At 47.5% G+C, this 70623-nt stretch overlaps 2 protein-coding genes across 4 annotated transcripts in view; one reads left to right on the plus strand and one right to left on the minus strand.

Annotated features, from left to right (window-relative positions):
• The window catches only part of LOC135570110 (heat shock 70 kDa protein 14-like), a 20838-nt gene extending 15428 nt beyond the window's left edge, over positions 1-5410 (plus strand). The window contains exons 6-9 of the mRNA XM_065016179.1: positions 2647-2859; positions 2977-3138; positions 3755-3822; positions 5248-5410. Coding sequence (XP_064872251.1) covers positions 2647-2859; positions 2977-3138; positions 3755-3822; positions 5248-5326 — 522 coding nt within the window. The 3' untranslated portion in view covers positions 5327-5410. The remainder of the gene's footprint in view (positions 1-2646; positions 2860-2976; positions 3139-3754; positions 3823-5247) is intronic.
• Positions 5411-8824: 3414 nt separating this feature from the next.
• LOC115116518 (DNA cross-link repair 1C, PSO2 homolog (S. cerevisiae)) lies at positions 8825-45899 on the minus strand. 3 transcript variants are annotated; one of them, XM_065016176.1, is made up of 14 exons: positions 45680-45899; positions 45486-45565; positions 45236-45355; positions 45085-45144; positions 44801-44856; positions 41685-41786; positions 31841-31913; positions 29753-29893; positions 28280-28381; positions 26290-26426; positions 25220-25274; positions 25042-25130; positions 12144-12238; positions 8825-12046 (listed from the first exon to the last, which is right to left on the minus strand). In XM_065016176.1, exons 1-14 carry the CDS (start codon positions 45786-45788, stop codon positions 11340-11342), a joined length of 1926 nt encoding a protein of 641 aa, XP_064872248.1. In that variant the 5' UTR covers positions 45789-45899; the 3' UTR covers positions 8825-11339. The 3 variants fall into 3 exon arrangements, with proteins under 3 accessions (XP_064872248.1, XP_064872250.1, XP_064872249.1); XM_065016178.1 differs by having other exon boundaries at positions 45236-45283; positions 45680-45897; XM_065016177.1 differs by having other exon boundaries at positions 45236-45320; positions 45486-45537; positions 45680-45895.
• Positions 45900-70623: the final 24724 nt, after the last annotated feature.

Raw genomic sequence — 70623 nt, forward strand, 5'->3', positions numbered from 1 at the left:
TAGCCTATATGTCGTGGTCAATGATGGCCTCCGGTAGCCTATATGTCGTGTTCAATGATGGCCTCCGGTAGCCTATATGTCGTGTTCAATGATGGCCTCCGGTAGCCTATATGTCGTGTTCAATGATGGCCTCCGGTAGCCTATATGTCGTGTTCAATGATGGCCTCCAGTAGCCTATATGTTGTGTTCAATGAAGGCCTCCAGTAGCCTATATGTCGTGTTCAATGAAGGCCTCCAGTAGCCTATATGTTGTGGTCAATGAAGGCCTCCAGTAGCCTATATGTTGTGGTCAATGAAGGCCTCCAGTAGCCTATATGTTGTGGTCAATGAAGGCCTCCAGTAGCCTATATGTTGTGGTCAATGAAGGCCTCCAGTAGCCTATATGTTGTTGTCAATGAAGGCCTCCAGTAGCCTATATGTTGTGGTCAATGAAGGCCTACAGTAGCCTATATGTCGTGTTCAATGAAGGCCTACAGTAGCCTATATGTTGTGGTCAATGAAGGCCTCCAGTAGCCTATATGTTGTGGTCAATGATGGCCTCCAGTAGCCTATATGTTGTGGTCAATGATGGCCTCCAGTAGCCTATATGTTGTGTTCAATGAAGGCCTCCAGTAGCCTATATGTTGTGGTCAATGAAGGCCTACAGTAGCCTATATGTCGTGTTCAATGAAGGCCTACAGTAGCCTATATGTTGTGGTCAATGAAGGCCTCCAGTAGCCTATATGTTGTGGTCAATGATGGCCTCCAGTAGCCTATATGTTGTGGTCAATGATGGCCTCCAGTAGCCTATATGTTGTGTTCAATGAAGGCCTCCAGTAGCCTATATGTTGTGGTCAATGAAGGCCTCCAGTAGCCTATATGTTGTGGTCAATGAAGGCCTCCAGTAGCCTATATGTTGTGTTCAATGAAGGCCTCCAGTAGCCTATATGTTGTGGTCAATGAAGGCCTCCAGTAGCCTATATGTTGTGGTCAATGAAGGCCTCCAGTAGCCTATATGTTGTGGTCAATGAAGGCCTACATTGCATGAGACTTAAGGTTTTTAACAACATGAAGGGCTTGACATGATTACTTTTTTAACTTGGTCTGGGACACCGCGGGTCTGGGACTTGCACTGTGTTGTGTGATGCAAGAAACCAATAATATTAATATTTTTATTTTCTAATTATTACCATACAGAGAATTTGAGAATGTAGGCTGCCCCTCTGCCTATTGGCTTATTTACACATTCAAGCACCGCCCCTTTTTAATGATCTTTACCTGTCTTTTCAGACACTGTCTAATACGCAGGACAGTGAACATTACTATATATACATAATGCAACAATTTGACTGAGTTACAGTTCATATAAGGAAATAAGTCCACTGATTTCAGTGGTAGAAAAAAGTACCCAATTGTCATAGTTGAGTAAAAGTAAAGATACCTTTTTTAATAGAAAATGACAAGTAAAATACCAGAGTAAAAGTATTTGGTTTTAAATATACTTAAGTATCAAGTGTAAATTATTTCAAATTCCTTATATTAAGGAGACTGCATGTTTATTTTTTTTATTGATGGCTAGCCAGGGACACGCTCCAACACTCAGACATCATTACAGATAGATAGACTGGGACACACTCCATCACTCAGACATCATTACAGATAGCCAGGGACACTCCAACACTCAGACATCATTACAGATAGATAGACTAGGGCATGGAGTAGGGATGACCATATTCTCATATGCCCTCCCAGGCCCACCCTGCATAGAACTCCCCCCTCTCCATTTTAACTGTGTTCCAGATGGTTCTCTGCGGGGGGTTTAACATTGTGTGTTCCAGGTGGTTCTCTATGGGGGGTTTAACACTGTGTGTTCCAGGTGGACGGGGGTTTAACACTGTGTGTTCCAGGTGGTTCTCTGCGGGGGTTTAACACTGTGTGTTCCAGGTGGTTCTCTGCGGGGGTTTAACACTGTGTGTTCCAGGTGGTTCTCTGCAGGGGTTTAACACTGTGTGTTCCAGGTGGTTCTCTGCGGGGGTTTAACACTGTGTTCCAGGTGGTTCTCTGCAGGGGGTTTAACACACTGTGTTCCAGGTGGTTCTCTGTGGGGGTTTAACACTGTGTTCCAGGTGGTTCTCTGCGGGGGGTTTAACACACTGTGTTCCAGGTGGTTCTCTGCGGGGGGTTTAACACTGTGTTCCAGGTGGTTCTCTGCGGGGGTTTAACACTGTGTTCCAGGTGGTTCTCTGCAGGGGGTTTAAACACTGTGTTCCAGGTGGTTCTCTGTGGGGTTTAACACTGTGTTCCAGGTGGTTCTCTGCGGGGGTTTAACACACTGTGTTCCAGGTGGTTCTCTGCGGGGGGTTTAACACTGTGTTCCAGGTGGTTCTCTGCAGGGGTTTAACACTGTGTTCCAGGTGGTTCTCTGCGGGGTTTAACACTGTGTGTTCCAGGTGGTTCTCTGCGGGGGTTTAACACTGTGTTCCAGGTGGTTCTCTGGGGGGTTTAACACACTGTGTTCCAGGTGGTTCTCTGCGGGGGTTTAACACTGTGTGTTCCAGGTGGTTCTCTGCGGGGGTTTAACACACTGTGTTCCAGGTGGTTCTCTCGGGGGGTTTAACACTGTGTTCCAGGTGGTTCTCTGCGGGGGTTTAACACTGTGTGTTCCAGGTGGTTCTCTGCGGGGGTTCTGCGAGGATTCCTCGGCTGCAGCAGATGATCAAAGATCTGTTCGCTGACGTGGAGCTGCTAAGCTCCGCCCCTCCTGATGAGGTCATAGCGGTCGGCGCAGCGATGGAAGCGGGCCTTCTAGTCGGGCGGGAGATTGGCTCCTCCCCAGAGTCTGTTACCGTGGAAGCCTGTGTCTCAGACATTCTGCTCAAGGTACACACACACACACACACACACCACACCACACACACACACACACACACACACACACACACACAGATCAGTGACTAATAGAGTAGCTTCTGATTGGCTAATCTGTGTGATTGACAGGAGGTGGATGAAACAGGGGCGGAGGTGTTCTCTGTGCTCCTCCCCTCGGGCACGCCCCTTCCTGCTCGGCGACATCACATCCTGTCTGGTCCTGGCCGCCTGGAATCCCTCTGTCTGGAGCTTTACCAGAAAACCACAGAGCAGCCAGAGAGACTGGCCAAGGTACTTAAACACACACACACACACACACACACACACACACACAACCCCTCCACCAGAGAACCACCGAGACTGGCCAAGGTACGTAAACACACACACACACACACACACACACACACACACAACCCCTCCACCAGAGAGACTGGCCAAGGTACGTAAACACACACACACACAACCCCTCCACCAGAGAGACTGGCCAAGGTACGTAAACACACACACACACACACACACACACACAACCCCTCCACCAGAGAGACTGGCCAAGGTACGTAAACACACACACACACAACCCCTCCACCAGAGAGACTGGCCAAGGTACGTAAACACACACACACACAACCCCTCCACCAGAGAGACTGGCCAAGGTACGTAAACACACACACACACACACACAACCCCTCCACCAGAGAGACTGGCCAAGGTACGTAAACACACACACACACACACTCCACCAGAGACTGGCCAAGGTACGTAAACACACACACACAACCTCCACCAGAGAGACTGGCCAAGGTACGTAAACACACACACACAACCTCCACCAGAGAGACTGGCCAAGGTACGTAAACACACACACACACACTCCACCAGAGAACCAACAGATCTCTCTTATCTGCAGATTGTTCTGAGAGACCTGGAGACCAAAGAGGACAACCATGACATTGATGCCGTGGTGACCATGAAGAGGTAACACCCAGCAGCTGTGGACTGGACCTTGTATTTGGACCGTTGTGTGTTTCAGCTGTGGACTGGACCTTGTATTTGGACCGTTGTGTGTGTGTTTTAGCTGTGGACTGGACCGTTGTGTGTGTGTGTGTTTTAGCTGTGGGCTGGACCTTGTATTTGGACCGTTGTGTGTGTGTGTGTTTTAGCTGTGGACTGGACCGTTGTTGTGTGTGTGTGTGTTTTAGCTGTGGACTGGACCTTGTATTTGGACCGTTGTGTGTGTGTGTGTGTTTCTCAGCTGTGGACTGGACCTTGTATTTGGACCGTTGTGTGTTTTAGCTGTGGACTGGACCGTTGTGTGTGTGTGTGTTTCTCAGCTGTGGACTGGACCTTGTATTTGGACCGTTGTGTGTGTGTGTGTGTGTGTTTCAGCTGTGGACTGGACCGTTGTGTGTGTAACCTGTGTGTGTTTCAGGGACGGGTCTCTCCATGTGAGCTGTGTGGTGTGTGTGTTTCAGGGACTGGTCTCTCCATGTGAGCTGTGTGGTGTGTGTGTGTGTGTGTGTGTAACCTGTGTGTTTCAGGGACGGGTCTCTCCATGTGAGCTGTGTGGTGTGTGTGTTTCAGGGACGGGTCTCTCCATGTGAGCTGTGTGGTGTGTGTGTTTCAGGGACTGGTCTCTCCATGTGAGCTGTGTGGTGTGTGTGTGTGTGTGTGTAACCTGTGTGTTTCAGGGACGGGTCTCTCCATGTGAGCTGTGTGGTGTGTGTGTGTGGTGTGTGTGTTTCAGGGACGGGTCTCTCCATGTGAGCTGTGTGGTGTGTGTGTTTCAGGGACGGGTCTCTCCATGTGAGCTGTGTGGTGTGTGTGTTTCAGGGACGGGTCTCTCCATGTGAGCTGTGTGGTGTGTGTGTTTCAGGGACGGGTCTCTCCATGTGAGCTGTGTGGTGTGTGTGTTTCAGGGACGGGTCTCTCCATGTGAGCTGTGTGGTGTGTGGTGTGTGTGTTTCAGGGACGGGTCTCTCCATGTGAGCTGTGTGGTGTGTGTGTTTCAGGGACGGGTCTCTCCATGTGAGCTGTGTGGTGTGTGTGTTTCAGGGACGGGTCTCTCCATGTGAGCTGTGTGTGTGTGTGTGTGTGTTTCAGGGACGGGTCTCTCCATGTGAGTGTGTGGTGTGTGTTTCAGGGACGGGTCTCTCCATGTGAGCTGTGTGGTGTGTGTGTTTCAGGGACGGGTCTCTCCATGTGAGCTGTGTGGTGTGTGTGTTTCAGGGACGGGTCTCTCCATGTGAGCTGTGTGGTGTGTGTGTTTCAGGGACGGGTCTCTCCATGTCAGCTGTGTGGTGTGTGTGTTTCAGGGACGGGTCTCTCCATGTGAGCTGTGTGTGGTGTGTGTGTTTCAGGGACGGGTCTCTCCATGTGAGCTGTGTGGTGTGTGTGTTTCAGGGACGGGTCTCTCCATGTGAGCTGTGTGGAGCAGAACAGTGGGAAGACTGAAGCCATCAGTATATCAGCAGCCTCCTGATTTCACCACGAGCTCCAAGTTAATGTCACTACACTTGTTGTTGAAGTTCCTTTTAAGGTTTAAATAAAGACATTTTGGTTTAAACTTGGTTCCTTTATTCTCTACAGTTCAGCTACAACAGACTTTATTCTCTACAGTTCAGCTACAACAGACTTTATTCTCTACAGTTCAGAACGGCTACAACAGACTTTATTCTCTACAGTTCAGCTACAACAGACTTTATTCTCTACAGTTCAGAACGGCTACAACAGACTTTATTCTCTACAGTTCAGAACGGCTACAACAGACTTTATTCTCTACAGTTCAGAACAGCTACAACAGACTTTATTCTCTACAGTTCAGAACAGCTACAACAGACTTTATTCTCTACAGTTCAGCTACAACAGACTTTATTCTCTACAGTTCAGCTACAACAGACTTTATTCTCTACAGTTCAGCTACAACAGACTTTATTCTCTACCGTTCAGAACAGCTACAACAGACTTTATTCTCTACAGTTCAGCTACAACAGACTTTATTCTCTACAGTTCAGAACGGCTACAACAGACTTTATTCTCTACAGTTCAGAACAGCTACAACAGACTTTATTCTCTACAGTTCAGCTACAACAGACTTTATTCTCTACAGTTCAGCTACAACAGACTTTATTCTCTACAGTTCAGCTACAACAGACTTTATTCTCTACAGTTCAGAACGGCTACAACAGACTTTATTCTCTACAGTTCAGAACAGCTACAACAGACTTTATTCTCTACAGTTCAGAACGGCTACAACAGACTTTATTCTCTACAGTTCAGCTACAACAGACTTTATTCTCTACAGTTCAGCTACAACAGACTTTATTCTCTACAGTTCAGCTACAACAGACTTTATTCTCTACAGTTCAGAACAGCTACAACAGACTTTATTCTCTACAGTTCAGAACAGCTACAACAGACTTTATTCTCTACAGTTCAGCTACAACAGACTTTATTCTCTACAGTTCAGAACGGCTACAACAGACTTTATTCTCTACAGTTCAGAACAGCTACAACAGACTTTATTCTCTACAGTTCAGCTACAACAGACTTTATTCTCTACAGTTCAGCTACAACAGACTTTATTCTCTACAGTTCAGAACGGCTACAACAGACTTTATTCTCTACAGTTCAGAACAGCTACAACAGACTTTATTCTCTACAGTTCAGAACAGCTACAACAGACTTTATTCTCTACAGTTCAGAACGGCTACAACAGACTTTATTCTCTACAGTTCAGAACGGCTACAACAGACTTTATTCTCTACAGTTCAGCTACAACAGACTTTATTCTCTACAGTTCAGAAGCTACAACAGACTTTATTCTCTACAGTTCAGAACAGCTACAACAGACTTTATTCTCTACAGTTCAGAACAGCTACAACAGACTTTATTCTCTACAGTTCAGAACGGCTACAACAGACTTTATTCTCTACAGTTCAGAAGCTACAACAGACTTTATTCTCTACAGTTCAGAACGGCTACAACAGACTTTATTCTCTACAGTTCAGAACGGCTACAACAGACTTTATTCTCTACAGTTCAGAACGGCTACAACAGACTTTATTCTCTACAGTTCAGCTACAACAGACTTTATTCTCTACAGTTCAGAACGGCTACAACAGACTTTATTCTCTACAGTTCAGAACGGCTACAACAGACTTTATTCTCTACAGTTCAGAACGGCTACAACAGACTTTATTCTCTACAGTTCAGCTACAACAGACTTTATTCTCTACAGTTCAGCTACAACAGACTTTATTCTCTACAGTTCAGAACGGCTACAACAGACTTTATTCTCTACAGTTCAGCTACAACAGACTTTATTCTCTACAGTTCAGAACGGCTACAACAGACTTTATTCTCTACAGTTCAGAACGGCTACAACAGACTTTATTCTCTACAGTTCAGAACGGCTACAACAGACTTTATTCTCTACAGTTCAGAACGGCTACAACAGACTTTATTCTCTACAGTTCAGCTACAACAGACTTTATTCTCTACAGTTCAGCTACAACAGACTTTATTCTCTACAGTTCAGCTACAACAGACTTTATTCTCTACAGTTCAGCTACAACAGACTTTATTCTCTACAGTTCAGCTACAACAGACTTTATTCTCTACAGTTCAGCTACAACAGACTTTATTCTCTACAGTTCAGAACAGCTACAACAGACTTTATTCTCTACAGTTCAGCTACAACAGACTTTATTCTCTACAGTTCAGAACGGCTACAACAGACTTTATTCTCTACAGTTCAGAACAGCTACAACAGACTTTATTCTCTACAGTTCAGAACGGCTACAACAGACTTTATTCTCTACAGTTCAGAACGGCTACAACATACTTTATTCTCTACAGTTCAGAACAGCTACAACAGACTTTATTCTCTACAGTTCAGAACAGCTACAACAGACTTTATTCTCTACAGTTCAGCTACAACAGACTTTATTCTCTACAGTTCAGCTACAACAGACTTTATTCTCTACAGTTCAGCTACAACAGACTTTATTCTCTACAGTTCAGAACGGCTACAACAGACTTTATTCTCTACAGTTCAGCTACAACAGACTTTATTCTCTACAGTTCAGAACGGCTACAACAGACTTTATTCTCTACAGTTCAGAACGGCTACAACAGACTTTATTCTCTACAGTTCAGAACGGCTACAACAGACTTTATTCTCTACAGTTCAGAACGGCTACAACAGACTTTATTCTCTACAGTTCAGCTACAACAGACTTTATTCTCTACAGTTCAGCTACAACAGACTTTATTCTCTACAGTTCAGCTACAACAGACTTTATTCTCTACAGTTCAGCTACAACAGACTTTATTCTCTACAGTTCAGCTACAACAGACTTTATTCTCTACAGTTCAGCTACAACAGACTTTATTCTCTACAGTTCAGAACAGCTACAACAGACTTTATTCTCTACAGTTCAGCTACAACAGACTTTATTCTCTACAGTTCAGAACGGCTACAACAGACTTTATTCTCTACAGTTCAGAACAGCTACAACAGACTTTATTCTCTACAGTTCAGAACGGCTACAACAGACTTTATTCTCTACAGTTCAGAACGGCTACAACATACTTTATTCTCTACAGTTCAGAACAGCTACAACAGACTTTATTCTCTACAGTTCAGAACAGCTACAACAGACTTTATTCTCTACAGTTCAGAACGGCTACAACAGACTTTATTCTCTACAGTTCAGCTACAACAGACTTTATTCTCTACAGTTCAGCTACAACAGACTTTATTCTCTACAGTTCAGAACGGCTACAACAGACTTTATTCTCTACAGTTCAGCTACAACAGACTTTATTCTCTACAGTTCAGAACGGCTACAACAGACTTTATTCTCTACAGTTCAGAACGGCTACAACAGACTTTATTCTCTACAGTTCAGAACGGCTACAACAGACTTTATTCTCTACAGTTCAGAACGGCTACAACAGACTTTATTCTCTACAGTTCAGCTACACCAGACTTTATTCTCTACAGTTCAGCTACAACAGACTTTATTCTCTACAGTTCAGCTACAACAGACTTTATTCTCTACAGTTCAGCTACAACAGACTTTATTCTCTACAGTTCAGCTACAACAGACTTTATTCTCTACAGTTCAGCTACAACAGACTTTATTCTCTACAGTTCAGAACAGCTACAACAGACTTTATTCTCTACAGTTCAGAACAGCTACAACAGACTTTATTCTCTACAGTTCAGAACGGCTACAACAGACTTTATTCTCTACAGTTCAGAACGGCTACAACAGACTTTATTCTCTACAGTTCAGAACAGCTACAACAGACTTTATTCTCTACAGTTCAGAACGGCTACAACAGACTTTATTCTCTACAGTTCAGAACGGCTACAACAGACTTTATTCTCTACAGTTCAGAACGGCTACAACAGACTTTATTCTCTACAGTTCAGAACGGCTACAACAGACTTTATTCTCTACAGTTCAGAACAGCTACAACAGACTTTATTCTCTACAGTTCAGAACAGCTACAACAGACTTTATTCTCTACAGTTCAGAACGGCTACAACAGACTTTATTCTCTACAGTTCAGAACAGCTACAACAGACTTTATTCTCTACAGTTCAGAACAGCTACAACAGACTTTATTCTCTACAGTTCAGCTACAACAGACTTTATTCTCTACAGTTCAGAACGGCTACAACAGACTTTATTCTCTACAGTTCAGCTACAACAGACTTTATTCTCTACAGTTCAGAACAGCTACAACAGACTTTATTCTCTACAGTTCAGCTACAACAGACTTTATTCTCTACAGTTCAGAACGGCTACAACAGACTTTATTCTCTACAGTTCAGAACAGCTACAACAGACTTTATTCTCTACAGTTCAGCTACAACAGACTATTCTCTACAGTTCAGAACGGCTACAACAGACTTTATTCTCTACAGTTCAGAACGGCTACAACAGACTTTATTCTCTACAGTTCAGAACGGCTACAACAGACTTTATTCTCTACAGTTCAGAACGGCTACAACAGACTTTATTCTCTACAGTTCAGCTACAACAGACTTTATTCTCTACAGTTCAGAACAGCTACAACAGACTTTATTCTCTACAGTTCAGAACAGCTACAACAGACTTTATTCTCTACAGTTCAGAACAGCTACAACAGACTTTATTCTCTACAGTTCAGAACGGCTACAACAGACTTTATTCTCTACAGTTCAGAACGGCTACAACAGACTATTCTCTACAGTTCAGCTACAACAGACTTTATTCTCTACAGTTCAGAACAGCTACAACAGACTTTATTCTCTACAGTTCAGCTACAACAGACTTTATTCTCTACAGTTCAGAACAGCTACAACAGACTTTATTCTCTACAGTTCAGCTACAACAGACTTTATTCTCTACAGTTCAGAACAGCTACAACAGACTTTATTCTCTACAGTTCAGAACAGCTACAACAGACTTTATTCTCTACAGTTCAGAACGGCTACAACAGACTTTATTCTCTACAGTTCAGAACAGCTACAACAGACTTTATTCTCTACAGTTCAGAACGGCTACAACAGACTTTATTCTCTACCGTTCAGAACAGCTACAACAGACTTTATTCTCTACAGAACTGCGTTAGCCTGGCAGGAGCAGACTCCAGTTGAGAGACCGCAGAAAGACTGTTACTTCCCTACTGAACATTTCCCAGGGTGGTCGAGGAGTAGCTGTGGTTTCTCTTGGCCCTGATAGGCCAGGCGTATATAGGGCATGACTATGGTGTCTCTATAACAAAGTAGGGCATGACTATGGTGTCTCTATAACAAAGTAGGGCATGGATATGGTCTGTGTAGATAATGCTATGGACCCACACATAAAATCGTATATATGCATTAATCAATTGTCTGTTTTTGTCCAACTTCAAGTCGACTATTTTCTGGGTGAGGAAGACATTGTCAAGAACCCACAATCATCCATCAACTCTATAACAGAGATGGACTCCTCTTACACATAACCTGGACATTGAGGGCTTCCACCATTTTAAAGTGGTCACCTGGATGGAATGATCAGAGTTAAGGTTCGGACATTACTAAGCTACTGTATATCATGGCCACAAAGTTCCGTTCTGCTTAAGGTGATTGCTCTCCCATAGGCACCAATGCATTAGCAGCTGGGTTTGGTCTGTTCAGCTCATTGACTGTATAAGAATCAGAAGAAACTAGTGGGTGGAATGTCTCGCTTCCTCTTCCCTCGGTCTATATACAAAGAGGTAGACGGGGTCAGAGAGACTGACTTCCTGTCCTGGTGACCACTTCCTCTCCAGCGGCCAGTCTCCTGTACAGATCGCTGAGGTCGTCTGGTCCAGGTGTGTGTGACTCCGGCGTAGACGGGGTCAGAGGGCCTGACTTCCTGTCCTGGTGACCACTTCCTCTCCAGCGGCCAGTCTCCTGTACAGATCGCTGAGGTCGTCTGGTCCAGGTGTGTGTGACTCCGGCGTAGACGGGGTCAGAGGGCCTGACTTCCTGTCCTGGTGACCACTTCCTCTCCAGCGGCCAGTCTCCTGTACAGATCGCTGAGGTCGTCTGGTCCAGGTGTGTGTGACTCCGGCGTAGACGGGATGTCAAAGTCTGATGACACCTGAGACTCCGTTGGCTCTGATTGGTGAGTGTGGCTGCCACTCTCCTCCCCCCCAGCATCCAGATTGGTCAATGCATCTCCCTGACACCGGTCTTCTGATTGGATGAGCATGCTTTCAGCCTGACTCAGGCCTCGCCCAGCCGAGAGAGGAATTGACGGCGAGGGGAGTTTGGCGTAGTCATCAACAAACAGCTCTGGGGTCTGGGAGCCTGTGAGTGTGGAGTGAGAGGGGCTTGTGTGCGAGCAGGAGTGTGGTTGGCTGGTCTGGCTGTCCGTCAGTATCTCCGTGGTGAAAAACTCCTCCCAGCGAGGAGGAGGGGTGCCAGAATTAGACACAGACCCCTCGTCTCTCTCCCCACCTCTCTCTTCTTCCTCCAGGTCTCTCTCCTCCTCATCATCATCATTAGATTCGGTACAGTCCATGTAGTCTCCTGTGATGAGAGGTATGTGTGTTAGGGGTAGAGGTTCGTCGGGGGGGTTAGGGAGCGTTGTGGGTGTGGCCTCCTGCATCATCACCCTCTTCCTGACAGGGGCCAGGTCCGCCCCCTCAAACAGCCAATCGGCACAGTCCACACCTGGTATAAACAACAGAGCCAATCACAAAGCAGTGAAATAATGTAGAAAGGCTGGTTGGAAGGGATAGCTGGCTGTGGTCAGGAGAGAGAGTCTCACCGTGGGTGTGCTGCTCTGGTCTGGTGCGTTTCAGTGTTCCCAGAGGTCTGTAGATCACAGCCGAGGAGGACCGGTCCCTACACATAGACTTCAGCCTGGAGACACACGGTTACACATAGACTTCAGCCTGGAGACACACGGTTACACATAGACTTCAGCCTGGAGACACACGGTTACACAGACTTCAGCCTGGAGACATACGGTTACACAGACTTCAGCCTGGAGACACACGGTTACACATAGACTTCAGCCTGGAGACACACGGTTACACATAGACTTCAGCCTGGAGACACACGGTTACACATAGACTTCAGCCTGGAGACACACGGTTACAGACTTCAGCCTGGAGACACACGGTTACACATAGACTTCAGCCTGGAGACACACGGTTACACATAGACTTCAACCTGGAGACACACGGTTACACACAGACTTCAGCCTGGAGACACACGGTTACACAGACTTCAGCCTGGAGACACACGGTTACACATAGACTTCAGCCTGGAGACACACGGTTACACATAGACTTCAGCCTGGAGACACACGGTTACACATAGACTTCAGCCTGGAGACATACGGTTACACATAGACTTCAGCCTGGAGACATACGGTTACACATACACACACAGACTTCAGCCTGGAGATACACGGTTACACATAGACTTCAGCCTGGAGACACACGGTCACACACAGACATCAGCCTGGAGACACACGGTTACACACAGACTTCAACCTGGAGACACACGGTAACACATTCACACGGTTACACATTCACACACATATGGTAACTAATGCAGTGCATTTGGAAAGTATTCAGACCCCCTTCCTTGTTCCACATGTTGTTAGGTTACAGTCTTATTCTACAATGGAGGAAAACAATGATTCAATCCATCTATACAGAAAGCTGATTCACATCAGGGTCAGACCTGATTAGTATTCAGACCCTTTCTGCAATTATTCAATCCATCTACACAGAAAGCTGATTCACATCAGGGTCAGACCTGATTAGTATTCAGACCCTTTCTGCAATTATTCAATCCATCTACACAGAAAGCTGATTCACATCAGGGTCAGACCTGATTAGTATTCAGACCCTTTCTGCAATTATTCAATCCATCTACACAGAAAGCTGATTCACATCAGGGTCAGACCTGATTAGTATTCAGACCCTTTCTGCAATTATTCAATCCATCTACACAGAAAGCTGATTCACATCAGGGTCAGACCTGATTAGTATTCAGACCCTTTCTGCAATTATTCAATCCATCTACACAGAAAGCTGATTCACATCAGGGTCAGACCTGATTAGTATTCAGACCCTTTCTGCAATGATTCAATCCATCTACACAGAAAGCTGATTCACATCAGGGTCAGACCTGATTAGTATTCAGACCCTTTCTGCAATTATTCAATCCATCTACACAGAAAGCTGATTCACATCAGGGTCAGACCTGATTAGTATTCAGACCCTTTCTGCAATTATTCAATCCATCTACACAGAAAGCTGATTCACATCAGGGTCAGACCTGATTAGTATTCAGACCCTTTCTGCAATTATTCAATCCATCTACACAGAAAGCTGATTCACATCAGGGTCAGACCTGATTAGTATTCAGACCCTTTCTGCAATTATTCAATCCATCTACACAGAAAGCTGATTCACATCAGGGTCAGACCTGATTAGTATTCAGACCCTTTGCTCTGAGACTCAATTGAGCTCAGGTGCATCCTGTTTCCATTCATCATCGATGTTTCTACAACTTGGGAGTCCACCTGTGGTAAATGATTAGGAAAGGCTCGCACTTGACAGGTAGAGCAAAACCCACGAGGTTGAAGGAATCCTCCGTAGAGCTCAGAGAGAGGATTGTGTCGAGGCACAGATCTGGGGAAAGGTACCAAAAGACATCTGCAGTATTGAAGGTCCCCAAGAACACAGTGGTCTCCATCATTCTTCAATGGAAGAAGTTTGGAACCACCAAGACACTTCCTAGAGCTGGCCGCCCAGTCAGGGAGGTGACCAAGAACCCGATGGTCGCTCTGACAGAGCTCCAGAGTTCCTCTGTGGAGATTGGAGAACCTTCCAGAAGGACAACCATCTCTGCAGCACTCCACCAATCAGGCCTTTATGGTAGAGTGGCCAGACGGAAGCCACTCCTCTGTTAAAGGCACGACAGCACGCTTGAAGTTTGCCAAAAGGCACCTAAAGGATTCTCAGACCATGAGAAACAAGATTGAACTATTTGGCCTGAATGCCAAGTGTCACGTCTGGAGAAAACCAGGCGCCGCTCATCACCTGGACAATACCATCCCTACGGTGAAGCATGGTGGTGGCAGCATCATGCTATGGTGGTGTTTTTCAGCGGCAGGGACTGAGAGACTAGTCAGGATCTAGGGAGAGATGAACGGAGCAAAGTACAGAGAGATCCTTAGGACATCAGACTGGGGCGAAGGTTCACCTTTCAACAAGACAACGGCCCTAAGCACACAGCCAAGCCAACGCAGGAGTGGCTTTGGGACAAGTCTCTGAATGTCCTTGAGTGGCCCAGCCAGACCCCGGACTTGAACCTGATCAAACATCTCTGGAGAGACCTGAAAATAGCTGCGCAGCGACGTTCCCCATCCAACCCGACAGAGCTTGAGAGGATCTGCAGAGAAGAATGGGAGAACCTCCACAAATACAGGTGTGCCAAACTTGTAGCATCATACCCAAGAAGACTTGAGGCTATAATCTCTGCCAAAGGTGCTTCAAAGTATTGAGTAAAGGGTCTGAATACTTATATAAATGTGATATTTTTTAAATATTTGATACATTTGCAAAAAATGTCTTAACCTGTTTTTGCTTTGTTATTATGGGGGTATGAGGAAAAAAAACATTGAATCCATTTTAGAATAAGGCAAAGAAAAGGTGAAGGGGTCTGAATACTTTCCCAATGCACTGTCCACACACAAACAGCCCTAATTCTCCACAGTCCTGTCATGGATTCAACAGCATTGGGTCTAAGGGTTAAGACATCCGCATGCTTCCCAGCCGAAACAGTACGGTAGAGTTCATACACTGAACAAAAATATTAACACAACTTGTAAAGTGTTGGTCCCATGTTTCAGGAGCTGAAATAAAAAGATCCCAGAAAAGTTCCAAATGCATAAAAAAAAAACATTTCTCAAATGTTGTGAATAGATTTGACATTCCTGTTAGTGAGTATTTCTCATTTGCCAAGATAATCCATCCACCTGACAGGTGTGGCATATCAAGAAGCTGATTTGAACAGAATTATCATTACACAGGTGCACCTCGTGCTGGGGACAATAAAAGGCCATTCTAAAATGTGCCGTTTTGTCACACAACACAGAGCTCTCATGTTGAGGGAGCATGCAATTGGAGCATGCTGACTGCAGGAATATCCACCAGAGCTGTTGCCAGATCATTTGTTAATATCTCTACCATAAGCCGCCTCCAACGTCATTTTAGAGAACTTGGCAGTACGTCCAACCAGCCTCACAACCGCAGACCACGTGTAACCACACCAGCCAAGGACCTCCACATCTGACTTCTTCACCTCAGACCACGTGTAACCACACCAGCCAAGGACCTCCACATCTGACTTCTTCACCTCAGACCACGTGTAACCACACCAGCCAAGGACCTCCACATCTGACTTCTTCACCTCAGACCACGTGTAACCACACCAGCCAAGGACCTCCACATCTGACTTCTTCACCTCAGACCACGTGTAACCACACCAGCCAAGGACCTCCACATCTGACTTCTTCACCTGCGAGACCATCTGAGACCAGCCACCCGGACAGCTGATGAAACAGTAGAAGTTCTGCACAAACTATAAGAAACCGCCTTGGGGAAGCTCATCTGCGTGCTCGTCGTCCTCAGCAGGGTCTTGACCCGACTGCAGTTCGGCACGCTGGAGAAATGTGCTTTCACGGAGGAATCGTGATTTCAACTGTACCTGGCAGATAGCTTTTATAGTGTTGTGGTGGGCGAGTGGTTTGCTGATAACGTTGTGAACATCACCCCACTGTCACTATGGGGCCATAACCCCACTGTCACTATGGGGCCATAACCCCACTGTCACTATGGGGCCATAACCCCACTGTCACCATGGGGCCATAACCCCACTGTCACCATGGGGCCATAACCCCACTGTCACCATGGGGCCATAACCCCACTGTCACCATGGGGCCATAACCCCACTGTCACCATGGGGCCATAACCCCACTGTCACCATGGGGCCATAATCCCACTGTCACCATGGGGCCATAACCCCACTGTCACCATGGGGCCATAACCCCACTGTCACCATGGGGCCATAACCCCACTGTCACCATGGGGCCATAACCCCACTGTCACCATGGGGCCATAACCCCACTGTCACCATGGGGCCATAACCCCACTGTCACCATGGGGCCATAACCCCACTGTCACCATGGGGCCATAACCCCACTGTCACCATGGGGCCATAACCCCACTGTCACCATGGGGCCATAACCCCACTGTCACTATGGGGCCATAACCCCACTGTCACTATGGGGCCATAACCCCACTGTCACTATGGGGCCATAACCCCACTGTCACTATGGGGCCATAACCCCACTGTCACTATGGGGCCATAACCCCACTGTCACCATGGGGCCATAATCCCACTGTCACCATGGGGCCATAACCCCACTGTCACCATGGGGCCATAACCCCACTGTCACCATGGGGCCATAACCCCACTGTCACCATGGGGCCATAACCCCACTGTCACCATGGGGCCATAACCCCCTGTCACTGTCACCATGGGGCCATAACCCCACTGTCACCATGGGGCCATAACCCCACTGTCACCATGGGGCCATAACCCCACTCTCACCATGGGGCCATAACCCCACTGTCACTATGGGGCCATAACCCCACTGTCACTATGGGGCCATAACCCCACTGTCACTATGGGGCCATAACCCCACTGTCACTATGGGGCCATAACCCCACTGTCACTATGGGGCCATAACCCCACTGTCACTATGGGGCCATAACCCCACTGTCACTATGGGGCCATAACCCCACTGTCACTATGGGGCCATAACCCCACTGTCACTATGGGGCCATAACCCCACTGTCACTATGGGGCCATAACCTCACTGTCACTATGGGGCCATAACCCCACTGTCACTATGGGGCCATAACCCCACTGTCACTATGGGGCCATAACCCCACTGTCACTATGGGGCCATAACCCCACTGTCACTATGGGGCCATAACCCCACTGTCACTATGGGGCCATAACCCCACTGTCACTATGGGGCCATAACCCCACTGTCACTATGGGGCCATAACCCCACTGTCACTATGGGGCCATAACCCCACTGTCACTATGGGGCCATAACCCCACTGTCACTATGGGGCCATAACCCCACTGTCACTATGGGGCGCTATGATATGGGCAGGCATAAACTACAGACAACGAACACAATTACGTTTTATCAATGACAATGAGTGCACAGATCCTGAGGCCCATTGTCGTGCCATTCATCCACCGTCATCACCTCATGTTTCAGCATGATAAAGCACGGCCCCATGCTGCTAGGATCTGGACACAATTACTGGAAGCTGAACATGTTCCAGTTCTTCCATGGCCTGCATCCTCACCAGACACGTCACCCATTGAGCATGTCTGGGATCGACGTGTACGACAGCGTGTTCCAGTTCCCGCCCAATACCCAGCAGCTTAGCGCAGCCATTGAAGAGGAGTGGGACAACATTCCACAATCAACAGCCTGATCAACTCTGAAGGAGATGTGTCGCGCTGCCTGAGGCAAATGGTGGTCACACCAGATACGGACTGGTTCTCTGACCCACACCAGATACTGCCTGGTTCTCTGACCCACGCCAGATACTGCCTGGTTCTCTGACCCACGCCAGATACTGCCTGGTTCTCTGACCCACGCCAGATACTGCCTGGTTCTCTGACCCACGCCAGATACTGCCTGGTTCTCTGACCCACGCCAGATACTGCCTGGTTCTCTGACCCACGCCAGATACTGCCTGGTTCTCTGACCCACGCCAGATACTGCCTGGTTCTCTGACCCACGCCAGATACTGCCTGGTTCTCTGACCCACGCCAGATACTGCCTGGTTCTCTGACCCACGCCAGATACTGCCTGGTTCTCTGACCCACGCCAGATACTGCCTGGTTCTCTGACCCACGCCAGATACTGCCTGGTTCTCTGACCCACGCCAGATACTGCCTGGTTCTCTGACCCACGCCAGATACGGCCTGGTTCTCTGACCCACGCCAGATACTGCCTGGTTCTCTGACCCACGCCAGATACTGCCTGGTTCTCTGACCCACGCCAGATACTGCCTGGTTCTCTGACCCACGCCAGATACTGCCTGGTTCTCTGACCCACACCAGATACTGCCTGGTTCTCTGACCCACACCAGATACTGCCTGGTTCTCTGACCCACGCCAGATACTGCCTGGTTCTCTGACCCACGCCAGATACTGCCTGGTTCTCTGACCCACACCAGATACTGCCTGGTTCTCTGACCCACACCAGATACTGCCTGGTTCTCTGACCCACGCCCCTACTTTTTTTTTGAAGGCACCTGTGACCAACAAAAAAAATCATTATTTCACCTGAGAAACATCACCTGAGTCCTGTTCTCTCCCTCAAAAAGCATCCACAGGCTGCAGCTTGTGCAGAACAGCGTTGCCAGGGTCCTTACAGGAACCCAGAAATCAATCAATGAAATGTATTTATAAAGCCCTTCTTACATCAGCTGATGTCACAAAGTCAGACCTTTGACATGGTTGTGTTTATATTGTAGTTCAGTGTATGATGTTAACCCAACGAACTGAAGCATGCTGGCGCCTTTAGGGTGTTGGGGGTAAGGGCTGGGGTGTAAGGGGGTTGGCCGGCTAAGGTATTTGTATTTATTATGGCAGCAGCTACTCTTCCTGGGGTTTATTATGGATCCCCATTAGGTCCTGCCAAGGCAGCAGCTACTCTTCCTGGTGTTTATTATGGATCCTCATTAGTTCCTGCCAAGGCAGCAGCTACTCTTCCTGGGGTTTATTATGGATCCCCATTAGTTCCTGCCAAGGCAGCAGCTACTCTTCCTGGTGTTTATTATGGATCCCCATTAGGTCCTGCCAAGGCAGCAGCTACTCTTCCTGGGGTTTATTATGGATCCCCATTAGTTCCTGCCAAGGCAGCAGCTACTCTTCCTGGGGTTTATTATGGATCCCCATTAGTTCCTGCCAAGGCAGCAGCTACTCTTCCTGGGGTTTATTATGGATCCCCATTAGGTCCTGCCAAGGCAGCAGCTACTCTTCCTGGGGTTTATTATGGATCCCCATTAGGTCCTGCCAAGGCAGCAGCTACTCTTCCTGGGGTTTATTATGGATCCCCATTAGGTCCTGCCAAGGCAGCAGCTACTCTTCCTGGGGTTTATTATGGATCCCCATTAGTTCCTGCCAAGGCAGCAGCTACTCTTCCTGGGGTTTATTATGGATCCCCATTAGTTCCTGCCAAGGCAGCAGCTACTCTTCCTGGGGTTTATTATGGATCCCCATTAGGTCCAGCCAAGGCAGCAGCTACTCTTCCTGGGGTTTATTATGGATCCCCATTAGTTCCTGCCAAGGCAGCAGCTACTCTTCCTGGGGTTTATTATGGATCCCCATTAGTTCCTGCCAAGGCAGCAGCTACTCTTCCTGAGGTTTATTATGGATCCCCATTAGTTCCTGCCAAGGCAGCAGCTACTCTTCCTGGGGTTTATTATGGATCCCCATTAGTTCCTGCCAAGGCAGCAGCTACTCTTCCTGGGGTTTATTATGGATCCCCATTAGTTCCTGCCAAGGCAGCAGCTACTCTTCCTGGGGTTTATTATGGATCCCCATTAGTTCCTGCCAAGACAGCAGCTACTCTTCCTGGGGTTTATTATAGATCCCCATTAGTTCCTGCCAAGACAGCAGCTACTCTTCCTGGGGTTTATTATGGATCCCCATTAGTTCCTGCCAAGGCAGCAGCTACTCTTCCTGGGGTTTATTATGGATCCCCATTAGTTCCTGCCAAGGCAGCAGCTACTCTTCCTGGGGTTTATTATGGATCCCCATTAGTTCCTGCCAAGGCAGCAGCTACTCTTCCTGGGGTTTATTATGGATCCCCATTAGTTCCTGCCAAGGCAGCAGCTACTATTCCTGGGGTTTATTATGGATCCCCATTAGTTCCTGCCAAGGCAGCAGCTACTCTTCCTGGGGTTTATTATGGATCCCCATTAGTTCCTGCCAAGGCAGCAGCTACTCTTCCTGGGGTTTATTATGGATCCCCATTAGTTCCTGCCAAGGCAGCAGCTACTCTTCCTGGGGTTTATTATGGATCCCCATTAGTTCCTGCCAAGGCAGCAGCTACTCTTCCTGAGGTTTATTATGGATCCCCATTAGTTCCTGCCAAGGCAGCAGCTACTCTTCCTGGGGTTTATTATGGATCCCCATTAGTTCCTGCCAAGGCAGCAGCTACTCTTCCTGGGGTTTATTATGGATCCCCATTAGTTCCTGCCAAGGCAGCAGCTACTCTTCCTGGGGTTTATTATGGATCCCCATTAGTTCCTGCCAAGGCAGCAGCTACTCTTCCTGAGGTTTATTATGGATCCCCATTAGTTCCTGCCAAGGCAGCAGCTACTCTTCCTGGGGTTTATTATGGATCCCCATTAGTTCCTGCCAAGGCAGCAGCTACTCTTCCTGGGGTTTATTATGGATCCCCATTAGTTCCTGCCAAGGCAGCAGCTACTCTTCCTGGGGTTTATTATGGATCCCCATTAGTTCCTGCCAAGACAGCAGCTACTCTTCCTGGGGTTTATTATAGATCCCCATTAGTTCCTGCCAAGACAGCAGCTACTCTTCCTGGGGTTTATTATGGATCCCCATTAGTTCCTGCCAAGGCAGCAGCTACTCTTCCTGGGGTTTATTATGGATCCCCATTAGTTGGGGCCTGCCAAGGCAGCAGCTACTCTTCCTGGGGTTTATTATGGATCCCCATTAGTTCCTGCCAAGGCAGCAGCTACTCTTCCTGGGGTTTATTATGGATCCCCATTAGTTCCTGCCAAGGCAGCAGCTACTCTTCCTGGGGTTTATTATGGATCCCCATTAGTTCCTGACAAGGCAGCAGCTACTCTTCCTGGGGTTTATTATGGATCCCCATTAATTCCTGCCAAAGCAGCAGCTACTCTTCCTGGGGTCCAGCAAATTGAAGGCAGTTTATACCATTTTCACAACCTACTGTGTGCCCTCATGCCCCTACTCCACCACTACCACATCCATGTGTATGTATAGTGCGTGTGTTAGTGTGTATGCGTGTGTCTGTGCCCATGTTTGTAATGCTTCACAGTCCTCGCTGTTCCATAAGGGGTTTTTAAAAATCTAAATCTACTGCTTGCATCAGTTACCTGATGTGGAATAGAGTTCCATGTAGTCATGGCTCTATGTAGTACTGTGGAATAGAGTTCCATGTAGTCATGGCTCTATGTAGTACTGTGCGCCTCCCATAGTCTGTTCTGGACTTGGGGACTGTGAAGAGACCTCTGGTGGTCTTGTGGGGTATGCATGGGTGTCCTAGCTGTGTGCTAGTAGTTTAGACAGACAGGCTCGGTACATTCAACATGTCAATACCTCTCAAAAATAAAAGTAGTGATGAAGTCACTCTCCTCCACTTTGAGCCAGGAGAGATTGAAATTAATATTTATTAATATTCGCTCTCTGAACATCCAAGGGCCAGCCATGCTTCCCTGTTCTGAGACAATTGCAATTTTCCTAAGTCCTTTTTGTGGTACCTGACCCACGACTGAACAGTAGTCCAGGTGCGACAAAACAAGGGCCTGTAGGACCTGCCTTGTTGATAGTGTTGTTAAGAAGGTAGAAACTAGGGCCTGTAGGACCTGCCTTGTTGATAGTGTTGTTAAGAAGGTAGAAACTAGGGCCTGTAGGACACCCTCTGTGTTCTGTTGAGCTGCCTTGTTGATAGTGTTGTTAAGAAGGTAGAAACTAGGGTCTGTAGGACCGGTCTTGTTGATAGTGTTGTTAAGAAGGTAGAGCAGAGCTTTCTTATGGACAGACTTCTATCCATCTTAGCTACTGTTGTATCAACATGTTTTGACCATGACAGTTTACAATCTAGTGTTACTCCAAGAAGTTTAGCCATCTCAACTTGCTCAATTTCCACGTGATTTAATACAAGATTTAGTTGGGGTTTAGTGAGTGTTTTGTTCCAAATTCAATGCTTTTAGTTTTAAACATATTTAGGGCTAACTTATTCCTTGCCGCCCACTCTGAAACTAACTGCAGCTCTTTGTTGCAGTCATTTCAGTCGCTGTAGTAGCTGATGTGTATAATGAGTCATCCGCATACATAGAAACTCAGTCAGTGGCATGTCGTTAGTAAAAATTGAAAACAGCAAGGGTCCTAAACAGCTGCCCTGGAGAATGCCTGATTCTACCTGGATTATGTTGGAGAGGCTTCCATTAAAGAACACCCTCTGTGTTCTGTTAGACAGGTAACTCTTTATCCACATTATAGCAGGGGGTGTAAAGCCATAACACCCTCTGTGTTCTGTTAGACAGGTAACTCTTCATCCACATTATAGCAGGGGGTGTAAAGCCATAACACCCTCTGTGTTCTGTTAGACAGGTAACTCTTTATCCACATTATAGCAGGGGGTGTAAAGCCACAACACCCTCTGTGTTCTGTTAGACAGGTAACTCTTCATCCACATTATAGCAGGGGGTGTAAAGCCATAACACCCTCTGTGTTCTGTTAGACAGGTAACTCTTTATCCACATTATAGCAGGGGGTGTAAAGCCATAACACCCTCTGTGTTCTGTTAGACAGGTAACTCTTTATCCACATTATAGCAGGGGGTGTAAAGCCATAACACCCTCTGTGTTCTGTTAGACAGGTAACTCTTCATCCACATTATAGCAGGGGGTGTAAATCCATAACACCCTCTGTGTTCTGTTAGACAGGTATCTCTTTATCCACATTATAGCAGGGGGTGTAAAGCCATAACACCCTCTGTGTTCTGTTAGACAGGTAACTCTTTATCCACATTATAGCAGGGGGTGTAAAGCCATAACACCCTCTGTGTTCTGTTAGACAGGTAACTCTTTATCCACATTATAGCAGGGTGTAAAGCCATAACACCCTCTGTGTTCTGTTAGACAGGTAACTCTTCATCCACATTATAGCAGGGGGTGTAAATCCATAACACCCTCTGTGTTCTGTTAGACAGGTATCTCTTTATCCACATTATAGCAGGGGTGTAAAGCCATAACACCCTCTGTGTTCTGTTAGACAGGTAACTCTTTATCCACATTATAGCAGGGGTGTAAAGCCATAACACCCTCTGTGTTCTGTTAGACAGGTAACTCTTCATCCACATTATAGCAGGGGTGTAAAGCCATAACACCCTCTGTGTTCTGTTAGACAGGTAACTCTTCATCCACATTATAGCAGGGGGTGTAAAGCCATAACACCCTCTGTGTTCTGTTAGACAGGTAACTCTTTATCCACATTATAGCAGGGGTGTAAAGCCATAACACCCTCTGTGTTCTGTTAGACAGGTAACTCTTTATCCACATTATAGCAGGGGTGTAAAGCCATAACACCCTCTGTGTTCTGTTAGACAGGTAACTCTTTATCCACATTATAGCAGGGGGTGTAAAGCCATAACACCCTCTGTGTTCTGTTAGACAGGTAACTCTTTATCCACATTATAGCAGGGGTGTAAAGCCATAACACCCTCTGTGTTCTGTTAGACAGGTAACTCTTTATCCACATTATAGCAGGGGGTGTAAAGCCACAACACATGTCTTTCCAGCAGCAGACTCTGATCAATCTTGTCCAAATCTGCACTGAAGTCTAACAAGACAGACCCCACAATCATTTTATCATCAATTTCTCTCAGCCAATCTTCAGTCAAGTGCTGTGCTTGTTGAATGTCCTTCTCCATAAGCGTGCTGAAAGTCTGTTGTCAATTTGTTTAGGGTGAAATAGCATTGTATCTGGTCAAACACCATTTCTTCCAGAAGTTTACTAAGGGTTGGTGGTAAACAGGCTGATTGGTCGGCTATTTGAGCCAGTAAAGGGGGCTTTACTATTCTTAGGTGGCAGAATGACTTTAGCTTCCCTCCAGGCCTGAGGGCACACACTCTCTAGTAGGCTTGGATTGAAGATGTGGCAAATAAGAGTGGCAATATCGTCTGCTATCATCCTCAGTAACTTTCCATCTAGATTGTCAGACCCTGGTGGCTTGTTGTTGACAGACAACAATAACCACCTCCTAGACACTGACTTCACAGAATTCAAAAGTACAATTCTTGTCTTTCATAATATGGTCAGATATACTTGGATGTGTAGTGTCAGCGTTTGTTGCTGGCATGTCATTCCTAAGTCTGCTAATCATTCTTTATATCGTAGTGTAAGGGGTTGGCGTATGGGTATTAGGGGGTTGGGTTATTAGGGGGTTGGCGTATGGGTATTAGGGGGTATGGGTATTAGGGGGTAGGCGTATGGGTATTAGGGGGTATGGGTATTAGGGGTTGGAGTATTAGGGGGTTGGGTTATTAGGGGGTTGGCGTATGGTTATTAGGGCGTATGGGTATTAGGGGTCGGAGTATTAGGGGGGTTGGAGTATTAGGGGTTCGGGTATGGTTATTAGGGGGTATGGTATTAGGGGTGGGAGTATTAGGGGGTTGGGTTATTAGGGGGGTTGGGGTATGGGTATTAGGGGTTGGGGCATAATGGGGTTGGGGTATTAGGGGTTTGGGGCATAATGGGGTTGGGGATTGGGGTATTAGGGAGTTGGGGTGTAGAGAAGACATTCAGTGTATAGAGGATGACTGGCTCACAGCTCCGTGACATCAGCGTGAGTTCGGCCAATAGGAATGACACTGGGGTAGATGTTGATTGGCTGGAGATAAGACAGGAAGTCTTTTATCTGAAAACAGGAAGAAGAGAAGAGTATCACACAGAGGCAGACAGGCACAGACCGAGGCAGACAGACAGATCGGCAGGCAGGTGTCTCACCTCAGAGTAGGATGAGTGGAAGGAAAAGCAGGCTCGGTAGGAACTGGCACCTGTCCTGAAAACATTACACATCTGTGTAAGATAATGTGTGTGTGTGTGTTTCTCTGAGTGTGTGTGTGTGTGTGTGTGTTTCTCTGAGTGTGTGTGTGTGTGTGTTTCTCTGAGTGTGTGTGTGTGTGTTTCTCTGAGTGTGTGTGTGTTTCTCTGAGTGTGAGTGTGTGTGTTTCTCTGAGTGTGTGTGTGTTTCTCTGAGTGTGAGTGTGTGTGTTTATCTGAGTGTGAGTGTGTGTGTGTGTGTGTGTTTCTCTGTGTGTGTGTGTTTCTCTGAGTGTGTGTTTCTCTGTGTGTGTGTTTCTCTGAGTGTGTGTGTGTGTGTGTGTTATCTGAGTGTGAGTGTGTGAGTGTGTGTGTGTGTGTGTGTTTCTCTGTGTGTGTGTGTTTCTCTGAGTGTGTGTTTCTCTGAGTGTGTGTTTCTCTGAGTGTGTGTATTTCTCTGAGTGTGTGTATGTGTGAGTGTGTGTGTGTGTTTCTCTGTGTGTGTGTGTTTCTCTGTGTGTGTGTGTTTCTCTGAGTGTGAGTGTGTGTGTGTGTTTCTCTGTGTGTGAGTGTGTGTGTGTGTTTCTCTGAGTGTGTGTATGTGTGTGTGTGTGTGTGTTTCTCTGAGTGTGTGTGTTTCTCTGTGTGTGTGTGTGTGTGTGTGTTTCTCTGTGTGAGTGTGTGTGTTTCTCTGTGTGTGTGTGTGTGTGTGTTTCTCTGAGTGTGTGTGTTTCTCTGAGTGTGTGTGTGTGTGTTTCTCTGTGTGTGTGTGTGTGTTTCTCTGTGTGTGTGTGTGTGTGTGTTTCTCTGAGTGTGTGTGTGTGAGTGTGTGTGTTCTCTGAGTGTGTGTGTTTCTCTGTGTGTGTGTGTGTGTGTGTGTGTTTCTCTGTGTGTGTGTGTGTGTTTCTCTGTGTGTGTGTGTGTGTGTTTCTCTGTGTGTGTGTGTTTCTCTGTGTGTGTGTGTGTGTTTCTCTGAGTGTGTGTGTGTGTGTTTCTCTGAGTGTGTGTGTGTGTGTTTCTCTGAGTGTGTGTACCTGACGATAACCTTAGTCCTCTGTGTTCTCTCTCCAAACCACATAGTGGAGGGTTTGATACTGATGATGTTTAGAGGAGTTCCATCTGATGCCGAGGAGCCACACGGCAGCCTGCTGGCAGGAACAAACTCCTCCTCCTACACAACGACATGTTTCTATTGGTTAGGACTCCTCAACTTACAACACAACATGTTTCTATTGGTTAGGACTCCTCATCCTACACAACGACATGTTTCTATTGGTTAGGACTCCTCAACTTACAACACAACATGTTTCTATTGGTTAGGACTCCTCATCCTACACCACAACATGTTTCTATTGGTTAGGACTCCTCATCCTACACAACAACATGTTTCTATTGGTTAGAACTCCTCATCCTACACAACAACATGTTTCTATTGGTTAGGACTCCTCATCCTACACAACAACATGTTTCTATTGGTTAGGGCTCCTCAACAACATGTTTCCATTGGTTAAGACTCCTCATCCTACACAACGACATGTTTCTATTGGTTAGGACTCCTCATCCTACACAACATGTTTCTATTGGTTAAGACTCCTCATCCTACACAACATGTTTCTATTGGTTAGGACTCCTCATCCTACACAACATGTTTCTATTGGTTAGGACTCCTCATCCTACACACAACATGTTTCTATTGGTTAGGACTCCTCATCCTACACAACATGTTTCTATTGGTTAGGACTCCTCATCCTACACAACATGTTTCTATTGGTTAAGACTCCTCATCCTACACAACATGTTTCTATTGGTTAAGACTCCTCATCCTACACAACATGTTTCTATTGGTTAGGACTCATCCTACACAACGACATGTTTCTATTGGTTAGGACTCCTCATCCTACACAACATGTTTCTATTGGTTAGGGCTCCTCAACAACATGTTTCTATTGGTTAAGACTCCTCATCCTACACAACAACATGTTTCTATTGGTTAGGACTCCTCATCCTACACACAACATGTTTCTATTGGTTAGGGCTCCTCATCCTAAACAACATGTTTCTATTGGTTAGGGCTCCTCAACAACATGTTTCTATTGGTTAAGACTCCTCATCCTACACAACAACATGTTTCTATTGGTTAGGACTCCTCATCCTACACAACATGTTTCTATTGGTTAGGGCTCCTCAACAACATGTTTCTATTGGTTAGGGCTCCTCAACAACATGTTTCTATTGGTTAAGACTCCTCATCCTACACAACAACATGTTTCTATTGGTTAGGACTCCTCATCCTACACACCATAACATGTTTCTATTGGTTAGGGCTCCTCAACAACATGTTTCTATTGGTTAAGACTCCTCATCCTACACAACAACATGTTTCTATTGGTTAGGACTCCTCATCCTACACCACAACATGTTTCTATTGGTTAAGACTCCTCATCCTACACAACATGTTTCTATTGGTTAGGGCTCCTCAACAACATGTTTCTATTGGTTAGAACTCCTCATCCTACACCACAACATGTTTCTATTGGTTAGGGCTCCTCATCCTACACAACGACATGTTTCTATTGGTTAGGGCTCCTCAACAACATGTTTCTATTGGTTAGGACTCCTCATCCTACACAACAACATGTTTCTATTGGTTAGGACTCCTCATCCTACACAACAACATGTTTCTATTGGTTAGGGCTCCTCAACAACATGTTTCTATTGGTTAGGGCTCCTCAACAACATGTTTCTATTGGTTAGGACTCCTCATCCTACACAACAACATGTTTCTATTGGTTAGGGCTCCTCAACAACATGTTTCTATTGGTTAGGACTCCTCATCCTACACAACAACATGTTTCTATTGGTTAGGACTCCTCATCCTACACCACAACATGTTTCTATTGGTTAGGACTCCTCATCCTACACCACAACATGTTTCCATTGGTTAAGACTCCTCATCCTACACACCACAACATGTTTCTATTGGTTAGGGGTTTCTAAGAGAAAGGGGGCGTGTAACAGCGTTACCTTGGGGTGACGGCAGGCATGGATCGGAGTGGCTCGATCCGTGGTCACATGACTCAGAATCTCTGGCATCTTCTTAAACATGTCCAGGCTTTTGACATGAATCTACAACACACCACGTGTCATTATTGGTCATGCTTAACAAAGTGTTTAAAATCAATCTGATTTGGTATCGGTGTCCCATCCATGGGACAGTTGAGCTAACGTAGGCCAATGTGATTAGCATGAGGTTGTAAGTAACAAGAACAGTCATATCTAACGTAGGCCAATGTGATTAGTATGAGGTTGTAAGTAACAAGAACAGTCATATCTGATATTGTCACATGGGACAGTTGAGCTAACGTAAGGCCAATGTGATTAGCATGAGGTTGTAAGTAACAAGAACAGTCATATCTAACGTAGGCCAATGTGATTAGTATGAGGTTGTAAGTAACAAGAACAGTCATATCTCATATTGTCACATGGGACAGTTGAGCTAACGTAAGGCCAATGTGATTAGCATGAGGTTGTAAGTAACAAGAACAGTCATATCTGATATTGTCACATGGGACAGTTGAGCTAACGTAGGCCAATGTGATTAGTATGAGGTTGTAAGTAACAAGAACAGTCATATCTAACGTAAGGCCAATGTGATTAGCATGAGGTTGTAAGTAACAAGAACAGTCATATCTAACGTAAGGCCAATGTGATTAGCATGAGGTTGTAAGTAACAAGAACAGTCATATCTGATATGGTCAGAAAGCTTACATTCTTGTTAATCTAACTGTCCAATGTACAGTAGCTGTTACAGTGAAAGAATATGGTCAGAAAGCTTACATTCCTGTTAATCTAACTGTCCAATGTACAGTAGCTATTACAGTGAAAGAATATGGTCAGAAAGCTTACATTCCTGTTAATCTAACTGTACAGTAGCTATTACAGTGAAAGAATATGGTCAGAAAGCTTACAGTTAATCTAACTGTCCAATGTACAGTGAAAGAATATGGTCAGAAAGCTTACATTCCTGTTAATCTAACTGTCCAATGTACAGTAGCTTTTACAGTGAAAGAATATCATGCTATTGTTAGAGAACTTACAAGTTATTAATAAACAAATTAGGCACATTTGGGCAGTCTCGATACAACATTGTGAACAGAAATGCAATGGTTCATTGGATCAGTCTAAAACGGTGCACATACTGCTGCCATCTAGTGGCCAAAATCTAAATGGTACCTGAGCTGGAATAATACATTATGGCCTTTCTCTTGCATTTTAAAGATAATGGTACAAAAAAAAAGTTATTTCTTTTGTATTGTTATTCTCCTACATTCATTTCACATTTCCACAAACTTCAAAGTGTTTCCTTTTCAAATGGTACCAAGGATATGCATATCCTTGCTTCCTGAGCTACAGGCAGTTAGATTTGGGTATGTCATTTTAGGTGGAAATTGAAAAAGGGGGCGGATCCTTAAGAGGTTTTAAGTGTTGGTCACCTACCTGTGTGTGAAACTCGTCCCCCAGGTTAGTGAAGAGGTATTCATATCCATATGCAGCTTTACAATTCAGCCACACTGTATGGTACACACTCCTACTGACCCAGTCCTGTACCAGCCCCCGGATAGCATGTAGACACGTCTCCTACACACACACACCACACACACACACACACACACACACACACAGTCCTGTACCAGCCCCCGGATAGCATGTAGACACGTCTCCTACACACACACTCTGCAGCTCTCTCTCTCTGTAGCTCTCTCTCCCTGTAGCTCTCTCTCTCTCTGTAGCTCTCTCTCTCTCTGTGTAGCTCTCTCTCTGTAGCTCTCTCTCTCTGTAGCTCTCTCTCTCTGTAGCTCTCTCTCCCTGTAGCTCTCTCTCTCTGTGTAGCTCTCTCTCTCTGTAGCTCTCTCTCTCTCTGTAGCTCTCTCTCTCTCTGTAGCTCTCTCTCCCTGTAGCTCTCTCTCTGTGTAGCTCTCTCTCTGTAGCTCTCTCTCTCTGTAGCTCTCTCTCTCTCTGTAGCTCTCTCTCTCTGTAGCTCTCTCTCTCTGTGTCTCTCTCTCTCTGTAGCTCTCTCTCTCTCTGTAGCTCTCTCTCTCTCTCTAGCGCTCTCTCTCTCTGTAGCGCTCTCTCTCTGTGTAGCTCTCTCTCTGTAGCTCTCTCTCTCTCTGTAGCTCTCTCTCTGTAGCTCTCTCTCCCCCTGTAGCGCTCTCACTCTCTCTCTGTAGCTCTCTCTCCCCTCTCTCTCGCTCTATATATCTCTCCCTGCAGCTCTCTCTCTCTGTAGCTCTCTCTGTAGCTCTCTCTCTCTGTAGCTCTCTCTCTCTCTGTAGCTCTCTCTCTCTGTGTAGCTCTCTCTCTCTGTAGCTCTCTCTCTCTGTAGCTCTCTCTCCCCCTGTAGCTCTCTCTCCCCCTGTAGCTCTCTCCCCTCTCTCTCGCTCTATAGATCTCTCCCTGTAGCTCTCTCTCTCTCTGTAGCTCTCTCTCTCTGTAGCTCTCTCTCTGTAGCTCTCTCTCTCTGTGTAGCTCTCTCTCTCTCTGTAGCTCTCTCTCTCTGTGTAGCTCTCTCTCTCTGTGTAGCTCTCTCTCCCTGTAGCTCTCTCTCTCTGTAGCTCTCTCTCCCTGTAGCTCTCTCTCTCTGTGTAGCTCTCTCTCTGTAGCTCTCTCTCTCTGTGTAGCTCTCTCTCCCTGTAGCTCTCTCTCTGTAGCTCTCTCTCTCTGTGTAGCTCTCTCTCTCTGTAGCTCTCTCTCTCTCTGTAGTTCTCTCTCTCTGTAGCTCTCTCTCTCTGTGTAGCTCTCTCTCTCTGTAGCTCTCTCTCTCTGTAGCTCTCTCTCTCTCTCTGTGTAGCTCTCTCTCTCTCTGTGTAGCTCTCTCTCTCTGTGTAGCTCTCTCTCGCTCTCTGTGTGTAGCTCTCTCGCTCTCTGTGTAGTGCTCCCTCTCTCGCTGTGTAGTGCTCCCTCTCTCTCTCTCTGTGTGTAGCGCTCTCTCTCTGTGTGTAGTGCTCTCTCTCTGTGTAGTGCTCCCTCTCTCTCTCTGTGTGTAGCTCTCTCTCTGTGTAGCTCTCTCTCTCTCTCTCTGTGTAGTGCTCTCTCTCTCTCTGTGTAGTGCTCTCTCTCTCTCTCTCTCTCTGTGTAGTGCTCTCTCTCTCTGTGTAGCTCTCTCTCTCTCTCTGTGTAGCTCTCTCTCTGTGTAGCTCTCTCTCTCTCTGTGTAGCTCTCTCTCTCTGTGTAGTGCTCTCTCTCTCTCTCTCTGTGTAGCTCTCTCTCTCTCTGTGTAGTGCTCCCTCTCTCTGTGTGTAGCTCTCTCTCTCTGTGTGTAGCTCTCTCTCTCTCTGTGTAATGCTCTCTCTCTCTCTGTGTAGTGCTCTCTCTCTCTCTCTGTGTAGCGCTCCCTCTCTCTCTGTGTGTAGCTCTCTCTCTCTGTGTGTAGCTCTCGCTCTCTCTCTCTCTGTGTAGCTCTCTCTCTCTCTGTGTAGTGCTCCCTCTCTCTGTGTGTAGCTCTCTCTCTCTGTGTGTAGCTCTCTCTCTCTGTGTGTAGCTCTCTCTCTCTCTCTCTGTAGCGCTCTCAGAATCCCACACACTCACCCTGCTGGGGATCTCATAGAAGCGAGGGTCATAAAAGGTGGAGTCCAGATACACACTCTTGATGTCTTTCACCCTGAAACAACACAGCACACTGTCTGGCATTGGAACTGAGGACCACTGTATATTGCCTAGGTTTTACTTGGTGTGTTCTCTCCTGTGTGCTGGTTAGGGCTCGGATGACAAGACAGTTTTAGGGTCGAGGAGGTTTAATGACGCTGATTAACAATATGGGCATGAACATCACAGTGGATTATGGTCAACTTTTATAAATGTACATGTTCCAATTAGCGGCTTGTATGTGTGGAGGCCTGGAGATGCTAAACATGTTTGTTAATTAACGGTCAATTACCGTGAGACGCTGTCATGACCGCCACAGCCCTATATGGGCACATATTGTGAATCTTCAGCATCACTAGGGCGGCAGCGTAGCCTAGTGGTTAGAGCGTTGGACTAGTAACCGGAAGGTTGCGAGTTCAAACCCCCGAGCTGACAAGGTACAAATCTGTCGTTCTGCCCCTGAACAGGCAGTTAACCCACTGTTCCCAGGCCGTCATTGAAAATAAGAATGTGTTCTTAACTGACTTGCCTGGTTAAATAAAGGTAAAATTAAAATTTAAAAAATAAATTAATCCACTGTCTTGTCACCTGGGCACATATTGTGAATCTTCAGCTTCATTAAACCATCTCGAGCATAAAACACTAAACTATTCAAATACAAATTCACTATAATTGTAGGCTAACTCTGAATTTGTTTAATTTAGGCTATACCAGTTATGTACCAAATACACCTTAAATATTTTTGTGTGTCATGTATTGTATAACAATCATTTATTTTTTTCCTGGGTTTGGGCTCATACAGTGCATTCAAAGTATTCAGACCTCTTGACTTTGACATTTTGTTATGTTACAGCCTTATTCTAAAATTGAGGAAGTTGTTTTTCCCCTCATCAATCTACACAATACCCCATAATGACATCACAATACCCCATAATGACATCACAATACCCCATAATGACATCACAATACCCCATAATGACATCACAATACCCCATGACAAAGCAAAAACTAAATTTTTTAAATATGTTTACATAAGTATTCAGACCCTTTACTCAGTACTTTTGTTGAAGCACCTCTGTCAGATTACAGCCTAGAGTCTTCTTGGGTCTGATGCTACAAGCTTGGCACACCTGTATTTGGGGGAGTTTCTCCCATTCTTCTCTGCAGATCCTCTCCAGCTCGGTCAGGTTGAATGGGGAGCATCGCTGCACAGCTATTTTCAGGTCTCTCCAGAGATGTTTGATTGGGTTAAATTCCCGGGCTCTGCCTGGGCCACTCGACATCCAGAGACTTGTCCCGAAGCCACTCCTGGGTTGTCTTGGCTGTGTGCTTAGGTTCGTTGGTCTGTTAGAAGGTGAACCTTCGCCCCAGTCTAAGGTCCTGAGTGTATTGGCCAGGTGATGAGCGGCGCCTGGTTCTCCAGAAGTGACACTTGGCATTCAGGCCAAAGAGTTCAAACTCATGGTCTGACAGTCCTTTAGGTGCCTTTTGGCAAATTCCAAGCAGAACGTCATGTGCCTTTTACTGAGGAGTGGCTTCAGTCTGGCCACTCTACCATAAAGGCCTGATTGGTGGAGTGCTGCAGAGATGGTTGTCCTTCTGGAAGGTTAACCCATCTCCACAGAGGAACTCTGGAGCTCTGTCAGAGCGACCATCGGGTTCTTGGTCACCTCCCTGACTGGGCGGCCAGCTCTAAGAAGAGTCTTGGTGGTTCCAAACTTCTTCCATTTAAGAATGATGGAGACCACTGTGTTCTTGGCGACCTTCAATACTGCAGATATTTTTTTGGTACCTTTCCCCAGATCTGTGCCTCGACACAATCCTGTCTCGAAGCTCTACGGAGGATTCCTTCAACCTCATGGCTTGGGTTTGGCTCTACCTGTGGAGCCTTACATAGGACATGATTTGGAAAGGCACACACCTGTCTATCAATTGAATTTACCACAGGTGGTCTCCAATCAAGTTGTAGAAACATCACAAGGATGATCAATAAAAACAGGATGCACCTGAGCTCTACAGTATTTTGAGTCTCAGAGCAAAGGGTCTGAATACTTACGTAAATAAGTTATTTGTTTACTTTGAATACATTTGCTAAAATTAACAAAACTTTTGGCTTTGTAATTATGGGGTATTGTGTATCGATTTAATGAGAGGAAACATTATTACTAAAATGGATTAGATACATTTAACAAAATGTGGAAAAAGTGAAAGGGTCTGAATCCTTTCCTCAGGCCCTGTGTTGGCCCATGCCAAGGTAGGCCAGTTGAGAACAACTTCTCATTTACAACTGCGACCTGGCCAAGATAAAGCAAAGCAGTGCCACACAAACAACAACACAGAGTTACACATGGAATAAACAAAACGTACAGTCAATAACACAATAGAAGAAAAAATCTATATACATACAGTGTGTGCAACTGAGGTAAGATTAGAGAGGGAAGGCAATAAATTGGCCATAGCGGTGAAGTCACAATTTAGCATTAACACTGGAGTGATAGATGTGCAAGTAGAGATACTGGGGTGCAAAGGAGGAGCAAAGAAAATAACAGTATGGGGATGAGGTAGTTGGGTGGGCTATTTACAGATGGGCTATGTACAGGTGTAGTGATCTGCTCTGACAGCCGGTGCTTAAAGCTATTGAGGGAGATATGAGTCTCCAAGCTTCAGTGACTTTTTTCAATTCGTTCCAGTCATTGGCAGCAGAGAACTGGAAGGAAAGGCGGCCAAAGGAGGAATTGGCTTTGGGGGTGACCAGTGAAATATACCTGCTGGAGCGCGTGCTACAGGTGGGTGCTGCTATGGTGACGAGTGAGTTGAGATAAGGCGGGGCTTAACCTAGCAAAGACTTATAGATGACCTGGAGCCAGTGGGTTTGGCGACAAATATGAAGCGAGGGCCAGCCAACGAGAGCGTACAGGTCGCAGTGGTGGGTAGTATATGGGGCTTTGGTGACAAAACGGATGGCACTGTGATAGACTGCATCCAATTTGCTGAGTAGAGTGTTGGAGGCTATTTTATAAATGACATCGCCAAGGTCGAGGATCGGTAGGATGGTCAGTTTTACGAGGGTAGGTTCGGCAGTATGAGTGAAGGATGCTTTGTTGCGAAATAGGAAGCCGATTCTAGATTTCATTTTGGATTGGAGATGTTTAATGTTTGAGTTCATTTTATTTTTACAGGGGACCGTGCACATTAATCAACGTTTCAGTAAAAGTGACAGTTTTAGCCAGCCGGCTAATTTTCAACCTCAGTCCCTGGGCAGGTTATTAAAAACAATTACAATATAGACAATCATTGAGCAGTGAGCACACGCAGAGCAACATAGGACAAGCAAGACATAGCATACAGACAGAGCAACATAGAACAAGCAAGACATAGCATACAGACAGAGCAACATAGGGCAAGGCAAGCAAGACGTAGCATACAGACAGAGCAACATAGGGCAAGGCAAGCAAGACGTAGCATACAGACAGAGCAACATAGGACAAGGCAAGGCAATACAGACAGAGCAACATAGGACAAGACGTAGCATACAGACAGAGCAACATAGGACAAGACGTAGCATACAGACAGAGCAACATAGGACAAGACAACAGACAGAGCAACATAGGACAAGACATAGCATACAGACAGAGCAACATAGGACAAGACGTAGCATACAGACAGAGCAACATAGGACAAGACATAGCATACAGACAGAACAACATAGGACAAGACGTAGCATACAGACAGAGCAACATAACAAGCAAGACATAGCATACAGACAGAGCAACATAACAAGCAAGACATAGCATACAGACAGAGCAACATAACAAGCAAGACATAGCATACAGACAGAGCAACATAACAAGCAAGACATAGCATACAGACAGAACAAAAACAAGACAAAATTCATAAAAGCAACAAAGTGTTTCCACACATCACAAGCTACAGACAACATGGAAAGCGGCAACACACATCTAGGGATTATGATCACAAATCTGATTGACCTTTAGCCAGGTCTTCATGCATTTTGTGAAAGTGTGATATGTGGTGCAGTTGTGTGTGTCTGAAGGCAGTGTATTCCAGACACGGGAAGCTCTCACAGAGAAAACGGATTTACTAAAGGTGCTTTTCCTTAAGGGAACTATACAGTCACCTCTCATGGCAGACCTTGTGGATCTGCTGCCATATGTTTGGGTTTTCTGTTTAACAAAAATACTGAGTGGAGGGGGAGGAGCCAGGCCATTTAGGATCTTGAATACAAGACATGCGTCGGTGTATTGCACAAGATTTTCCCAACTCAGGAGCTGATGCTTTCTGAGGATGTAACAGTGATGATGGCTATTGGACTTCCCATCAAGCTCTTTGAGAGCCTGTTTGTAGACAGACTGAATAGGTCTTAATACAGCAAACTTGGGCCCAACTAGTCAAGCAGTATGTTAAGTGGGGAAGAATCATAGATGTGAAGTACAGTTTTGCTACCTCTGTAGAAAAACAATTTCATATATTAATCGGAAATTATCTAGGTTGAATTTGGTTATTTGAATGACCTTTTCCACATGCTTTTTAAAAGAGAGGTTGGAATCAAGTATGATGCCAAGGTACTTAAAATCAGAAACCACCTGGAGCTTCTCCCCTGACACATAGACGTCTGGCTCAGTAGCATCTGTTGCCCTCTTTGTGAAGAACATGCAAACAGTTTTTTTCTCATTGAGATGCAAACACGAGTCACTGAGCCACTTTGTAACCTGGACCATTACAGTAGTGAGTCACTGAGCCACTTTGTAACCTGGACCATTACAGTAGTGAGTCACTGAGCCACTTTGTAACCTGGACCATTACAGTAGTGAGTCACTGAGCCACTTTGTAACCTGGACCATTACAGTAGTGAGTCACTGAGCCACTTTGTAACCTGGACCATTACAGTAGTGAGTTCTTGTGCAGCTTGTTGTTTGCTCTTTGCACATATATCACTGTATCATCTGCATACATTTGAACTTCAGACCCAGTACAGACAGAAGGCAGATCATTAATGTACAGGCTGAACAGGAGGGGCCCCAGTATTGACCCTTGGGGCACGCCCACATCATAGCTACGAGTGGGCGACAGCTCATTGCTCACTCTGACACACTGAGCTCTGCCTTCAAGGTATGATTTCATCCATCTCAAGGCATCAGGGGAAAAGTTGAACTTGGACAATTTTGTGATGAGAATCTCATGGTTAACAGTATCAAAAGCCTTCCTTAGGTCCAGAAACACAACCCCAACAACACCCCCTTTGTCCATGTGAGTCTGGAAGGAGAGTTTACAGTCTAACCAGACACCTAGGTATTTGTAGTTGTCCACATATTCTAAGTCAGGACCGTCCAGAGTAGTGATGCTGGACGGGCGGGCAGGTGCGGGCAGCGATCGGATGAAGAGCATGCATTTAGTTTTACTTTGAGAAACCAAGGCTGTTGAGTCTGCCGATAAGAATGTGGTGATTGATGGAGTCAAAAGCCTTGGCCAGGTCGATGAATACAGCTGCACAGTAATATCTGTTATCGATGGCGGTTATGATATCGTTTAGGACCTTGAGCGTGGCTGAGGTACACCCACGACCAGCTCGGAAACCAAATTGCATAGCGGAGAAGGTACGGTGGAATTCAAAATGGTCGGTGATCTGTTTATTAACTTGGCTTTCGAAGACCTTAGAAAGACAGGGAAGGATAGATATGTCTGTAACAGTTTGGGTCTAGAGTGTCTCCCCCTTTGAAGAGGGGGATGACCGCGGCAGCTTTCCAATCTTTGGGGATCACAGACGATACGAAAGAGGTTGAACAGGCTAGTAATAGGGGTTGCAATAATTGCGGCAGATAATTTTAGAAAGAGAGGGTCCAGATTGTCTAGCCCAGCTGATATGTAGGGGTCCAGATTGTCTAGCCCGGCTGATATGTAGGGGTCCAGATTGTCTAGCCCGGCTGATATGTAGGGGTCCAGATTGTCTAGCCCGGCTGATATGTAGGGGTCCAGATTGTCTAGCCCGGCTGATATGTAGGGGTCCAGATTGTCTAGCCCGGCTGATTTGTAGGGGTCCAGATTGTCTATCCCAGCTGATTTGTAGGGGTCCAGATTGTCTAGCCCAGCTGATATGTAGGGGTCCAGATTGTCTATCCCAGCTGATATGTAGGGGTCCAGATTGTCTATCCCAGCTGATATGTAGGGGTCCAGATTGTCTAGCTGATATGTAGGGGTCCAGATTGTCTAGCCCAGCTGATATGTAGGGGTCCAGATTGTCTAGCTGATATGTAGGGGTCCAGATTGTCTAGCTGATATGTAGGGGTCCAGATTGTCTAGCCCAGCTGATAGGGGTCCAGATTGTCTAGCCCAGCTGATATGTAGGGGTCCAGATTGTCTAGCCCAGCTGATATGTAGGGGTCCAGATTGTCTATCCCAGCTGATATGTAGGGGTCCAGATTGTCTATCCCAGCTGATATGTAGGGGTCCAGATTGTCTAGCCCAGCTGATATGTAGGGGTCCAGATTGTCTAGCCCAGCTGATATGTAGGGGTCCAGATTGTCTAGCCCAGCTGATATGTAGGGGTCCAGATTGTCTAGCCCAGCTGATATGTAGGGGTCCAGATTGTCTATCCCAGCTGATTTGTAGGGGTCCAGATTGTCTATCCCAGCTGATATGTAGGGGTCCAGATTGTCTATCCCAGCTGATTTGTAGGGGTCCAGATTGTCTATCCCAGCTGATATGTAGGGGTCCAGATTGTCTAGCTGATATGTAGGGGTCCAGATTGTCTAGCCCAGCTGATATGTAGGGGTCCAGATTGTCTAGCCCAGCTGATATGTAGGGGTCCAGATTGTCTATCCCAGCTGATTTGTAGGGGTCCAGATTGTCTATCCCAGCTGATTTGTAGGGGTCCAGATTGTCTATCCCAGCTGATTTGTAGGGGTCCAGATTGTCTAGCCCAGCTGATATGTAGGGGTCCAGATTGTCTAGCCCAGCTGATTTGTAGGGGTCCAGATTGTCTAGCCCAGCTGATTTGTAGGGGTCCAGATTGTCTAGCCCAGCTGATATGTAGGGGTCCAGATTGTCTAGCCCAGCTGATATGTAGGGGTCCAGATTGTCTAGCCCAGCTGATTTGTAGCGGTCCAGATTTTGCAGCTCTTTCAGAACATCAGCTATCTGGATTTGGGCGAAGGAGAAATGGGGGAGGTTTGGGCTGTTGACCGGGGTTGGGGCAGCCAGGTGGAAAGCATGACCAGCCGTAGAAAAATGCTTATTGAAATTCTCAATTATAGTGGACTTATCGGTGGTGACAGTGTTTCCTAGCCTCAGTGCAGTGGGCAGCTAGGAGGTGCTCTTATTCTCCATGGACTTTATAGTGTCCCAGAACTTTTTGGAGTTTGTGCTACAGGATGCAAATTTCTGTTTGAAAAAGCTAGGCTTTGCTTTCCTAATTGCCTGTTAATATTGGTTCCTAACTTCCCTGAAAAGTTGAATATCGCGGGGGCTATTCGACTTCAATAGCATAGCTGTAATGCTCTACAAGACAATACAACACTAGGCTCTACAACGTGGCAATGGTTAACACAACGAGAGCTAACTGGTGGGGAAACACAGGATGGAATCAGCAAGGAGGCACACTGGCAATGGTTAACACAACGAGCAATGGTTAAACACAACGAGAGCTAACTGGTGGGGAAACACAGGATGGAATCAGCAAGGAGGCACACTGGCAATGGTTAACACAACGAGAGCTAACTGGTGGGGAAACACAGGATGGATGGCACTTTGTCACTAGACTCCTCTCAGCATGCTCTGCTCCACTTCACAACTCTGATATGATAAACTTCTATGTAGTATTTGGTAGTCATTTTGTCTGTATATACTGTAAGTAGTATATGTGTGTACCTTCTCCCAGAGTGGAGGAGTTCTATGTATTGTACTATGATAAGTAGTATTTGGTAGGTATACTAAGTAATATTCACTGCTCAAACAAATAAAGGGAACACTTAAACAACACAATGTAACTCCAAGTCAATCACACTTCTGTGAAATCAAACTGTCCACTTAGGAACCAACACTGATTGGCAATACATTTCACATGCTGTTGTGCAAATGGAATAGACAACAGGTGGAAATTATAGGCAATTAGCAAGACACCCCCAATAAAGGAGTGGTTCTGCAGGTGGTGACCACAGACCACTTCTCAGTTCCTATGCTTCCTGGCTGATGTTTTGGTCACTTTTGAATGCTGGCGGTGCTTTCACTCTAGTGGTAGCATGAGACGGAGTCTACAACCCACACAAGTGGCTCCGGTACTGCAGCTCATCCAGGATGGAACATCAATGCGAGCTGTGGCAAGAAGGTTTGCTGTGTCTGTCAGCGTAGTGTCCAGAGTATGGAGGCGCTACCAGGAGACAGGCCAGTACATCAGGAGACGTGGAGGAGGCCGTAGGAGGGCAACAACCAGCAGCAGGACCGCTACCTCCGCCTTTGTGCAAGGAGGAGCACTGCCAGATCCCTGCAAAATGATCTCCAGCAGGCCACAAATGTGCATGTGTCTGCTCAAACGGTCAAAATCAGACTCCATGAGGGTGGTATGAGGGCCCGACGTCCACAGGTGGGGGTTGTGTTTACAGCCCAACACCGTGCAGGACGTTTGGCATTTGACAGAGAACACCAAGATTGGCAAATTCGCCACTGGCGCCCTGTGCTCTTCACAGATGAAAGCAGGTTCACACTGAGCACGTGACAGAGTCTGGAGACGCCGTGGAGAACGTTCCGCTGCCTGCAACATCCTCCAGCATGACCGGTTTGGCGGTGGGTCAGTCATGGTGTGGGGTGGCATTTCAATGGGGCACAGCCCTCCATGTGCTCGCCAGAGGTAGCCTGACTGCCATTAGGTACCGAGATGAGATCCTCAGACCCCTTGTGAGACCATATGCTGGTGCGGTTGGCCCTGGGTTCCTCCTAATGCAAGACAATGCTAGACCTCATGTGGCTGGAGTGTGTCAGCAGTTCCTGCAAGAGGAAGGCATTGATGCTATGGACTGGCCCGCCCGTTCCCCAGACCTGAATCCAATTGAGCACATCATGTCTCGCTCCATCCACCAACGCCACGTTGCACCAGACTGTCCAGGAATTGGAGGATGCTTTAGTCCAGGTCTGGGAGGAGATCCCTCAGGAGACCATCCGCCACCTCATCAGGAGCATGCCCAGGCGTTGTAGGGAGGTCATACAGGCACGTGGAGGCCACACACACTACTGAGCCTCATTTAGACTTGTTTTAAGGACATTACATCAAAGTTGGATCAGCATGTAGTGTGGGTTTCCACTTTAATTTTGAGTGACTCCAAATCCAGACCTCAATGGGTTGATAAATTTGATTTCCATTGATAATTTTGTGTGATTTTGTTGTCAGCACATTCAACTATGTAAAGACAAAAGTATTTAATAAGAATATTTCATTCATTCAGATCTAGGATGTGTTATTTTAGTGTTCCCTTTATTGTTTTGAGCAGTGTATATATATATATATATATTACTTACAGGACGACTGATCCTGTTGAAGTGTACCTATGATGAAAATTACAGGCCTCTCATCTTTTTAAGTGGGAGAACTTTTTAAGTGGGAGAACTTGCACAATTGGTGACTAAATACTTTTTTGCCCCACTGTGTGTATGTATGTATATGTATGTACGTATGTGTGTGTGTGTGTGTGTTAGTGTGTGTATGTATATGTATGTAAGTATGTACGTGTGTGTGTGTGTGTGTGTGTGTGTATGTATATGTATGTAAGTATGTGTGTACCTGCTCCCAGAGTGGAGGAGTTCTATGCGGGAGGCGTCTCCTTTCGCCAGTCGGAAGTCTCCTGTGTACAACACCGTACCCTGGGCCCCCTCTACCAAGAACCTACACACAAACAAGGGTTGGGAGATATACAGATTTTCATACCTTCATATCGTTCCTGTACCATAACGGGGTATACGGTATGAATGAATGAATGAATATATATATATCTTAGTGCCAGTAAAAGATTTGGACAAACCTACTCATTCCAGGGGTTTTCTTTATTTTTTACTATTTTATACATTGTAGAATAATAGTGAAGACATCAAAACTATGAAATAACACATATGGAATCATGTAGAAACCAAAAAAAGTGTTAAATTATATTTGAGATTCTTCAAAGTAGCCACCCTTTGCCTTGATGACAGCATTCATCAAGGCACACTCTTGGCATTCTCTCAACCAGTTTCATGAGGTATTCACCTGGAATCCATTTAAATCAACAGGTGTACCTTGTTAAGTGTTAATGCATTTGAGCCAATCAGTTGTGTTGTGAAAAGGTAGGGGTGGTATACAGAACATAGCCCTATTTGGTAAAATACTCTATATTTTGGCAAGAACATTTCAAATTAGCAAAGAGAAATGATCGACATTACTTTAAGACATGAAGGTCAGTCAATCCAGAAAATGTAAAGTACTTTGAACATTTTTCAAGTGCAGTCGCAAAAACCATCAAGCGCAATGATGAAACTGGCTCTCATGAGGACCACCACAGGAAAGGAAGACCCAGAGTTACCTGGCTCTCATGAGGACCACCACAGGAAAGGAAGATCCAGAGTTACCTCTGCTGCAGAGGATAAGTTCATTAGAGTTAACTGCACCTCAGATTGGATAGGAAGACCCAGAGTTACCTGGCTCTCATGAGGACCACCACAGGAAAGGAAGACCCAGAGTTACCTCTGCTGCAGAGGATAAGTTCATTAGAGTTACCAGCCTCAGATTGGACAGGAAGACCCAGAGTTACCTCTGCTACAGAGGATCAGTTCATTAGAGTTACCAGCCTCAGAAATTGCAGCCAAAACAAATGCTTCACAGAGTTCAAGTAACATACACATATCAACATCAACTGTTCAGAGGAGACTGTGATTTTTTTCATTTTTATTTAACTAGGCAAGTCAGTTAAGAACAACTTCTTATTTACAATGACGGCCTATCGGGGAACAGTGGGTTAACTGCCTTGTTCAGGGGCAGCTCTGTGATTCAATCCACCAACCTTTCGGTTAATGGCCCAACACTAACCACTAGGCTACCTGCCGCCCCGAATCAGGCATTCATGGTCGAATTGCTGCAAAGAAACCACTACTAAATGACACCAATAATAAGAAGAGACTTGCTTGGGCCAAGAAACACAAGCAATGGACATTAGACCGGTGGAAATCTGTCCTTTGGGCTGATGAGTCCAAAATTAAGATTTTTTGGTTCCAACGTGTCTTTGTGAGATGCAGAGCAGGTGAATGGATGATCTCTGCATGTATGGTTCCCAGCGTGAAGCATGGAGGAGGTGGTGTGATGGTACTTTGCTGGTGACACTGTCTGTGATTTATTTAGAATTCAAGGCACACTTAATCAGCATGGCTACCACAGCATTCTGCAATGATACGCCATCCCATCTGGTCTGCGCTTAGGGGAATATAATTTGTTTTTCAACAGGACAATGTCCCAAAACACCTCCAAGCTGTGGAAGGGCTATTTGACCAAGAAGGAGAGTGATGGAGTACTGCATCAGATGACCTGGCCTCCACAATCAACAGACCTCAACCCAATTGAGATGGTTTGGACTGCAGAGTGAAGCAAAATCAGCCAACAAGTGCTCAGCATATGTGGGAACTCCTTCAAGACTGTTGGAGAAGCATTCCAGGTGAAGCTGGTTGAGAGAATGCCAAGAGTGTGCAAATCTGTCAAAGGCAAAGGGTGGCTACTTTGAAGAATCTAAAATATATATTTAGATTTGTTTAACACTTTTTTGATTGTGTTTCATAGTTGATGTCTTCACTATTTTACAATGTAGAAAATAGTAAAAATAAATAAAACCCCTTGAATGAGTAGGTGTCCAATCTTTTGACTGGTACTGATATGTACAAATAACACAGTACTAGTTCTTGATACACAAGGGAAACTGTTCTTGACGCAAACCGGTGCGCCTGTACACAAAACATTAAGAACACCTGCTCTTTCCACGACAGACAGACCAGGTGAAAGCTATGATCCCGTATTACTGTCACTTTGTTAAATCCATTTCAATCAGTGTTGATGAAGGGGAGGAGACATGTAGATGAAGGGGAGGAGAGACGTGTAGATGAAGGGGAGGAGACGTGTAGATGAAGGGGAGGAGACGTGTAGATGAAGGGGGAGGAGACGTGTAGATGAAGGGGGAGGAGACGTGTTAAAGAAGGATTTTTAAGCCTTGAGATAAATGAAACATGGATTGTGTATGTGTGCCATTCAGAGGGTGAATGGGCAAGACAAGAGATTTAAGTGCCTTTGAATGGCATATGGTAGTAGGTGCCAAGCGCAGCAGTTTGAGTCAAGAACTGCAACGTTGCTGGGTTTCTCACACTCAACAGTTTCCTTTGTGTATCAAGAATGGTCCACCACCCAGAGGACATCCAGCCAACTTGACACAACTGTGGGAATCATTGGGTCAGCTTCCCTGTGGAAAGCTTTTGACATCTTGTAGTGTCCACGCCCCAACAAATTGGGGGCGACTCAATATTAGGAAGGTGTTCTTATTGTTTGTACACGCACCTTTGTAATATTGAGTTGCACCCCTGAGATCATTTAGTCAGTACATCTTAGCTAGGGAAATGATAGTTAGAAACAGTGGCGTAGCATGCACCCCCTGCGAGGCTCAGAGCGTTAGAGGGCCCTCACCCCCAAAAATATCACACTGTCGCCATTTCTAAATACCCCAGAACGCAGTAGCTGTATATCACCCAAGTCTAACAAACACACACAAGCTAGGTGATACCACAAACACAAGCTATGTGATACCACAAACACAAGCTATATGATACCACAAACACAAGCTAGGTGATACCACATAAGCACACATACATGCACGCACACACAATACTCACATGACCGAGCCTGGACAGTGACCAGCAGGAAGCAGAGTCACCACAAGTTCTTCTCTCTGTGGACACACACCCACACACAATATCAGTCATCAAAGAGTCAGTTATATAGCAAACTAACAGCGATCAGCCCTTATGACCCTATATATGTTGTACCACAAGCTCTTCTCTCTGTGGACACACACCCACACACAATATCAGTCATCAAAGAGTCAGTCAAACAGCAAACTAACAGCGATCAGCCCTTATGACCCTATATATGTTGGAATGATGAACCGGTGTCGTACCTCTCCTGAAGCCTCGTCTATTAAAGTGATTAGTGTGGGACTCTCCAGTTCCAAAGCAACCTAGACAAACAGAAGCACATCAAAATTACACAAAACAAATTTTGCCTAGCAATAGGTCCATAATTAAGATTTTTGACAATTAACTACTTACTATGTGATCTTCCCAGAAGGCATATTTTGGATTGCTCAGCAACAGTTCCTTAGTTACAAATGAACAGTACAGTTTGACTGTCAGACTGGAACAAATGAACAGTACAGTTTGACGGTCAGACTGGAACAAATGAATAGTACAGTTTGACTGTTAGACTGGAACAAAGACAGTAACGTTAGACCTTCAACATCAGTTAGCCATCCTTTGTTTCACTGAACTTTCACACCATCAAAATAAAACGTGATATCACCTGAATTTCAACTTTCTTTTCATTAGAGGCCCCTTCAGCCCCTTCATGTGATCTGCAGAAAAAACATGATGTAAGTAGAGCTAACGTTAGCTAGTTACATGTCCACTGTGTGCCAGTTAAGAGCACATACTGGCTAGTTATCTTTAGCTAACTGCTGTTTGGCACTCCCTGTATCTCAAAGAGTCTTTCTTTACCTTTGTGGCAGTGAGATAAAAAATAAGCCCTTGCATGTAGATTCTCCCTGTCAAACCGATCCAGCGACATGTTGGGATACTCCTTCATGCGACCCGCGAACGAACTCATTTTGACTGAAGATTAGCTCCAATAATTTCCTCAACTTCAACCCACTCGTTGACTAGCTGACATTTCGGGGCATTTTGGTCGGGATACTTGAATAGCTGCCGTTAGCTAAGCCACCTAGTGGATGGGAGCCAAAACGTTTCCACTGTCAGCATTGTATCTGAATTTAAACCTGCTCACAATAACTACGTTGCCAGCATTTATCTTTGCTACCAGTATTACCATAACAACACCTTGTTAAAGAAGAAGAAGGAAGGAAAGTTGGGTTGCTAGAATATATCTGTGCTACCAGTAGACAATTACCATAACAACACATTGTTAAAGAAGAAGAAGAAGGAAAGTTGGGTTGCTAGCATATATATGTGCTACCAGTAGACAATTACCATAACAACACATTGTTAAAGAAGAAGAAGAAGGAAGGAAGGTTGGGTTGCTAGCATATATCTGTGCTACCAGTAGACAATTACCATAACAACACATTGTTAAAGAAGAAGAAGAAGGAAAGTTGGGTTGCTAGCATATATATGTGCTACCAGTAGACAATTACCATAACAACACATTGTTAAAGAAGAAGAAGAAGGAAGGAAGGTTGGGTTGCTAGCATATATCTGTGCTACCAGTAGACAATTACCATAACAACACATTGTTAAAGAAGAAGAAGAAGGAAGGAAGGTTGGGTTGCTAGAATATATCTGTGCTTCCAGTAGACAATTACCATAACAACACATTGTTAAAGAAGAAGAAGAAGAAGAAGAAGGAAGGAAGGTTGGGTTGCTAGCATATATCTGTGCTACCAGTAGACATTTACCATAACAACACATTGTTAAAGAAGAAGAAGAAGGAAGGAAGGAAGGAAGGTTGGGTTGCTAGCATATATCTGTGCTACCAGTATTACCATAACAACACATTGTTAAAGAAGAAGAAGAAGAGGAAGGAAGGTTGGGTTGCTAGCATATATCTGTGCTACCAGTATTACCATAACAACACATTGTTAAAGAAGAAGAAGAAGAGGAAGGAAGGTTGGGTTGCTAGCATATATCTGTGCTACCAGTAGACAATTACCATAACAACACATTGTTAAAAGAAGAAGAAGAAGGAAGGAAGGTTGGGTTGCTAGCATATATCTGTGCTACCAGTAGACAATTACCATAACAACACATTGTTAAAGAAGAAGAAGAAGGAAGGAAGGTTGGGTTGCTAGCATATATCTGTGCTACCAGTAGACATTTACCATAACAACACATTGTTAAAGAAGAAGAAGAAGGAAGGAAGGAAGGTTGGGTTGCTAGCATATATCTGTGCTACCAGTAGACAATTACCATAATAACACATTGTTAAAGAAGAAGAAGAAGGAAGGAAGGTTGGGTTGCTAGCATATATCTGTGCTACCAGTAGACATTTACCATAACAACACATTGTTAAAGAAGAAGAAGAAGAAGAAGGAAGGAATATTGGGTTGCTAGGCAACTAAAGACAAGCCTCCTCGTCATCATCTCTTGAATCTGTGAGTTTTGCCCCGTTCAGCTGTAAGTAACATGTGGTATCAGCTACTTAATCAAATTGAGAAACAAATGTATAGCTAGCTAGCCAGATTCAGTCTATTTTCTAACTGTGACTTCTATATTATATCATAGCCTGAAGCTAGTGCTAGCAAGTTTAATTCAAATATTGGCGTTAGCTAGTTAGCTACTGTACGTTTGGCAACGTTACTGTGCAAATTCAATTCGATTGGTTTCGGGCACGAATATTAAAACTGAAATCAGCTTAAGAAATGTATAGATAAAATGTTTTCGGCAATAAGTTGTTTAGTGTGTAAGAATTAAGAGAGCAGTTCTGCCTGCTCTCCCCTCTACTATTTCCTGTACCGAGACTGGCTATCTGACAAGTGGTAGGCAGAACCACCTGCTGCACCCATCTGCTCTCTATCCCCCAGGACAGAAGGACGGGAAGAAATAGAAAATCAGCCTTACCCTACTTCTGCCACCTAATTCATATTCAGGATGCCCCTCCCCATATAACCTACTATGTAATTGCCATTCTTTTAAAATTGTGTTTTATTGTTTATTTCGTTTTCCTTTATGTATTTCAGTGTCCATGACTGTCATGTCAGTATATAGAGATACTTGAACTTGGTCTAACTGAGCCCACTATTTGCTCCTGTAGGTCGCCTGTGGACATCCTCTCTGCAGCATAATGTCTTGTGCAGCCTACTTAGATGGCAACGCAACGCCAAAGTCCACGAGCAGAGCCAAACAATGGACTGACGAGGTGGAGAACTTATACAGATTCCAACAGGCAGGCTACAGAGATGAACTGGAATACAAACAAGTAAAGCAAGTTGACTTGGTAAACAACTTAAATGAATCCTTATCACTGGCTAAAAGCATTGCCACTGCCAGTTGGTTCACTACAAGATGAATGTGTGTCACTGTGGCATTGCTTCTTTGTCTTAGATCGACAGGTGGCCTGAGACTGGGTTTGTGAAGAAGCTTCAGCGTCGAGACAACACATTCTATTACTACAACAGAAAGAGAGAATGTGAAGACCGGGAAGTCCATAAAGTGAAGGTCTATGCATATTAAGTCAGGAGTGTCCAGCAATCTCTTTTCCATTTTGAATATCTTTTGACATGTTTTTGAAGAAGACGTTTGTAGGAAGGAAGGCAGCATCATCCCAGCTGTGGAATGTAGACCAGTTCACTGAATAAAGGGTGTGAGGCTGAAGCTGTCTGATGTGTGTGAACCTGTGATGGGAGGTATGTGTGTGTTATCCTTCTCCCCCTCCCCCCCTTAAAAGACCTAGATGCACTATTGTAAAGTGGCTGTTCCACTGGATGTCATAAGGTGAAAGCACCAATTTGTAAGTCGCTCTGGATAAGAGCGTCTGCTAAATGACTTAAATGTAATGTAAATGTAAATGTTATAAGGGTCCTTTTGATGAGTGTTTTGTTGTGGATCCAGATGAACTATTGAACTGTGTGAGAGGGGATTATAGACTGGGGCTATCACACCCTCATCATGTGATATTGTGACGTTAGTATGAGGACTGGGATTACCGTCAACAAAATAAAATACCTAAAGTCTGACCCCCCTAACAGGGATATTCACATACCAGTACACTAACTATGATTCACATATACCAGTACTCCCAAAATACAACATAGAGCTGCTGAGCACATGTTCTGCTGCATGACATTCATGGTTATTCTATAAACATACATTTCTATATGAATGTTGTGTAAAGTTGCATCCTCCTGGGGGGGATATGGGGCTCAGTTAGAGTGGACTGAGAGCTGAACTGGTTGCATCCTCCTGGGGGGGGATATGGGGCTCAGTTAGAGTGGACTGAGAGCTGAACTGGTTGCATCCTCCTGGGGGGGGATATGGGGCTCAGGAGTGGACTGAGAGCTGAACTGGTTGCATCCTCCTGGGGGGATATGGGGCTCAGTTAGAGTGGACTGAGAGCTGAACTGGTTGCATCCTCCTGGGGGGGATATGGGGCTCAGTTAGAGTGGACTGAGAGCTGAACTGGTTGCATCCTCCTGGGGGGGATATGGGGCTCAGTTAGAGTGGACTGAGAGCTGAACTGGTTGCATCCTCCTGGGGGATATGGGGCTCAGTTAGAGTGGACTGAGAGCTGAACTGGTTGCATCCTCCTGGGGGGATATGGGGCTCAGTTAGAGTGGACTGAGAGCTGAACTGGTTGCATCCTCCTGGGGGGGATATGGGGCTCAGTTAGAGTGGACTGAGAGCTGAACTGGTTGCATCCTCCTGGGGGGATATGGGGCTGAGAGCTGAACTGGTTGCATCCTCCTGGGGGGGATATGGGGCTCAGTTAGAGTGGACTGAGAGCTGAACTGGTTGCATCCTCCTGGGGGGGATATGGGGCTCAGTTAGAGTGGACTGAGAGCTGAACTGGTTGCATCCTCCTGGGGGGGATATGGGGCTCAGTTAGAGTGGACTGAGAGCTGAACTGGTTGCATCCTCCTGGGGGGGGGATATGGGGCTCAGTTAGAGTGGACTGAGAGCTGAACTGGTTGCATCCTCCTGGGGGGGGATATGGGGCTCAGTTAGAGTGGACTGAGAGCTGAACTGGTTGCATCCTCCTGGGGGATATGGGGCTCAGTTAGAGTGGACTGAGAGCTGAACTGGTTGCATCCTCCTGGGGGGGGGATATGGGGCTCAGTTAGAGTGGACTGAGAGCTGAACTGGTTGCATCCTCCTGGGGGGGGGTATGGGGCTCAGTTAGAGTGGACTGAGAGCTGAACTGGTTGCATCCTCCTGGGGGGGGATATGGGGCTCAGTTAGAGTGGACTGAGAGCTGAACTGGTTGCATCCTCCTGGTGGGGGATATGGGGCTCAGTTAGAGTGGACTGAGAGCTGAACTGGTTGCATCCTCCTGGGGGATATGGGGCTCAGTTAGAGTGGACTGAGAGCTGAACTGGTTGCATCCTCCTGGGGGGATATGGGGCTCAGTTAGAGTGGACTGAGAGCTGAACTGGTTGCATCCTCCTGGGGGGATATGGGGCTCAGTTAGAGTGGACTGAGAGCTGAACTGGTTGCATCCTCCTGGGGGATATGGGGCTCAGTTAGAGTGGACTGAGAGCTGAACTGGTTGCATCCTCCTGGGGGGGATATGGGGCTCAGTTAGAGTGGACTGAGAGCTGAACTGGTACGACAGTTAGCAGGTGGGTAAAACACTACAACTATTTGGGTTAAGTATTGGTCCTGACGAATATACTTACAAGTCTACAATGATCATTCATATGATGTGAAGATAACGACTGGATTTTCCACTGGTGTAAACTATTTCAGTAAAATTACTGGAAAGTTCTACTTAAGTAGTTTTTCTGGGTATCTGTACTTTAGTATTCATATTTTTTTACAACTTTTACTTCACTACATCCCTAAAGACAATATTGTACTTTTTATTCCATACATTTTCCCTGACAACCCAAAGCACTCTTTACATTTTGAATGCTTAGCAGAACAGGAAAATTGTGAAATGTACACACTTATCAAGAGAATGCGTCCCTACTGGGTATGTTCTGGTGGACTCACTAAACACATGTATGTTTTGTAAATAATGTCTGAGTGTTGGAGTGTGCCCCTGGCCTACCATACATTTTCAAAACAACTATTTATACTTTTACTTTTGATATTTAAGTATATTTTTAGCAATGAAATGTACTTTTGATACTTAAGTATATTTAAAACCAAATACGTTTAGACTTTTACTCAAGTAGTATTTTACTGGGTGACTTTTACTTAAGGTATTAAGGTATCTATACTTTTACTCAAGTATGACAAATTGGGTACTTTTTCCACCACAGGGATTTCCACAAACATTTCTGCCGAATGGTGTCCCTAAAAAAGGTTTGCATTAATCTACACTCATCAAATCAATTAAAACAGACCCATTTATCCATGTGAAATAGGTTAGTACACTATTGAATCATGTCAACTCTTGCCGAAATGTGTACCGCCGTAATAAGATATTTTGCCTTTAAGAGTACAGTCACGTTCCCTTTAAGCTGCCCGGCTGTAATTTCTGGTTGAGCCGATCAGAATCATTTTGCTCCTGGAAGTTTTGGAGACACTGGATAAGTGACAAGTAGTTGACACATATTCATCTGAAACACAACCTCTTATTATGCTCTGACACGTAAGTACATTGAAACAAAGTAGACGTTTGGTTCAACCTTTGAAATAGGTGTTTTGAGCAGCTGATTGGAGCCGTCCTAGTAGTGTTATTGTTAGCGGACATGCTATCAGTAACAAACTGCCGTTAGATAACCAGTAGGCTTACTAGCTAGCCGTCTTCTATTAAACTCGTAGATATGTTTTGTGAGCTTTGATGAGTGTTTAAAATGAATGTTAAATTAAGATCTGCGAGGTCAGCGCCCAACACAGCTAAACTAGCTAGCAAGCCTAACGACTACCAGCTGTTAGTCGACTATTTACAAGTAGCTAGGTGTCCCGTATGTCCTAGTCGGTTTGTTTCCCGTATGTCCTAGCCCGTATGGTTTCCAGTATGTCCTAGCCCGTATGGTTTCCCGTATGTCCTAGCCCGGTTGGTGTCCGGTATGGCCTAGCCGGTTGGTTTCCCGTATGCCCTAGCCGGTTGGTTTCCAGTATGTCCTAGTCGGTTGGTTTCCAGTATGTCCTAGCCGGTTGGTTTCCTGTATGTCCTAGCCGGTTGGTGTCCAGTATGTCCTAGCCGGTTGGTTTCCAGTATGTCCTAGTCGGTTGGTTTCCAGTATGTCCTAGCCGGTTGGTTTCCAGTATGTCCCTAGCCCGGTTTGTTTCCGTATGTCCTAGCCGGTTGGTTTCCCGTATGTCCTAGTCGGTTGGTTTCCAGTATGTCCTAGCCGGTTGGTTTCCTGTATGTCCTAGCCGGTTGGTGTCCAGTATGTCCTAGCCGGTTGGTTTCCAGTATGTCCTAGTCGGTTGGTTTCCAGTATGTCCTAGCCGGTTGGTTTCCCGTATGTCCTAGTCAGTTGGTTTCCAGTATGTCCTAGTCGGTTGGTTTCCAGTATGCCTAGTCGGTTGGTTTCAGTATGTCCCTAGCCCAGTTGGTTTCAGTATGTCCTAGCCGGTTGGTTTCCCGTATGTCCTAGTCGGTTGGTTTCCGTATGTCCTGTCGGTTGGTTTCCAGTATGTCCTAGTCGGTTGGTTTCCAGTATGTCCCTAGCCCAGTTGGTTTCCAGTATGGTGTCCGTATGCTAGCCCGTATGGTTTCCAGTATGGTTTCCCGTATGTCCTAGTCGGTTTGTTTCCCCGCCCGTATGGTTTCCAGTATGTCCTAGCCCGTATGGTTTCCGTATGTCCTAGCCATTATGGTTTCCTGTATGTCCTAGCCCAGTTGGTGTCCCGTATGGCCTAGCCGGTTGGTTTTTGCCCTAGCGGTTGGTTTCCCGTATGTCCTAGCCTGGTTGGTTTCCGTATGTCCTAGCCCGGTTGGTTTCAGTATGGTTTCCAGTATGTCCTAGCCCGTATGGTTTCCAGTATGTCCTAGCCCGTATGGTTTCCCGTATGTCCTAGCCCGGTTGGTGTCCCATATGTCCTAGCCGGTTGGTTTCCCCTATGTCCTAGCCTGGTTGGTTTCCAGTATGTCCTAGCCGGTTGGTTTCCCGTATGTCCTAGCCCGGTTGGTTTCCGTATGTCCTAGTCGGTTGGTTTCAGTATGTCCTAGTCGGTTGGTTTCCAGTATGTCTAGCCGGTTGGTTTCCCGTATGTCCTAGCCCGGTTGGTTTCCCGTATGTCCTAGTCGGTTGGTTTCCAGTATGTCCTAGTCGGTTGGTTTCCAGTATGTCCTAGCCCGGTTGGTTTCCCCTATGTCCTAGCCCGGTTGGTTTCCAGTATGTCCTAGTCGGTTGGTTTCCAGTATGTCCTAGTCGGTTGGTTTCCCGTATGTCCTAGTCGGTTGGTTTCCAGTATGTCCTAGTCGGTTGGTTTCCAGTATGTCCTAGCCCAGTTGGTTTCCAGTATGTCCTAGCCCGGTTGGTTTCCCGTATGTCCTAGCCTGGTTGGTTTCCCCTATGTCCTAGCCCGGTTGGTTTCCCGTATGTCCTAGCCTGGTTGGTTTCCCCTATGTCCTAGCCCGGTTGGTTTCCCGTATGGTGTCCCGTATGTCCTAGCCCGTATGGTTTCCAGTATGGTTTTCCCGTATGTCCTAGTCGGTTTGTTTCCCGTATGTCCTAGCCCGTATGGTTTCCAGTATGTCCTAGCCCGTATGGTTTCCCGTATGTCCTAGCCCGTATGGTTTCCTGTATGTCCTAGCCCAGTTGGTGTCCCGTATGGCCTAGCCGGTTGGTTTCCGTATGCCCTAGCCGGTTGGTTTCCCATGTCCCTAGCCTGGTTGGTTTCCCGTATGTCCTAGCCCGGTTGGTTTCAGTATGGTTTCCAGTATGTCCTAGCCCGTATGGTTTCAGTATGTCCTAGCCCGTATGGTTTCCCGTATGTCCTAGCCCGGGTTGGTGTCCCATATGTCCTAGCCGGTTGGTTTCCCCTATGTCCTAGCCTGGTTGGTTTCCAGTATGTCCTAGCCGGTTGGTTTCCCGGTATGTCCTAGCCGGTTGGTTTCCCGTATGTCCTAGTCGGTTGGTTTCCAGTATGTCCTAGTCGGTTGGTTTCCAGTATGTCCTAGCCCGGTTGGTTTCCCTATGTCCTAGCCGGTTGGTTTCCCCTATGTCCTAGCCCGGCTGGTTTCCAGTATGTCCTAGCCTGGTTGGTTTCCCTATGTCCTAGCCTGGTTGGTTTCCAGTATGTCCTAGCCCGGTTGGTTTCCCCTATGTCCTAGCCCGGTTGGTTTCCGTATGTCCAGCCCGGTTGGTTTCCCGTATGGTGTCCCGTATGTCCTAGCCTGGTTGGTTTCCAGTATGTCCTAGCCGGTTGGTGTCAGTATGTCCTAGCCGGTTGGTGTCCAGTATGTCCTAGTCGGTTGGTTTCCAGTATGTCCTAGCCCGGTTGGTTTCCCGTATGTCCTAGCCCGGTTGGTTTCCGTATGTCCTAGCCGGTTGGTTTCCGTATGTCCTAGCCGGTTGGTTTCAGTATGTCCTAGTCGGTTGGTTTCCGTATGTCCTAGCCCGTATGGTTTCCAGTATGTCCTAGCCCGTATGGTTTCCCGTATGTCCTAGCCCGGTTGGTGTCCGGTATGGCCTAGCCGGTTGGTTTCCCGTATGCCCTAGCCGGTTGGTTTCCCGTATGTCCTAGTCGGTTGGTTTCCAGTATGTCCTAGTCGGTTGGTTTCCAGTATGTCCTAGCCCGGTTGGTTTCAGTATGTCCTAGTCGGTTTGGTTTCCAGTATGTCCTAGTCGGTTGGTTTCCAGTATGTCCTAGCCCGGTTGGTTTCCCGTATGTCCTAGTCGGTTGGTTTCCGTATGTCCTAGTCGGTTGGTTTCCAGTATGTCCTAGTCGGTTGGTTTCCAGTATGTCCCTAGCCCAGTTGGTTTCCCAGTATGTCCTAGCCGGTTGGTTTCCCGTATGTCCTAGTCGGTTGGTTTCCCGTATGTCCTAGTCAGTTGGTTTCCAGTATGTCCTAGTCGGTTGGTTTCAGTATGTCCTAGCCCAGTTGGTTTCCAGTATGGTGTCCCGTATGTCCTAGCCATTATGGTTTCCAGTATGGTTTCCCGTATGTCCTAGTCGGTTTGTTTCCCGTATGTCCTAGCCCGTATGGTTTCCAGTATGTCCTAGCCCGTATGGTTTCCCGTATGTCCTAGCCCGTATGGTTTCCTGTATGTCCTAGCCCAGTTGGTGTCCCGTATGGCCTAGCCTTGGTTTCCCGTATGCCCTAGCCGGTTGGTTTCCCGTATGTCCTAGCCTGGTTGGTTTCCCGTATGTCCCTAGCCCGGTTGGTTTCCAGTATGGTTTTCCAGTATGTCCTAGCCCGTATGGTTTCCAGTATGTCCTAGCCCGTATGGTTTCCCGTATGTCCTAGCCCGGGTTGGTGTCCCATATGTCCTAGCCGGTTGGTTTCCCCTATGTCCTAGCCTGGTTGGTTTCCAGTATGTCCTAGCCGGTTGGTTTCCCGTATGTCCTAGCCCGGTTGGTTTCCCGTATGTCCTAGTCGGTTGGTTTCCAGTATGTCCTAGTCGGTTGGTTTCCAGTATGTCCTAGCGGTTGGTTTCCGTATGTCCTAGCCCGGTTGGTTTCCCGTATGTCCTAGTCGGTTGGTTTCCAGTATGTCCTAGTCGGTTGGTTTCCAGTATGTCCTAGCCCGGTTGGTTTCCCCTATGTCCTAGCCCGGTTGGTTTCCAGTATGTCCTAGTCGGTTGGTTTCCAGTATGTCCTAGTCGGTTGGTTTCCCGTATGTCCTAGTCGGTTGGTTTCCAGTATGTCCTAGTCGGTTGGTTTCCAGTATGTCCTAGCCCAGTTGGTTTCCAGTATGTCCTAGCCCGGTTGGTTTCCCGTATGTCCTAGCCTGGTTGGTTTCCCCTATGTCCTAGCCCGGTTGGTTTCCCGTATGTCCTAGCCTGGTTGGTTTCCCCTATGTCCTAGCCCGGTTGGTTTCCCGTATGGTGTCCCGTATGTCCTAGCCCGTATGGTTTCCAGTATGGTTTCCCGTATGTCCTAGTCGGTTTGTTTCCCGTATGTCCTAGCCCGTATGGTTTCCAGTATGTCCTAGCCCGTATGGTTTCCCGTATGTCCTAGCCCGTATGGTTTCCTGTATGTCCTAGCCCAGTTGGTGTCCCGTATGGCCTAGCCGGTTGGTTTCCGTATGCCCCTAGCCGGTTGGTTTCCGTATGTCCTAGCCTGGTTGGTTTCCCGTATGTCCTAGCCCGGTTGGTTTCCAGTATGGTTTCCAGTATGTCCTAGCCCGTATGGTTTCCAGTATGTCCTAGCCCGTATGGTTTCCCGTATGTCCTAGCCCGGGTTGGTGTCCCATATGTCCTAGCCGGTTGGTTTCCCCTATGTCCTAGCCTGGTTGGTTTCCAGTATGTCCTAGCCGGTTGGTTTCCGTATGTCCTAGCCCGGTTGGTTTCCCGTATGTCCTAGTCGGTTGGTTTCCAGTATGTCCTAGTCGGTTGGTTTCCAGTATGTCCTAGCCCGGTTGGTTTCCCCTATGTCCTAGCCCGGTTGGTTTCCCCTATGTCCTAGCCCGGTTGGTTTCCAGTATGTCCTAGCCTGGTTGGTTTCCCCTATGTCCTAGCCTGGTTGGTTTCCAGTATGTCCTAGCCCGGTTGGTTTCCCCTATGTCCTAGCCCGGTTGGTTTCCCGTATGTCCTAGCCCGGTTGGTTTCCCGTATGGTGTCCCGTATGTCCTAGCCTGGTTGGTTTCCAGTATGTCCTAGCCGGTTGGTGTCCAGTATGTCCTAGCCGGTTGGTGTCCAGTATGTCCTAGTCGGTTGGTTTCAGTATGTCCTAGCCCGGTTGGTTTCCCGTATGTCCTAGCCCGGTTGGTTTCCCGTATGTCCTAGCCGGTTGGTTTCCCGTATGTCCTAGCCGGTTGGTTTCCAGTATGTCCTAGTCGGTTGGTTTCCCGTATGTCCTAGCCCGTATGGTTTCCAGTATGTCCTAGCCCGTATGGTTTCCCGTATGTCCTAGCCCGGTTGGTGTCCGGTATGGCCTAGCCGGTTGGTTTCCCGTATGCCCTAGCCGGTTGGTTTCCAGTATGTCCTAGTCGGTTGGTTTCCAGTATGTCCTAGCCGGTTGGTTTCCCGTATGTCCTAGCCGGTTGGTTTCCCGTATGTCCTAGCCGGTTGGTGTCCAGTATGTCCTAGCCGGTTGGTTTCCAGTATGTCCTAGTCGGTTGGTTTCCAGTATGTCCTAGCCCGGTTGGTTTCCCGTATGTCCTAGCCCGGTTTGTTTCCCGTATGTCCTAGCCGGTTGGTTTCCCGTATGTCCTAGTCGGTTGGTTTCCAGTATGTCCTAGTCGGTTGGTTTCCAGTATGTCCTAGCCCGGTTGGTTTCCAGTATGTCCTAGTCGGTTGGTTTCCAGTATGTCCTAGTCGGTTGGTTTCCAGTATGTCCTAGCCCGGTTGGTTTCCCGTATGTCCTAGTCGGTTGGTTTCCCGTATGTCCTAGTCGGTTGGTTTCCAGTATGTCCTAGTCGGTTGGTTTCCAGTATGTCCTAGCCCAGTTGGTTTCCAGTATGTCCTAGCCCGGTTGGTTTCCCGTATGTCCTAGTCGGTTGGTTTCCGTATGTCCTAGTCGGTTGGTTTCAGTATGTCCTAGTCGGTTGGTTTCCAGTATGTCCTAGCCCAGTTGGTTTCCCTATGTCCTAGCCCGGTTGGTTTCCGTATGTCCTAGCCTGGTTGGTTTCCCCTATGTCCCTAGCCCGGTTGGTTTCCGTATGGTGTCCCGTATGTCCCTAGCCCGTATGGTTTCCAGTATGGTTTCCGTATGTCCTAGTCGGTTTGTTTCCCGTATGTCCTAGCCCGTATGGTTTCCAGTATGTCCTAGCCCGTATGGTTTCCCGTATGTCCTAGCCCGTATGGTTTCCTGTATGTCCTAGCCCAGTTGGTGTCCCGTATGGCCTAGCCGGTTTGTTTCCCGTATGCCCTAGCCGGTTGGTTTCCCGTATGTCCTAGCCTGGTTGGTTTCCCGTATGTCCTAGCCCGGTTGGTTTCCAGTATGGTTTCCAGTATGTCCTAGCCCGTATGGTTTCCAGTATGTCCTAGCCCGTATGGTTTCCCGTATGTCCTAGCCCGGGTTGGTGTCCCATATGTCCTAGCCGGTTGGTTTCCCCTATGTCCTAGCCTGGTTGGTTTCCAGTATGTCCTAGCCGGTTGGTTTCCCGTATGTCCTAGCCCGGTTGGTTTCCCGTATGTCCTAGTCGGTTGGTTTCCAGTATGTCCTAGTCGGTTGGTTTCCAGTATGTCCTAGCCCAGTTGGTTTCCAGTATGGTGTCCCGTATGTCCTAGCCCGTATGGTTTCCAGTATGGTTTCCCGTATGTCCTAGTCGGTTTGTTTCCCGTATGTCCTAGCCCGTATGGTTTCCAGTATGTCCTAGCCCGTATGGTTTCCCGTATGTCCTAGCCCGTATGGTTTCCTGTATGTCCTAGCCCAGTTGGTGTCCCGTATGGCCTAGCCGGTTGGTTTCCCGTATGCCCTAGCCGGTTGGTTTCCCGTATGTCCTAGCCTGGTTGGTTTCCCGTATGTCCTAGCCCGGTTGGTTTCCAGTATGGTTTCCAGTATGTCCTAGCCCGTATGGTTTCCAGTATGTCCTAGCCCGTATGGTTTCCCGTATGTCCTAGCCGGTTGGTGTCCAGTATGTCCTAGCCGGTTGGTTTCCAGTATGTCCTAGTCGGTTGGTTTCCAGTATGTCCTAGCCCGGTTGGTTTCCCGTATGTCCTAGCCCGGTTTGTTTCCCGTATGTCCTAGCCGGTTGGTTTCCCGTATGTCCTAGTCGGTTGGTTTCAGTATGTCCTAGTCGGTTGGTTTCCAGTATGTCCTAGCCCGGTTGGTTTCCAGTATGTCCTAGTCGGTTGGTTTCCAGTATGTCCTAGTCGGTTGGTTTCAGTATGTCCTAGCCCGGTTGGTTTCCGTATGTCCTAGTCGGTTGGTTTCCGTATGTCCTAGTCGGTTGGTTTCCAGTATGTCCTAGTCGGTTGGTTTCCAGTATGTCCTAGCCCAGTTGGTTTCCAGTATGTCCTAGCCCGGTTGGTTTCCCGTATGTCCTAGTCGGTTGGTTTCCCGTATGTCCTAGTCGGTTGGTTTCCAGTATGTCCTAGTCGGTTGGTTTCCAGTATGTCCTAGCCCAGTTGGTTTCAGTATGTCCTAGCCCAGTTGGTTTCCCGTATGTCCTAGCCTGGTTTGGTTTCCCTATGTCCCTAGCCCGGTTGGTTTCCCGTATGTCCTAGCCTGGTTGGTTTCCCCTATGTCCTAGCCCGGTTGGTTTCCGTATGGTGTCCCGTATGTCCCAGCCCGTATGGTTTCCAGTATGGTTTCCCGTATGTCCTAGTCGGTTTGTTTCCCGTATGTCCTAGCCCGTATGGTTTCCAGTATGTCCTAGCCCGTATGGTTTCCCGTATGTCCTAGCCCGTATGGTTTCCTGTATGTCCTAGCCCAGTTGGTGTCCCGTATGGCCTAGCCGGTTTGTTTCCCGTATGCCCTAGCCGGTTGGTTTCCCGTATGTCCTAGCCTGGTTGGTTTCCCGTATGTCCTAGCCCGGTTGGTTTCAGTATGGTTTCCAGTATGTCCTAGCCCGTATGGTTTCCAGTATGTCCTAGCCCGTATGGTTTCCATGTCCTAGCCCGGGTTGGTGTCCCATATGTCCTAGCCGGTTGGTTTCCCTATGTCCTAGCCTGGTTGGTTTCAGTATGTCCTAGCCGGTTGGTTTCCCGTATGTCCTAGCCCGGTTGGTTTCCCGTATGTCCTAGTCGGTTGGTTTCCAGTATGTCCTAGTCGGTTGGTTTCAGTATGTCCTAGCCCAGTTGGTTTCCAGTATGGTGTCCCGTATGTCCTAGCCCGTATGGTTTCAGTATGGTTTCCGTAATGTCCTAGTCGGTTTGTTTCCGTATGTCCCTAGCCCGTATGGTTTCCAGTATGTCCTAGCCCGTATGGTTTCCCGTATGTCCTAGCCCGTATGGTTTCCTGTATGTCCTAGCCCAGTTTGGTGTCCCGTATGGCCTAGCCGGTTGGTTTCCGTATGCCCCTAGCCGGTTGGTTTCCGTATGTCCTAGCCTGGTTGGTTTCCGTATGTCCTAGCCCGGTTGGTTTCAGTATGGTTTCCAGTATGTCCTAGCCCGTATGGTTTCCAGTATGTCCTAGCCCGTATGGTTTCCGTATGTCCCAGCCCGGGTTGGTGTCCCATATGTCCTAGCCGGTTGGTTTCCCCTATGTCCTAGCCTGGTTGGTTTCAGTATGTCCTAGCCGGTTGGTTTCCCGTATGTCCCTAGCCCGGTTGGTTTCCGTATGTCCTAGTCGGTTGGTTTCAGTATGTCCTAGTCGGTTGGTTTCCAGTATGTCCTAGCCGGTTGGTTTCCCGTATGTCCTAGCCCGGTTGGTTTCCGTATGTCCTAGTCGGTTGGTTTCCAGTATGTCCTAGTCAGTTGGTTTCCAGTATGTCCTAGCCCGGTTGGTTTCCCTATGTCCTAGCCCGGTTGGTTTCCAGTATGTCCTAGTCGGTTGGTTTCAGTATGTCCTAGTCGGTTGGTTTCCGTATGTCCTAGTCGGTTGGTTTCCAGTATGTCCTAGTCGGTTGGTTTCCAGTATGTCCTAGCCCAGTTGGTTTCCAGTATGTCCTAGCCCGGTTGGTTTCCCGTATGTCCTAGCCTGGTTGGTTTCCCCTATGTCCCTAGCCCGGTTGGTTTCCGTATGTCCTAGCCTGGTTGGTTTCCCCTATGTCCCTAGCCCGGTTGGTTTCCGTATGGTGTCCCGTATGTCCTAGCCCGTATGGTTTCCAGTATGGTTTCCCGTATGTCCTAGTCGGTTTGTTTCCGTATGTCCTAGCCCGTATGGTTTCCAGTATGTCTAGCCGTATGGTTTCCCGTATGTCCTAGCCCGTATGGTTTCCTGTATGTCCTAGCCCAGTTGGTGTCCCGTATGGCCTAGCCGGTTGGTTTCCATGCCCTAGCCGGTTGGTTTCCGTATGTCCTAGCCTGGTTGGTTTCCCGTATGTCCCAGCCGGTTGGTTTCAGTATGGTTTCCAGTATGTCCTAGCCCGTATGGTTTCAGTATGTCCTAGCCCGTATGGTTTCCGTATGTCCTAGCCCGGGTTGGTGTCCCATATGTCCTAGCCGGTTGGTTTCCCCTATGTCCTAGCCTGGTTGGTTTCCAGTATGTCCTAGCCGGTTGGTTTCCCGTATGTCCTAGCCCGGTTGGTTTCCCGTATGTCCTAGTCGGTTGGTTTCCAGTATGTCCTAGTCGGTTGGTTTCCAGTATGTCCTAGCCCGGTTGGTTTCCCCTATGTCCTAGCCCGGTTGGTTTCCCCTATGTCCTAGCCCGGTTGGTTTCCAGTATGTCCTAGCCTGGTTGGTTTCCCTATGTCCTAGCCTGGTTGGTTTCCAGTATGTCCTAGCCCGGTTGGTTTCCCCTATGTCCTAGCCCGGTTGGTTTCCCGTATGTCCTAGCCCGGTTGGTTTCCCGTATGGTGTCCCGTATGTCCTAGCCTGGTTGGTTTCCAGTATGTCCTAGCCGGTTGGTGTCCAGTATGTCCTAGCCGGTTGGTGTCCAGTATGTCCTAGTCGGTTGGTTTCCAGTATGTCCTAGCCCGGTTGGTTTCCCGTATGTCCTAGCCCGGTTGGTTTCCCGTATGTCCTAGCCGGTTGGTTTCCCATGTCCTAGCCGGTTGGTTTCCAGTATGTCCTAGTCGGTTGGTTTCCCATGTCTAGCCCGTATGGTTTCCAGTATGTCCTAGCCCGTATGGTTTCCCGTATGTCCTAGCCCGGTTGGTGTCCGGTATGGCCTAGCCGGTTGGTTTCCCGTATGCCCTAGCCGGTTGGTTTCCAGTATGTCCTAGTCGGTTGGTTTCCAGTATGTCCTAGCCGGTTGGTTTCCGTATGTCCTAGCCGGTTGGTTTCCCGTATGTCCTAGCCGGTTGGTGTCCAGTATGTCCTAGCCGGTTGGTTTCCAGTATGTCCTAGTCGGTTGGTTTCCAGTATGTCCTAGCCCGGTTGGTTTCCCGTATGTCCTAGCCCGGTTTGTTTCCCGTATGTCCTAGCCGGTTGGTTTCCCGTATGTCCTAGTCGGTTGGTTTCCAGTATGTCCTAGTCGGTTGGTTTCCAGTATGTCCTAGCCCGGTTGGTTTCCAGTATGTCCTAGTCGGTTGGTTTCCAGTATGTCCTAGTCGGTTGGTTTCCAGTATGTCCTAGCCCGGTTGGTTTCCCGTATGTCCTAGTCGGTTGGTTTCCCGTATGTCCTAGTCGGTTGGTTTCCAGTATGTCCTAGTCGGTTGGTTTCCAGTATGTCCTAGCCCAGTTGGTTTCCAGTATGTCCTAGCCCGGTTGGTTTCCCGTATGTCCTAGTCGGTTGGTTTCCCGTATGTCCTAGTCGGTTGGTTTCCAGTATGTCCTAGTCGGTTGGTTTCCAGTATGTCCTAGCCCAGTTGGTTTCCAGTATGTCCTAGCCCGGTTGGTTTCCCGTATGTCCTAGCCCGGTTGGTTTCCCGTATGTCCTAGCCTGGTTGGTTTCCCGTATGTCCTAGCCTGGTTGGTTTCCCCTATGTCCTAGCCCGGTTGGTTTCCCGTATGTCCTAGCCTGGTTGGTTTCCCCTATGTCCTAGCCCGGTTGGTTTCCCGTATGGTGTCCCGTATGTCCTAGCCCGTATGGTTTCCAGTATGTCCTAGCCCGTATGGTTTCCCGTATGTCCTAGCCCGTATGGTTTCCTGTATGTCCTAGCCCAGTTGGTGTCCCGTATGGCCTAGCCGGTTGGTTTCCCGTATGCCCTAGCCGGTTGGTTTCCCGTATGTCCTAGCCTGGTTGGTTTCCCGTATGTCCTAGCCCGGTTGGTTTCCAGTATGGTTTCCAGTATGTCCTAGCCCGTATGGTTTCAGTATGTCCTAGCCCGTATGGTTTCCGTATGTCCTAGCCCGGGTTGGTGTCCCATATGTCCTAGCCGGTTGGTTTCCCCTATGTCCCTAGCCTGGTTGGTTTCCAGTATGTCCTAGCCGGTTGGTTTCCCGTATGTCCCTAGCCCGGTTGGTTTCCCGTATGTCCTAGTCGGTTGGTTTCCAGTATGTCCTAGTCGGTTGGTTTCCAGTATGTCCTAGCCCGGTTGGTTTCCCCTATGTCCTAGCCCGGTTGGTTTCCGTATGTCCTAGCCGGTTGGTTTCCCGTATGTCCTAGTCGGTTGGTTTCAGTATGTCCTAGTCGGTTGGTTTCCAGTATGTCCCTAGCCGGTTGGTTTCAGTATGTCCTAGTCGGTTGGTTTCCAGTATGTCCTAGTCGGTTGGTTTCAGTATGTCCTAGTCGGTTGGTTTCCAGTATGTCCTAGCCCGGTTGGTTTCCCGTATGTCCTAGTCGGTTGGTTTCCGTATGTCCTAGTCGGTTGGTTTCCAGTATGTCCTAGTCGGTTGGTTTCCAGTATGTCCTAGCCCGGTTGGTTTCCAGTATGTCCTAGCCCAGTTGGTTTCCCGTATGTCCTAGCCTGGTTGGTTTCCCCTATGTCCTAGCCCGGTTGGTTTCCCGTATGTCCCTAGCCTGGTTGGTTTCCCTATGTCCTAGCCCGGTTGGTTTCCCGTATGGTGTCCCGTATGTCCTAGCCCGTATGGTTTCCAGTATGGTTTCCCGTATGTCCTAGTCGGTTGGTTTCCAGTATGTCCTAGTCGGTTGGTTTCCAGTATGTCCTAGCCCGGTTGGTTTCCAGTATGTCCTAGTCGGTTGGTTTCCAGTATGTCCTAGTCGGTTGGTTTCCAGTATGTCCTAGCCCGGTTGGTTTCCCGTATGTCCTAGTCGGTTGGTTTCCCGTATGTCCTAGTCGGTTGGTTTCCAGTATGTCCTAGTCGGTTGGTTTCCAGTATGTCCTAGCCCAGTTGGTTTCCAGTATGTCCTAGCCCGGTTGGTTTCCCGTATGTCCTAGTCGGTTGGTTTCCCGTATGTCCTAGTCGGTTGGTTTCCAGTATGTCCTAGTCGGTTGGTTTCCAGTATGTCCTAGCCCAGTTGGTTTCCAGTATGGTGTCCCGTATGTCCTAGCCCGTATGGTTTCCAGTATGGTTTCCCGTATGTCCTAGTCGGTTTGTTTCCCGTATGTCCTAGCCCGTATGGTTTCCAGTATGTCCTAGCCCGTATGGTTTCCCGTATGTCCTAGCCCGTATGGTTTCCTGTATGTCCTAGCCCAGTTGGTGTCCCGTATGGCCTAGCCGGTTGGTTTCCCGTATGCCCTAGCCGGTTGGTTTCCCGTATGTCCTAGCCTGGTTGGTTTCCCGTATGTCCTAGCCCGGTTGGTTTCCAGTATGGTTTCCAGTATGTCCTAGCCCGTATGGTTTCCAGTATGTCCTAGCCCGTATGGTTTCCCGTATGTCCTAGCCCGGGTTGGTGTCCCATATGTCCTAGCCGGTTGGTTTCCCCTATGTCCTAGCCTGGTTGGTTTCCAGTATGTCCTAGCCGGTTGGTTTCCCGTATGTCCTAGCCCGGTTGGTTTCCCGTATGTCCTAGTCGGTTGGTTTCCAGTATGTCCTAGTCGGTTGGTTTCCAGTATGTCCTAGCCGGTTGGTTTCCCGTATGTCCTAGCCCGGTTGGTTTCCCGTATGTCCTAGTCGGTTGGTTTCCAGTATGTCCTAGTCGGTTGGTTTCCAGTATGTCCTAGCCCGGTTGGTTTCCCCTATGTCCTAGCCCGGTTGGTTTCCAGTATGTCCTAGTCGGTTGGTTTCCAGTATGTCCTAGTCGGTTGGTTTCCCGTATGTCCTAGTCGGTTGGTTTCCAGTATGTCCTAGTCGGTTGGTTTCCAGTATGTCCTAGCCCAGTTGGTTTCCAGTATGTCCTAGCCCGGTTGGTTTCCCGTATGTCCTAGCCTGGTTGGTTTCCCCTATGTCCTAGCCCGGTTGGTTTCCCGTATGTCCTAGCCTGGTTGGTTTCCCCTATGTCCTAGCCCGGTTGGTTTCCCGTATGGTGTCCCGTATGTCCTAGCCCGTATGGTTTCCAGTATGGTTTCCCATATGTCCTAGTCGGTTTGTTTCCCGTATGTCCTAGCCCGTATGGTTTCCAGTATGTCCTAGCCCGTATGGTTTCCCGTATGTCCTAGCCCGTATGGTTTCCTGTATGTCCTAGCCCAGTTGGTGTCCCGTATGGCCTAGCCGGTTGGTTTCCCGTATGCCCTAGCCGGTTGGTTTCCCGTATGTCCTAGCCTGGTTGGTTTCCCGTATGTCCTAGCCCGGTTGGTTTCCAGTATGGTTTCCAGTATGTCCTAGCCCGTATGGTTTCCAGTATGTCCTAGCCCGTATGGTTTCCCGTATGTCCTAGCCCGGGTTGGTGTCCCATATGTCCTAGCCGGTTGGTTTCCCCTATGTCCTAGCCTGGTTGGTTTCCAGTATGTCCTAGCCGGTTGGTTTCCCGTATGTCCTAGCCCGGTTGGTTTCCCGTATGTCCTAGCCCGGTTGGTTTCCAGTATGTCCTAGTCGGTTGGTTTCCAGTATGTCCTAGCCCGGTTGGTTTCCCCTATGTCCTAGCCCGGTTGGTTTCCCCTATGTCCTAGCCCGGTTGGTTTCCAGTATGTCCTAGCCTGGTTGGTTTCCCCTATGTCCTAGCCTGGTTGGTTTCCAGTATGTCCTAGCCCGGTTGGTTTCCCCTATGTCCTAGCCCGGTTGGTTTCCCGTATGTCCTAGCCCGGTTGGTTTCCCGTATGGTGTCCCGTATGTCCTAGCCTGGTTGGTTTCCAGTATGTCCTAGCCGGTTGGTGTCCAGTATGTCCTAGCCGGTTGGTGTCCAGTATGTCCTAGTCGGTTGGTTTCCAGTATGTCCTAGCCCGGTTGGTTTCCCGTATGTCCTAGCCCGGTTGGTTTCCCGTATGTCCTAGCCGGTTGGTTTCCCGTATGTCCTAGCCGGTTGGTTTCCAGTATGTCCTAGTCGGTTGGTTTCCCGTATGTCCTAGCCCGTATGGTTTCCAGTATGTCCTAGCCCGTATGGTTTCCCGTATGTCCTAGCCCGGTTGGTGTCCGGTATGGCCTAGCCGGTTGGTTTCCCGTATGCCCTAGCCGGTTGGTTTCCAGTATGTCCTAGTCGGTTGGTTTCCAGTATGTCCTAGCCGGTTGGTTTCCCGTATGTCCTAGCCGGTTGGTTTCCCGTATGTCCTAGCCGGTTGGTGTCCAGTATGTCCTAGCCGGTTGGTTTCCAGTATGTCCTAGTCGGTTGGTTTCCAGTATGTCCTAGCCCGGTTGGTTTCCCGTATGTCCTAGCCCGGTTTGTTTCCCGTATGTCCTAGCCGGTTGGTTTCCCGTATGTCCTAGTCGGTTGGTTTCCAGTATGTCCTAGCCCGGTTGGTTTCCCGTATGTCCTAGCCCGGTTTGTTTCCCGTATGTCCTAGCCGGTTGGTTTCCAGTATGTCCTAGTCGGTTGGTTTCCAGTATGTCCTAGCCCGGTTGGTTTCCAGTATGTCCTAGTCGGTTGGTTTCCAGTATGTCCTAGTCGGTTGGTTTCCAGTATGTCCTAGCCCGGTTGGTTTCCCGTATGTCCTAGTCGGTTGGTTTCCCGTATGTCCTAGTCGGTTGGTTTCCAGTATGTCCTAGTCGGTTGGTTTCCAGTATGTCCTAGCCCAGTTGGTTTCCAGTATGTCCTAGCCCGGTTGGTTTCCCGTATGTCCTAGTCGGTTGGTTTCCCGTATGTCCTAGTCGGTTGGTTTCCAGTATGTCCTAGCTCAGTTGGTTTCCAGTATGTCCTAGCCCAGTTGGTTTCCAGTATGTCCTAGCCCGGTTGGTTTCCGTATGTCCTAGCCTGGTTGGTTTCCCTATGTCCTAGCCCGGTTGGTTTCCGTATGTCCTAGCCTGGTTGGTTTCCCCTATGTCCTAGCCCGGTTGGTTTCCCGTATGGTGTCCCGTATGTCCTAGCCCGTATGGTTTCCAGTATGGTTTCCCGTATGTCCTAGTCGGTTTGTTTCCCGTATGTCCTAGCCCGTATGGTTTCCAGTATGTCCTAGCCCGTATGGTTTCCCGTATGTCCTAGCCCGTATGGTTTCCTGTATGTCCTAGCCCAGTTGGTGTCCCGTATGGCCTAGCCGGTTGGTTTCCAGTATGCCCTAGCCGGTTGGTTTCCGTATGTCCTAGCCTGGTTGGTTTCCCGTATGTCCTAGCCCGGTTGGTTTCCAGTATGGTTTCCAGTATGTCCTAGCCCGTATGGTTTCCAGTATGTCCTAGCCCGTATGGTTTCCCGTATGTCCTAGCCCGGGTTGGTGTCCCATATGTCCTAGCCGGTTGGTTTCCCCTATGTCCTAGCCTGGTTGGTTTCCAGTATGTCCTAGCCGGTTGGTTTCCCGTATGTCCTAGCCCGGTTGGTTTCCCGTATGTCCTAGTCGGTTGGTTTCCAGTATGTCCTAGTCGGTTGGTTTCCAGTATGTCCTAGCCCGGTTGGTTTCCCCTATGTCCTAGCCCGGTTGGTTTCCCGTATGTCCTAGCCGGTTGGTTTCCCGTATGTCCTAGTCGGTTGGTTTCCAGTATGTCCTAGTCGGTTGGTTTCCAGTATGTCCTAGCCCGGTTGGTTTCCAGTATGTCCTAGTCGGTTGGTTTCCAGTATGTCCTAGTCGGTTGGTTTCCCGTATGTCCTAGTCGGTTGGTTTCCAGTATGTCCTAGCCCGGTTGGTTTCCCCTATGTCCTAGCCCGGTTGGTTTCCCCTATGTCCTAGCCCGGTTGGTTTCCAGTATGTCCTAGCCTGGTTGGTTTCCCCTATGTCCTAGCCTGGTTGGTTTCCAGTATGTCCTAGCCCGGTTGGTTTCCCCTATGTCCTAGCCCGGTTGGTTTCCCGTATGTCCTAGCCCGGTTGGTTTCCGTGGTGTCCCGTATGTCCTAGCCTGGTTGGTTTCCAGTATGTCCTAGCCGGTTGGTGTCCAGTATGTCCTAGCCGGTTGGTTCCAGTATGTCCTAGTCGGTTGGTTTCCAGTATGTCCTAGCCCGGTTGGTTTCCCGTATGTCCTAGCCCGGTTGGTTTCCCGTATGTCCTAGCCGGTTGGTTTCCCGTATGTCCTAGCCGGTTGGTTTCCAGTATGTCCTAGTCGGTTGGTTTCCCGTATGTCCTAGCCCGTATGGTTTCCAGTATGTCCTAGCCCGTATGGTTTCCCGTATGTCCTAGCCCGGTTGGTGTCCGGTATGGCCTAGCCGGTTGGTTTCCCGTATGCCCTAGCCGGTTGGTTTCCAGTATGTCCTAGTCGGTTGGTTTCCAGTATGTCCTAGCCGGTTGGTTTCCCGTATGTCCTAGCCGGTTGGTTTCCCGTATGTCCTAGCCGGTTGGTGTCCAGTATGTCCTAGCCGGTTGGTTTCCCGTATGTCCTAGCCGGTTGGTTTCCAGTATGTCCTAGTCGGTTGGTTTCCCGTATGTCCTAGCCCGTATGGTTTCCAGTATGTCCTAGCCCGTATGGTTTCCCGTATGTCCTAGCCCGGTTGGTGTCCGGTATGGCCTAGGTTGGTTTCCCGTATGCCCTAGCCGGTTGGTTTCCAGTATGTCCTAGTCGGTTGGTTTCAGTATGTCCTAGCCGGTTGGTTTCCCGTATGTCCTAGCCGGTTGGTTTCCCGTATGTCCTAGCCGGTTGGTTTCCCGTATGTCCTAGCCGGTTGGTTTCCAGTATGTCCTAGTCGGTTGGTTTCCAGTATGTCCTAGCCCGGTTGGTTTCCCGTATGTCCTAGCCCGGTTTGTTTCCCGTATGTCCCCGGTTGGTTTCCGTATGTCCTAGTCGGTTGGTTTCCAGTATGTCCTAGCCCGGTTGGTTTCCGTATGTCCTAGCCTGGTTTGTTTCCCGTATGTCCTAGCCGGTTGGTTTCCAGTATGTCCTAGTCGGTTGGTTTCCAGTATGTCCTAGCCCGGTTGGTTTCCAGTATGTCCTAGTCGGTTGGTTTCCAGTATGTCCTAGTCGGTTGGTTTCCAGTATGTCCTAGCCCGGTTGGTTTCCCGTATGTCCTAGTCGGTTGGTTTCCCGTATGTCCTAGTCGGTTGGTTTCCAGTATGTCCTAGTCGGTTGGTTTCCAGTATGTCCTAGCCCAGTTGGTTTCCAGTATGTCCTAGCCCGGTTGGTTTCCCGTATGTCCTAGTCGGTTGGTTTCCCGTATGTCCTAGTCGGTTGGTTTCCAGTATGTCCTAGTCGGTTGGTTTCCAGTATGTCCTAGCCCAGTTGGTTTCCAGTATGTCCTAGCCCGGTTGGTTTCCCGTATGTCCTAGCCTGGTTGGTTTCCCCTATGTCCTAGCCCGGTTGGTTTCCCGTATGTCCTAGCCTGGTTGGTTTCCCCTATGTCCTAGCCCGGTTGGTTTCCCGTATGGTGTCCCGTATGTCCTAGCCCGTATGGTTTCCAGTATGGTTTCCCGTATGTCCTAGTCGGTTTGTTTCCGTATGTCCTAGCCCGTATGGTTTCCAGTATGTCCTAGCCCGTATGGTTTCCGTATGTCCCTAGCCCGTATGGTTTCCTGTATGTCCTAGCCCAGTTGGTGTCCCGTATGGCCTAGCCGGTTGGTTTCCGTATGCCCTAGCCGGTTGGTTTCCCGTATGTCCTAGCCTGGTTGGTTTCCGTATGTCCTAGCCCGGTTGGTTTCAGTATGGTTTCCAGTATGTCCTAGCCCGTATGGTTTCCAGTATGTCCTAGCCCGTATGGTTTCCCGTATGTCCTAGCCCGGGTTGGTGTCCCATATGTCCTAGCCGGTTGGTTTCCCCTATGTCCTAGCCTGGTTGGTTTCCAGTATGTCCTAGCCGGTTGGTTTCCCGTATGTCCTAGCCCGGTTGGTTTCCCGTATGTCCTAGTCGGTTGGTTTCCAGTATGTCCTAGTCGGTTGGTTTCCAGTATGTCCTAGCCCGGTTGGTTTCCCCTATGTCCTAGCCCGGTTGGTTTCCCGTATGTCCTAGCCGGTTGGTTTCCCGTATGTCCTAGTCGGTTGGTTTCCAGTATGTCCTAGTCGGTTGGTTTCCAGTATGTCCTAGCCCGGTTGGTTTCCAGTATGTCCTAGTCGGTTGGTTTCCAGTATGTCCTAGTCGGTTGGTTTCCCGTATGTCCTAGTCGGTTGGTTTCCAGTATGTCCTAGCCCGGTTGGTTTCCCCTATGTCCTAGCCCGGTTGGTTTCCCCTATGTCCTAGCCCGGTTGGTTTCCAGTATGTCCTAGCCTGGTTGGTTTCCCCTATGTCCTAGCCTGGTTGGTTTCCAGTATGTCCTAGCCCGGTTGGTTTCCCCTATGTCCTAGCCCGGTTGGTTTCCCGTATGTCCTAGCCCGGTTGGTTTCCCGTATGGTGTCCCGTATGTCCTAGCCTGGTTGGTTTCCAGTATGTCCTAGCCGGTTGGTGTCCAGTATGTCCTAGCCGGTTGGTGTCCAGTATGTCCTAGTCGGTTGGTTTCCAGTATGTCCTAGCCCGGTTGGTTTCCCGTATGTCCTAGCCCGGTTGGTTTCCCGTATGTCCTAGCCGGTTGGTTTCCCGTATGTCCTAGCCGGTTGGTTTCCAGTATGTCCTAGTCGGTTGGTTTCCCGTATGTCCTAGCCCGTATGGTTTCCAGTATGTCCTAGCCGGTTGGTTTCCCGTATGTCCTAGCCGGTTGGTGTCCAGTATGTCCTAGCCGGTTGGTTTCCAGTATGTCCTAGTCGGTTGGTTTCCAGTATGTCCTAGCCCGGTTGGTTTCCCGTATGTCCTAGCCCGGTTTGTTTCCCGTATGTCCTAGCCGGTTGGTTTCCCGTATGTCCTAGTCGGTTGGTTTCCAGTATGTCCTAGTCGGTTGGTTTCCAGTATGTCCTAGCCCGGTTGGTTTCCAGTATGTCCTAGTCGGTTGGTTTCCAGTATGTCCTA

The sequence above is a fragment of the Oncorhynchus nerka genome, unplaced genomic scaffold (genome assembly GCF_034236695.1).
Source record: "Oncorhynchus nerka isolate Pitt River unplaced genomic scaffold, Oner_Uvic_2.0 unplaced_scaffold_1101, whole genome shotgun sequence".
Taxonomy (NCBI): domain Eukaryota; kingdom Metazoa; phylum Chordata; class Actinopteri; order Salmoniformes; family Salmonidae; genus Oncorhynchus; species Oncorhynchus nerka.

Bases quoted from the DNA above. Each gene is read 5' to 3' on its own strand.
- LOC115116518 (XM_065016176.1), bottom strand. From the start codon at position 45,788: ATGAGTTCGTTCGCGGGTCGCATGAAGGAGTATCCCAACATGTCGCTG. The intron at 31,914-41,684 runs GTACACACATAC...GTGTTGTTTCAG, and splicing joins CTCCTCCACTCTGGGAGCAG to GGTGAAAGACATCAAGAGTG. The intron at 12,047-12,143 runs GTGAGACTCTCT...TGTTTATACCAG, and splicing joins ACCAGAGCAGCACACCCACG to GTGTGGACTGTGCCGATTGG.